General features: G+C 44.3%; 1 protein-coding gene across 11 annotated transcripts; it reads left to right on the plus strand.

The window, feature by feature from the left end:
• The first annotated feature begins 9,303 nt into the window (after positions 1-9,303).
• LOC140428441 (uncharacterized) lies at positions 9,304-59,245 on the plus strand. 11 transcript variants are annotated; one of them, XM_072514893.1, is made up of 6 exons: positions 9,304-9,417; positions 9,502-9,578; positions 17,488-17,744; positions 18,338-18,581; positions 21,337-21,430; positions 50,359-59,245. In XM_072514893.1, the coding sequence occupies exon 6, from the start codon at positions 55,437-55,439 to the stop codon at positions 56,397-56,399; it is 963 nt and encodes a 320-aa protein (XP_072370994.1). In that variant the 5' UTR covers positions 9,304-9,417; positions 9,502-9,578; positions 17,488-17,744; positions 18,338-18,581; positions 21,337-21,430; positions 50,359-55,436; the 3' UTR covers positions 56,400-59,245. The 11 variants fall into 11 exon arrangements, 8 of the variants coding, with proteins under 8 accessions (XP_072370994.1, XP_072370996.1, XP_072370997.1 ...); XM_072514895.1 differs by lacking the exon at positions 17,488-17,744; XM_072514896.1 differs by lacking the exon at positions 17,488-17,744 and having other exon boundaries at positions 18,511-18,581.
• Positions 59,246-72,089: the final 12,844 nt, after the last annotated feature.

A 72,089-nucleotide genomic window follows, 5' to 3' on the forward strand; every position in this document is an offset into this window, starting at 1 on the left:
GAATCTGAAACCAAACAGTAGACTGTTCATTAACATCAGCAAGAAGCCTAATTGTTATAGGTGGCTGCTCCAGACCTTCCAAATTGGCCACAGCCAATGGGATATTAGTTATTTGTGTTCTTATTTTTCTATTGGAAAAGAATGCAATGGTGACAAATTTTAAGGGGCCATATCTTGAGGTTTCCATGTTTCGAAGCTGAGGCAGGGGAAGTGGCTGTAGAAGGTTAGGAATTAATTATGATTGCTACTATAATAGTTCCCAGGGTGTTTCAGAGAAGTGTCGCCCCAGGGCATGGATAAAGAGTTCCAGTTGCCTTTCATACCTGTACTGTTTACCATATGAGTGGCACAAAACATTTTAATTATCTACCCACACTTCATGGCAGTGTACTGTACAGCATAGTACAAAGATCAGTCCTTGACAGAGTTTTGCATTAGTTTCAGGGTATTGACACAGAAATCCTATTATTTAACAAATAGTCTACATTGCAATAACACAAATAAAAAAGACATCTAGGGTGCTGTTTCCGACATTACAAAAATGACTACGTATTAAAAGCGTTTAACAGACTGCAAAGTTATTTGGGATGTCATGAGGCAATGAAGGATTCTTTATACTACACAACTAGCCTGAAACTGCACAACGTATAGTACAACCTTAAAGCCTATGGGATGCTCTTGGTTATGCTTCTTATTCCACTAACCAGGCAAGACATCTATGTTTCCCCAGCTGTTATTTTTTAATGTCAGTGCACAGCATCCATTTTCACACAACAATAAAATTGCTTAAAACAGGATTTATAATATACCTAGAACATCCAACTTAGTCCATAAGCAGATTTTAAATCTTATTTCACAACACATTGGTGAGAACCTCAGACTGTGAACTGATGGAGGTCTCACGCCATGAATTGGAGGGGTCCCACACTGCAGACTAAAGAGGGTCTTACATTCTATTACTTGGCATTAGTGTGCAAGGAACCAGATCAGAATCTGTCTTCTGAGTTATAGGGCCACTTCCACTCCCAAAATATTTTGAATCAATTGAAGATGTCTGTAAGATTGCACCCTAAATGATGTATTAAAATGCACTAATTGATATCTAAGTCTTGCAGTTGTATCACACCTTAATAACGGAACTTTATACACAGTGAATAAGTTCGCAGTCTTATATGTAGGTTTAAAACCGCAGCAAGTTCTGCAAATATAATATAAACTATACGCATGCAAATGGTCACGATATTGGGGCAGCACGGTAGCATAGTGGTTAGCACAATTGCTTCACAGCTCCAGGGTCCCAGGTTCGATTCCTGGCTTGGGTCACTGTCTGTGTGGCGTCTGCACGTTCTCCCCGTGTGTGCGTGGGTTTCCTCCGGGTGCTCCGGTTTCCTCCCACAGTCCAAAGATGTGCAGGTTAGGTGGATTGGCCATGCTAAAATTGCCCTTAGTGTCCAAAATTGCACTGAGTGTTGGGTGGGGTGACTGGGTTATGGGGATTGGGTGGAGGTGTGAGCTTGGGTAGGCTGCTCTTTCCAAGAGCCGGTGCAGACTCGATGGGCCAAATGGCCTTCTTCTGCACTGTAAATTCTATGATATTGTACGGTCAAATATTATCTGACAAATCAATATCATATGAAATTGTCAGTCCATTGGTAGTGTATATTCATAAATATATCTATAGAACTTATTAAATTTAGAGACCAAGCACATTCATATATAATACATAGAATACTGAAGCATACGCTGAAAGTCAGTCTTTCTAATGCTCTCCTGGAATGTTGATGTAGTGAAGTGCGATCGATGCAAATAAGCCCCAAATAAAGTTATGACAAAAAAAAGTTAATTGTGTGTGTATGTCTCTCAATGACGCTGGAGTAATTTATCCGTGTCTTATTCTCAGATTTTCGCTTCTAAATTTGCTTCTCTTTAACTGAGTTCGTTCAGCCACGCCAAATCTGATGTCCTGTTCTCAATTAACAATATACATATTGCTGTGGTGCTCCTCTTAAATAGACAGCTACCTGAAGTAAGTTCTTCTTTTGCATGGGTTGATGAGATAACATCGCTTTACGGCACAATCGTTGGCTACGTGCCCTTTGTGGTTTGATGGACAATTTGAGATGTCATCTGAAATATAATTACCGGAGTTTCCACAAATTCTGACTTAACTCCAGGTGACCATTGCTACACTGAATATGGTTGTCATTGTTTTCACTGAACAGGGACACTTTATGACGAGCGAGCCCTGAATGAATCAATTGAAATGACCCAGCCTATTTATACATATTAAGAATTCCAGGTTTATCTATTTCCATTGAAATGTACCCAGATTTGTGTTTTATGTTGAAGGTGGATTAACAGGGCGTGCCTTCTCCAGCTGTCCAGGAACGCATTCGTAAAAGCTAAATAAATGCAGATGAGGTTACTGACGAACTTTTGAAGTATCGAAATAAACACCTGCGGGTCAATTAAATGTTATATTTTCTTTGGCGAATAACATTTTATTAAATTTCGGAAGGGATGGGGTGCGGGGGAGGGGAAATAAATCAACCTTCCTTATTGGTGCCAAACCCGCTCTCTATTGAGTTTGGGTGAAAGCTGATTTATGCACTTAAAGAAAATATAATGTTACAATGTCACATTTCAGTGAAACAAAGAAACTCGCGTGGGCTGAGGATATCACCCCCAACCCCTTTCAAAATAATTTTTGACAAAAGGCGGAGAAAATTGATGCTCGCTGCGTGGAAAATGTCTCAACCCTCCCTTTACCTCGAAGTGAAAGGAAGGGTCTCGTTCAGTCATCTTTATTTTGGCTGAACCATACCCTTTCTCCTTAGATTTTCTAACATTCTGCTCATGCTCACTTTCTACCTCTTTTGCTCGTGGACTGGTTGCTAAATCGAAATCTTCCCGTTATATAATGAACGATCTACTGCGTAAAACTGAAGGCGAATGGCTCACAATGTGGCGATATTCCATTTTCACTACATGGGAGATAATGCTGCTATATAATTCTGCAATTTTTATTCTGTGAATGACTAGTCAAGATTTGCGTTTGGGTTTTAGCTAAATAAAATTACTATATTCCAAAAGGTGATAAAAAAACTTATATTCGATTAAAAAAAATACTGAAAAGTATATTATCATGGGTGTTCTGTAAAGCGCTGGTGTATGCAATATATTTTCTGTGTAAAGTTAAAACTTGAATGCATTATTCATCGCTTCCTCCTTATTACCACTTAATGAATTGGATCATTTTTGAATTTATCACGATAAGAGTCATACCAAGTAATTTGAGATTAAATGAATTTCATTTTTAATTAAGCTAACCTCGTGGCTAGTTGTAATGTAATCCAGTGATTTAAATGTTTTTTTCCCCTTCTTCGACTTTTTTTTGCATTAGGCCACGCTCACCTCCGTTTAGACAAAGTGATGCAGCATTTTGATGCCTGCAAAAAGAGGATGCGATTGCAGTGGTCTAAAAATGTAAACCTTTCTTACTGCTGACTCCAGTCACGAGTTCAAAGATCACTGCAAGAAACATGCACTGCTGTTGACATATTGGTGGGGGTGGGGGGGGGGGGGGGGGGGCGGACTATGACAGTTAAACACAGCAGCAACCAGTAACCGAGATACTCAACATGGTGTAGCATGAAGTGGGAACCCTAACGGGGTATCTATTTACTGTACTAATTCTAAATTCACCTGATTATACGACATTCTGTTACACTATTAGTTTCGTTACCATTTTTTTTATATGTACACCTTTGATGTCATATATTAACAACCATTCGCCTTACACTCCGCATTTTGTTTGTGTGCCATGGTTACTGCATTGGAATAGGTAACATTGTGCAATGGATTTTCTTATCCTATCTTTAGAAATGGAAACTCGTTGAACTACATGGAAATACACCTAGAATCTGAATATTCTCCATGATGTCTGGTGTTTAGTCATTTGAAAAGCCAAAGAGATTGGCACTTTTAAAGCAGAAGATTTTAATCAAGGACTGAGGTGACACCAATTACTTATCACTATGGTATAATAAGTGTCAATAGTATTGATTTGTCGGCATCATTCTGTTGGACAGTATTTATTTATCTCACAAAACGTTAACCTCTTCTAAAATGGGACATGGCTTCATTTTCAAGTACTTCTATGAATTATTTGCTCCTGGTTAGAGCGAGAAAACTGAGCTATTTATTTCTGGGCATTATAATTTTAGCCCTATGGACTATTTGGCGACATCAGACCTGTGATCCACTACATCGAGCCACAGCGCCAATGTGCCATTATTCCAATATTGCATGGTTAATGCACATGGCCACATTTTCCAGAGGTACAGTAACGTCATAGCCAAGACGTGGTAATTAAAGGCAACTTCCAATCTGACTAAAATCTCTTTAAGGTGTATATTTCCATATAAAAGCCCAATATTTTGTATAAAACCTGTGACTACCGTTAAGGCGAAACGCAATTTCTTCATTTAAGAAAGTACCTCTCGTGCCCTAGCAAACAATATCAATTAAGTTTTGCTCGGAAAGCGCATCTTCACTGGGTAAGAGAACGATAGCCTGAGTTAGCCATCACAGCCATTAACCCCTAGGTGGAGGGTCTCCGGCCATTTCACCTGGGTAACAAAAATTAGAGTTCTTATTCCAAATCATCAATTGCTTATTTGACAACTTTCTTTGATTCTGCATCCCCTAAATTCGGTATAAAAAAAATAACAGAATCATAAAATGAACTGTATTTCAGGACATAAAAGAGATTACAATTACAGTTTGCGCTCTGCGATAGAATGGATGTCTACCCTTTGTTCTGACATCCCCTTTCAGTATGAATAATAGCTCAAAAGTACCCAATCAGAGGAAAAAATCCGTTTTCCTTTATTTTTCCTCTGATTCTTTCATTTCCGCCGAGTATGCACTGCTGCATGTAGATTTCTTCCAATTGATCAGTTTCCTTATTCCGTCTGCTGAATTTAAGCGCGACATTATCAAGTTGACCAACTTAATTTGAACAGACGGCAGCACTCTGCTGGGTTGTGACTGTTTAAGCAGGTGCTGCTGTTCAAAATCTTCTCACTTACCACAGCAGTGTTTACGCGTATGCTTTCCTATATAGCTCGTGGACGCCAAATTGCTGTTGCAAATCAAAGAATCAATGCACGTTCTCTGGTTGGCTAAAGGTAAATCTGTTTACGGAAAGCAGAGGCTTAGCCTGGGTACCAGTAAACATATTCACTAGTTTTGCCCAACTCATTCCCAATGTAATTCTCTCAATGGTTTGTAACGGAGAACAGCAGTGCTACATTGGTTGGAAATGAAACTTAGTATGTAATTCCAAACTATAAATAAAAGACAAATTATTCGTGTAAATTCCACGCTTGGTTTTGGATTAACTTGCTGTTGCGTTTGTTTCAATTTGATGAAACACAATTTGAGACAAAATAGGAAATGTCACGCAAAGACGATTTTGCACCAATGGGTACAAGGGATGGCTGGTATTTTAATTAATCTGTCCAAAGTTACTGCTGCAAAGTAGGCAGAAGTATTAAACTATTGCAGAATTGGCTTCGAAGTCGCAATTTTTTACTTTGCCTCCAGCAGGTTATGATAGGCTGCGTGGGTGTATGAGTCACGCGAGGCCAAATAAAGTTTGTTTGAAAACTAAAACTATGATGAATTAATGCGTCGTGCACGTCTCGCCTTTGTTCAGCTTATTGCAATGACATGATACCCTTTCAAATGTACATTGTTGCTGAAATATGATCATCTTCGAATCTTCGCTGCATCACTTTAGAAACTCGAGGGGAAAGACTTATGCACCAAAGATGCAGGAGTTGAATTCGCTCTCAAAGAAACGCAGATGTTTCCAGACCCAGGGTGCTTAATAAATATCTAACCTAGATACAACTGCGTTTATCCTCCTGCAGAGCCATTTTGATTGAAATCACACATCGCATGTTGCACCGGGACATTGGAGCTACTATTCCCGAGACTAAGAAACAGCATAGTCGGCCCTCCAAATACAAGTCGTATTATTTAATGGAGGTCATTTCTGACATAATTAACAACCCGATATTTACCGCGTGCTTAGCAGAGTTTATGAACATTCTACTTTTCAAATTCTGGGCAGCCATTTGGGATTTATTGAACCCTGTCTTATCTTGTATTTTTTTTAAGTGCATTAAAAAGTGATCTTTGGAGAGAGGCCTTTGTGATGGACAGACCAGTAGAATGCAGAGGCAGGAATATGCGCCTTTCTTACCTGAAACTGACAAGCTTTCAATATTTCCCGCGGGAACTCAAGTCGGGTGATTGCCTCAAGAATCAGACTAAAAGCAACATCCAAACTCCATATTGGTCCATGTGTATATATATTTCTAAATGATACAAAACTAAAGTTAAAAGTATCTGTGATCGTACTTGGCCTGTGCCTGTTATGGGTTGTAGTGGCCGGTGGCCACAAGGAATGTGGCCCTATTACCATTTTGTTTTGTCCCAAGCTGAAGCTGGCCCCTTTTCACTGCACTCCATTCATTCAAATCACCGCTCGCACTCTTTATTGTAAGAGACGGGCTTTGAGGCCTTGAATTGTTCCGTCTTGACAATGAATTCTTTTGTTTGCGTCCTTCTTTTATGCTCCACGATAATGCTGATGGTACTTCAGGCCCAGGTCTCTGCAAATGTTTGCAAAATTATACCTTTACATCTTATACTCAGAAACGGTTTGCCTACCACAAACCCCAAAACATTGTTTCAACCTAATTTGATTATAAAACTCCGAAACGCATTTAAAGGGCGCTAGCAAAAGGCCAAACATTAACTGGGTGTGACCGATATTTAAAACATGGTAATAATCTGTAACATGCATTATTGGTTGATAAAATAACACCTTATGAAATCAAAGCTAATTGGGATTAAGTACGTTGGAATATATTTGCTCTTGTGGTGTTCTGCACTGCCCTCAGAACATTCTTTAACGAAAGGTACGAGCAAGGCGATCACATGAAAAACAAATTGTAACGTTGAATAAATCGTGCTATCTAAAGCTTTACATTCGAAAGAGAAACTGCCTTGCCCCCCAAAAAAACGCATGTACTTTCGGCGAGAGCCGGTCTTGCAGTGCGTTTTCTAGACATCTGCTGTGAAACAATTATATGTTTGATTTGGTTTTAGCTGTAAATCAAATATGGCCTTTTGCAAATCCAGAAGAACTTGTATCCATCTTTAGTTGAATTGATGAATGATTTGTTAGGCAGGGATTTCCCGCTGTGACCGCGGACCCGTCACTGGGCCAAGAATGTAGGCATGATCACCCCGGACAGCAGTAACAACAACAAAAATCAGTGACCACAGCATCTGAGCTATTCCCAGGGATGGAGAGTTACATGGTATTGTCCTCTAAGCTAATGACGAGAAAAGTGCTAAGCATGAAAAGAGCCCATTAAAATAAGGCCAGATTTGATTGTCAAAGCACACACTACCAAAATATTATTTGGGGTTAATCAGCTACGAAAGGTCTGACTTTTATGTTTTGTTTGAACAGCTAGATGTGAAAATATTAAGCACTGTGAGGTTAGCCGCGTATTATTTTGTTTATAGGATGGTTGTCCTGAGTAACCTATTGACCCAATCAATGGATGTGGTAAATTGCTTAGCGGTTTATTGGTTTGGGTTTTGCTCGGTATTGCGGTTGCTTCAAGAACTGGATTCGTTTAAGCAGCCTGTGTGTGAGCTCAGGAACATATGGAGGGGAGGTTCGTGCTTACATAGACACACTAACATAACACTTTTTAAGCATTTGTGAGCTGGTGATAACGTTTCATCTGTGTATAGAAATCGTGGTTTCCCATGGATAAATATTGACGTCTTCTGCACATTTTTTCATGTGATTTTTCTTTTAGATGTATGCGCGTGGAAATCAGAAGGCTATAGTTTCCACTATAGCCACTATAACCAGTGTCTCCATTAGTATATTCTAACAAACACACACACACATAATCACACCTGCTTTGATATCTGTACTTTTAAAGCAGGCAGAATATTTTTTGTTTGTTATTTAAACCCAATGTATTAGGCGTCACTCGATTTAATAAAGCTGTATTTATTGAAAATAATTAAGTTTAGGTAGAAACTGAAATAACTCTGGCAGGCGAACATGCACTGTGTTGGCATACGTTTATTGCTCATGTTCCATTTCAAATCTTGACTTACCTAAGTACCCCGCTGCCTTCTTTATGCTTAATAACACATGTCAAATATCCTTCTGCAGCAAGAAGTGAATGTTGATTGTTTTAATAGATCGACTACATAGGAAGCAGTTACCAGAATATTTTCAAAATACATTATATGAATAAATTAGAATAGGAACATTATGAACATTGTTGACAGAAATTAATCTGTGGTAAACATTGCCCACAATAAAATGACCTTTGTTTTCCATGCCACTGGATACAATTGTTTATCCGAACACTTCGGCCTTCCCTTTATTTGGGATTTTATTTCACGCTGATTGTATAATACGCATTGAAAAGGGATATACTGTTCCAATAGACTTCCACATCAAAGGTAAAACAATAATGTCCGTTGAAATTTGACTATGCAGAAATTCCCAGTTCAAAAGTGATAGACCAGGCATGATGAAACTACAAGTTGGAGCTTTCTTTAAAGCAAAACGATTAAAATTGCACAACAAACAATACCAAGAACCACATTTTATATTTACAATTATTTAATGCAGATAATCTGACAGCCTGTTTTAATGGAAATATTCGGTGACGTAATCTATCTGGTATCATAACTTTCAACACATTACTAACTGAACTGAATTATGTGTGATTTAAAGTTACAAAACATGTCATTCGACTTAAAACTGATTTACAGCTCGTCAATACTGTATCATTTTATAAAAAAACATTTTTTTCTCAGACTGCATCGTTAACTGAAGAATCCTGCTGTAAGGTGTGTCCCATCATTTCCAATCAGCAACAATTCCACGGATAATTCAATCTTTGACACCAATAACATATTTTTGCAACGATAGGACAAGGAACGAATATCGGGCGTGCTTCCAACCATGAAAATGACAGGGACTTTTGCAAAAATGTAAAAAGCATGTTTCGAATATTTAATTTGTGATGAAATCCCCGATTATAATTTGTGCCCAAGCTCCCAATGCAGATGCTTACATAACTACCCCAACAATAAGCACCGCTTGTATGCACGCTATTGAAGTATGTCTATGGAGGCGTGTAAAAAGGTTTTTGACCCCCTGATGGTGTTTATTTGCTGCCTAGGCCAGGGAGAGAGCGAAAGCAAGAGAGAGAGAGAGCGAGAGAGAGAGAGTGTGTCATTGCAATGCAGAAGGCGCAGCCTCGTTCAGATGGAGATGTGCGGGCCGAGGAGCCGGTAATCCGGGACATCGGGCGTGTAACGACCCATTTGGCCCCAGCTTTAAACGATTTTCCAGTAAAATATCAGCTTATTTTACAGATATGAAACATGAGGATTGAAGAAAACCACAGACTGAAGGACGGGGTAAACGCCCTCTGCAAACGAAGAAAACCCAGGCGAGTAACTGTGCTATTTAATGCAGGGACGCCTTGTCCAACCTATTGTCAAATACCAGCGCGTGTTTCCGGCATGAAACAAAATTTTAAAAAATCATTGATAATGATCGGTGCGAGAGTAGATGTCGGGCCTAACTAAATAGATTTGCGGAAATATGGAAATTCCCGAGGCGCTGGCCCGTACAAGAGGCTCACATGGGCCTCCTCGACCTCTGTGTATTCAGATTTTGAGTTTCGGTCCTGTCTCTCTTAAAATGTTACAATAGTCACAAAATCTGGGCGCGTTGTGATTCCGATTGTGGAAAAGCGGATTTCCGCAGTTAATAGGTTGTGCGGTATTGAAGGAGAAATGCGCCTTCCTTTCACTTCAATGTCTATCGGACAATCTGAATTCCAACCAGTACATGTGGCCAGGCTGTGCCCAGTACAGACTGAGCGGTGCAAATGTTCGATGTTGCTGTGATCTCTGAATCGTGTTAGTTTTAAAGTCAAATACAGACATCTCGAAAGATTCTTTTTTTTAAACAACAACAAAAAAATCGATATAACGATCCGAAATGCTGCACATAGCTTCGCTCTTTGTCTCTCTTCTAACAGTGGGTGGTAGGATGGGGAAAGGGAGAAAATGGCGAGTCGCAATCATTTACATTTTCTTCCGGTATATCAATGGGGTTTGCATGCCCTCCACTGCGGTCTATAGAAATTGAAGTACAGAGTCTTAGGAAGGTACTTAATGTTCAGAATCTGTAACTAAGTGGTTTTATTATATATCTATATAAAATAAATATATTTTTGTATTATACATAATATATACGTAAACTTGTGATTATACTGTCTTATGTGACAGCAGAGGAAACTACATACCTATGCCACTTCATTTAATATTTTACAGAAATCCTGTCAATCAATTTTAATTCCGAGATTTGTTTTTGTTTACCTGAAATCAAGAAACATTTTTGCAATTCCCAAGTTACTGTTTTAAAATTCAAGCTACGGTTAATTTCTATTTCAATTGTCCATTTCAAAATATACAAATGTGTTGAAGGATACAGAACTCAGGACTTTAAAGATATTTTATCAGAACTAAAGGCTTTAAAATATTTTTGTGGTTATTTTAAATAGATATTTCAAATCTAACAATGCAATTGCATTGTTGTATGAACAAATAATTTGGATACCTCATGGGCGATATGTAAATGTTAATTAATCTATTGATCTGTTTAGTGTTTTGTTATAAATCTATCATCCAGCATTTCCGCAAATGTAATTTTGGTAACATATTAAGTGACATCACAGAGTCGTCTTTAAAAAGTAAGTGATTTAACAGCAGAGAATTCACCTGTGTATTGAACGATACGTGGCTTAAAACATAGAATAGTTCCTTTAAACGAAATAGTCCAACTTGTATCCAGGTATATTACTGCAAACGGTATTGTCCCCCATTCTTGCGGCACTGTATGCATAAATACTTAAATTTAAATAAACGTTGCTTTCCTTATTTTTGCCCCTAGAATGGACCTGTCTCCGATTTGCCCATATCTAACATATGCACTAAATAGAGCATTTCCATTCAACAAACCCATTTAGATACAAGTTAGAGGTCCTGCTTGATTTCTTAGCCAGCAGAAATTCAGCACTGTCAGAGATATGTCCGGATGAAGTAACAATGAGGTCACCCTTACAGGTTAAGAAAGTGCTGATTCGCTTCAATACCATGGACAGCGATCTGTCCCGCTCTCAAAGTGTTACCAAGATCCGTGCATCCTTCAGCACTTTGATCTAATTTGAACAAGGTGCAACAATACAATGCATTCATTTCTGTGTATGCTTTTTTTTGTGTATGGGGGGGGGGGGGGGGAGAATTAAAGATAGTTACAGCCAAATGTTAATTCTAAAATATTAGCATTGCTATATGCAATGAATGTGCGATGTCGAGGTATCCAGGGGCAGCCGGCGAATGTATATTTGACATAATGAATGTGCACATTAAAAACAACGCGGGGAGAGTTAATATTTTGACCAGAAGTGCGGCAAGTTAATATTTGGGGCCAAAAGGGACAATGGAAAATAGTTCTTTCTAAAAATTTGAATCGTGCCCATTTATGCTTGAATAATATCTTGTGCCAGATTTGGACCCCAAACAGAATTGTTTTACAGGAGAGGGGTTTTGCGATTTAATAATACGTTAATTAAACGGAACTGTTTACAAGATGGTATTCGTTTAGAATTTCACTCCTTAGTTTCAAGGACATCCTGCTGATCAGGATTTGGTTAATGGAGGAGAACTTCTGGCCCAGCAATGACGTCATGGGTCCAATGTAATCCTCTTGTGCTGAACCCAATCAGCAGATGTGTCGCTTGTCTGGATGGAGAGCGATTAATCCGTTAGACTGGATCAGATCAGCTGCACGCCAGGACTGGACCAAACTGCCTCTAGTCCGATAAAGAGACCGGATAAATTGCAGAAGCTTTCTCGCCTCTTTAACAGTCTGGGATAGAAGAGTAGAAGACCGACGTTCTTCCGCTGATCGCAGCCCTTAACCATTGCTGGTGCCTGGGAAGAGCTTCTCGGCATTGTAGAACGAGATAATCGTGAAAACAGTGAATTGCCGCGAGATCAATCGCTCCCCCCCCCCTTTCCCCCCTCCGCTCTATTCAAGTGGAGCAAAACAAAAAGCCAGCGCATTGGAGTTCGTTAACAATGGATGTGTCAGGGACATTCTCATCTGACGCAGAGGCTATTCGGCAATGGAATCGGTAAATCTGCTATTAAAAAAAACGCTAATGGTGCTATACACTGTAATTACGGGTTTAGGCGGAATAATGATGTGCAATGTCCTGTCTACACTGTAATTTGGGAAGAAAAGCTGGATTTTGCAATCGATCTTAACGGGCTGGTCTTGAGCGTGGAGATTAACTGGAAACAAGAGCAAAGGGCTCCTTAAATTTTAAAGTTTTATTTTTGTATCTTTGCACTACAAAAGAACGGACCTTAGGATCCGGATCAATGACGATGTTGTTGCTTTCGTGTGTTATGTATTGTTATCCGACCATTCGGCCAGCGGGTATTTTAAAGAAATAATAATGTGGATTTTTGTTTTGTTTAAATCGAACTATACCTTGTTTGATTCGGGATTTCTAGGCAAGCGGGCAGTGTGTGTCACACTTGGCGATGCTGAGTCCTGCTCTACGTGTTCACAGCGGACCTTGATTTAATGTCCATACAATTAAGGCACGCGGTGAATGCCAAGAGAGGGACCATCAAACTTCAATTCCACTTTAATTGGACGCAACAGCCTTTAAAGCAACACTCAACAGCAGCATCATACGCCTATTTCATCAAATAGACCGAGTCTTTTAATAAATAAGATACGAGTTTTTTTTTCGTTGTTGAACAATTTTGGAAGCATTGTTCCAGTTCAAGTATCTGAGGGTTTGCCGCTAAGTTGCTTGCCCGATCTGCGGTGATTAAATTAACCGCAACATGGATCGGGACGCAAACAGCGAAGCGGAGTGTTGTGATTTGTGTTATTCTTTTTGACCATTGGCTGTGAATTCTCCCAGTTATCACAACATTGTATTTGTAAAGCGAGGCGCGGTCTTGTAAATACATAGCTTGGTAGATCTTGTACTTTTTAATCAATTCTCGGCTAGGTCAGGCGAGTTCTCTCTTGTATTCCTTCACCATCGTCATTGATTAAATAGCAGATTTGCTTGAACAAAAAGTACCCTGGTTTCAGCAGTTGAAATTATTTTGCGTTCGTACGTGTGTGTGTGTCTCTCTCTCTCTATCCACCAGTCTCCATTCCCAAGAGCCAGAAATAGAACCAAGTCAATTCACTTAATGGAATCTCAAGGTTAATGACAATAATTTCTTCATTGCTCAATGACATTGTTACATTATTACAAGAACCTCGTAAAATGCTGCAGGATTCTAAATAATGGGTTTAGCTAGGGCCCGTTCAGCAATGTTTAACACAAAGGCTTTTTATTACGCATTTACAGAAATTCAGCATAGCATTTGAACTAAAGGACAGCTTTAAAAAATATTAATCTAGTCCTGGTCAAATAATATTAAATTCTTGGATATCTCTTAATCTTACTAACACATTCACAAATGTCAATATACAGTCGCATATATCCCACGAATTTGCTGTAAGCGGATTATTTAAAAGAGATCCGGAAATGGCCGATATCATAAATGCCATCTGTGATGGTGGAACTGCGTTTCTGGCCTATGTCAATGAGCTTTAAAAAATTAGCATGTTATAGTCCAACCTAGAATTCAACAAAGCAAAACAAAACTCGACCTTATGTGTTGGGTGCAGGTCGAATTTTCTCCTCTGCTCGCGGTAACGTGCAGAAAATGTTATTTTAAAGTCTGCACATTTGTCGTTGTGCTACTTCAATTGCTAAGCATGTGTGTGTAAATACTGGACTTGGAAAAGAGTACAGCCAGGTTAATTAAGCCGCATTGGGACAAATTGGCGTTGAATTCAATCTGCACCATCAGATGCAGAGAATTCATTCATTTTGACAAATCGATCGGAGGATATGTAATCATCACCAGCTTTACGTCATTCTACCCGAGGCCGCTCTTACATCATCGAAATGCTTAAAAATCATCAGATCGCTGTGGACAACTTCAAGATCCTTATTGTCGAGATCCCTGTCAGATCTGCACACCTAGTTTGAACATTTCCAGTGATTAAAAGGGTCCACATGTGGTTGCTACCTAGTGTTTATTGTGCTCGCCTGTGGGCAAGGAAAGATTTGATTGGCGAAGATTCTATTCCACCGTACGCTGAAACTGGCGGGAGTTGTTGCGATTCTTTCGTCTTGCATTGCAAATCTCTATTCCAACAGTTATTCCGATTTGTACAAAATTACATCTAATAGAATACACGTTTTGATATTTTGTTTTGTGTGTGTGTGCAGATGGAGGACAGCCGCCAGCAGACGCACTGAATGGTCTTGGATACTGGGCCAGTGAAAAGGAACCGAGAAATAATATTAGACCCCAAAAGAGATTCAAAATGATAGGTTTTATCAAAACATAATTTTATCCATTGCTTCGTTTCTTTTCAATGGTACAGCGCCGGTTGACATACGTTTGTCACTCGCTGCCTCCCCCCCCCCCCCCCCCAATCTCCCTCTTGGTTAGTATAAACCACCGTTTAGCAGAATGGTCCATTGCACCACCTGACTTTTTGGTATTGGGTGGAACTATATGTCCATCACATTTTTAGTGCTGCATTGATGAACACAATTGTTCCTATTTGCAATTCGAAGAGGCCATTGATAGTCAAACGAGATATCTCACTGGCCATGCTGGACATTCTATATTTTCGTTCAAACAGGGTGTAGGAGTGAAGCTTTTTGAGTTTCCTGTCCCATTGCACCAGTGCAGAGGAGAATTGGCCCTCACTCTAACTGCAGTGACGGCTGTACATAGAGCGCCCCCTTTGAAGCTCACAACAGCATTACAGTCCTGGAAACCTCCATCTTTGAATCAAGTCCCCCCCTTGTTTTTCCAATTTGCATTAATAACTACCAGAATTTTAAACACGGTTATTTTAGCCACCTAATTATCTGCTGGTGTACGACGAAACAAAGCAAGGTTAGCGCAAAAGTATCCGCTAAACAGCATGGACATTGCGGACGTGTACGTCTGTCTTAACGCCAAGGAATTGCTTTGAAATGTTTTCTAGGTACACCGAGCAAGCTTCATAAGCCACAGTGATAAAGATGAGCGATCAGTTTGCTTTCCCTAGTTGGTCGAGGGAGGAATCATAGGGCAGACCCTGGAATAGGCATTGTTTCCCCAAAGCTTCCAATTGTACATTCTCCCAAACCACTGCTACGTATAAATGGGGCCTTTGTCCTAACGATAGCACCTCCAACAGCGCAGCACTCTTCTCAGTCCTGCATTGCAGTGCCCAATTCCTGGAAACGGGCTGGGATTGGAAACGTTCTAGCTCAGAGGGTAGAGTGTTAACAATTGGTGATATGTATTTTGAGACCTTGACCAGATGTGATTTATTGAATGGGAGCGCGCCGCACCAAATCTAACATTTCTTATGAAGGTTAAACGAATATGTACGTGGAAATTTGAATCTTTATTACAAATCGGCTGAATACAACGAACTGTATGATGGGCGCACAATAGAATGAAAATGCAATACTGCATTTTGCAGGATTGATATTGTAACCCCGTTCAATAGTTTAATTTTCCAATTACAGGATCAGATGCACACATTTGATACCCCCTTTGTATTCCCGAGGTAGACTTTGAAATAGATACCAGCCATTTGGGGATAAACAAAAATAGGATGCTAAAAATATAAGCAGGGATGAATTTATATAGTTCAATTTCAGGAAGGATTACAAAAATAATCGCACTTTATGAAGATCACTGAATTGAAATCCAGGGTATTTTTAGCGCAGTAATGCTCCCTGAAGCTCCTGTTGCCATCAGCATTTTGTCGTCGTCCCCCCCCCCCCTCCCCTCCTTGTGGATAAGGTAATCTATAAGAGTTCAAATGACACTGATGACATTGCAGTTTCCGCCATTAGTACATTTGGAATTCGTTTTTTTCTGCCAGTAATAGCATATTCTCAGATTCTTAAACATCGATATATAAGTCATACAATAGGAAGGTTAAATTGGCGCCACAAGCACGATAGTTCAATATATCCCGAGCATGTAGAACGTAATGAAATATATATAGTTAATATGCCTTTAGCTCTTTGTGTGTCTGTAATGAAAGGTCACACTTTAGTCTCCCTATTTCCGCAATACAAATATACCTACAGTTAATCGACGAAAGGACATTTCAATTGTTTTCGACTGGTTTTACATTTAAAAAAATTAAAGTTAAATTCGAATGGTTAACAAAATAAAATTGGTTTATTTGTAACTCCATACCGTTAACGGACGTCCCAGCAGCACATCAAGACAGTTTGTCCCCCTTCTGCCTCCCCCTCTGAAATAGGCAATGAAGAAACACATCAGTACTGTGGGAAAACGTGTACTGTGCCGCCTTTACGCTTTCAATTATATCAACGAAAAAATACATTAAAACAACAATTTAAAAAGAAATGAACCCAAAACTGTAGATAATAGAGAGCGGCCCCCGTCAGCATCTCAAGAGAAGGCAGGCCACTGTTGAGGATGGGCATCTTTCACCATAACTGACTCCCAATTCGGATCAAATCTACACTCCGAACATGAACCTATATTTCTTTACGAACCTTGCTATGTGGTTACACTATTTCCTGTTCATTCCATAACTTGTCTTGGGAAGTATAAGTACATTGGTACGTAACCATTTAATACAATTCTCAGGCAACTAAAAATGAAAAGTTGTTTTTTCTTATTTGTTAAATGGATTGTTTCTTTAGTTTCCATTCCTACTTTCCCTGTTGGCTTTCTAATTTCTTTGTATCATTGGTGTTTTGTGGAGACAGTTCTGTCTTTTATACCTTGTTCGATTGAGTATTTTGTTTATTGCTTCATCCCAGCATTACTATTATTATTGACTTCAAATCTGACCAAACACAAACAAAGTGCCAATTGTGAAAATAATAATAACCGAAAACCCGAAATGAATCAAGTGATATCGATGTCGATTCGGGGTTGTGCATTTTTGCGGGTCGCATTTTCTCCGTTCGCAAATGTTTCTTCCCAACCCCCCCCCCCCCCCCCCCCCGCAGATTTGACCCAGTTTCGCCATCCACTGATTCAGAAGCAAAATACTGGGGATGTTAGAAATCTGAAATAAAAAAACGGGAAATGCTCAGCGGGTCTGGCTGTGGAGATAGAGAGTGAACCTTGGTGGTCGATGACCTTCCCCAGTTTTTAAGTTAATAGCCCCTGAAACGTTAACTCTCGCATCTTCCTCCACAGATGCTGCCCGGCCTACTGATCATTTCCAGCATTTTTATTAAAAATTGCCATCCAATAAACCTGATTCGTGGATCGGATCAAGCAAACCTTTAGGCATGTACAGATTGATAAATATAAGTTACGCCTCGATTGCCGATAAAGAAACAGCTTAAGAAGTCTCCTATGTCAAATTTGAGCTGAAGAGGCGGCAGACACGAAATCAGTAAGCAGTGTGATGTCAATTTCTCCTCTTCACAAGGTCACTTCGAGGTTTTCTGGTAAGCGGTGATATTGGGGAATGGTTAGCGTTTAGAAATAACATATATACAGATTACGGAGACTATCATTGTGAGTTTCTGCCGTGAATGGAATCGACGTTTAAACACAGCTCCCCATCTACCGGTTAACGGTCGGGTTACTCTTTGGAGGGCGCCAGTATCGATTGGTTTTCTCAAGGAGAAACCTGCTTTCATTAAACCGAGTTAGCGATTTAAAAATATGTCGACAATTCTATAAATTATTTGATTCATTAGAAACTTGGTAAGTGGCTGCACCAGTCAAACTGTGATCTTTCATCGGATCTACCGAGAATAATATTTAGATTGAGTGAAATGAGTGGCTTGGTAAAATAAAGAAATATAATTATGAAGAGGAATGCTATTTGTAAAGTGCAGATAACGCTGATGCGAACTTATTTGCCCAAAGCATATTTTGTCCTGCACTTGTTTTTAGAATCCCCGGTAACCGCGCTAAACTCACTATTGATCCATTGTCAGGTTTTGCCTATTCAATAGGGGACACTCGTTTTGTGAAGTGATTTTGTTCATGAATCTAACAGCCCAGTGACTGGTTAAATGTGTTTGTTAAACAGGATTTCATTGTATTTTGGCAGCAGCACCTTAAATTCCCCCCAAAAAGCTGATTCGCCTATAACGTTTCCCAACACATATCCCGCGTTTGTGGTCAACGAGCTTTCTTCCAGCTGTTTGTAACATCTCTGTTTGTTCCACATGGCCTTACTGCACGTCGCTATACTTGTGATAGATTGAGGCTTTGCAGCTGATAATCTAACATCTCTGTCGACATCTGACATTTCTCAATATTCAGACCATGAGGTAAGTTCCAGTTTGCTTCATGTTGATCTACAACTGATTGGTACGATGTGCATGATTTTCTGCTTTACTGCTCCTTAGAGCCATCAACACTTAGGTAGGCCAATCTCTACCATGTGACTGAGCACAGCAGCTTTAACAAAAATGTCGTATTTCTCCATCCATAATGTTGTTTACCTTTGCGGCAGCTTTAATGCTCCCCCCGCCGTGTTATCACTCGCATAAATCTGGATTCAATGGAAACCCGGTTATCACTTTCAATTCACCACTCAGTTAAATGGAATACCTCGTTTCAATTCGCTACTCACACGTGCTTCCAATGCTTAGTTCAAACGCTCACGTTTTCGATTATCTGAGATCTCTCCTCACCACCACCGCCCCCCCCCCCCTAATTTATTTCATCATCTAACCGACGTTAAACGAAGCTAAGGGGCGAATTCATAGAATCATAGAATTTACAGTGCGCAAGTAGAACATTTGGCCCATCGAGTCTGCACCAGAACACCCTACTTAAGCCCACAGCTCCAACCTATCCCCCTAACCCAGTAACCCCACCTAACCTTTTTGGACCTAAGGGCAATTTATCATGGCCAATCCACCTAACCTGCATATCTTTGGACTGGGGGAGGAAACTGGAGACCCCAGGGGAAAGCTACGCACACATGGGGAGAAGTGCAGACTCCACACAGACAGTGACCCAAGCCAGGAATCGAACCTGGGACCGGGGTAGCTGTGGAGCAACTGTGCTAACCACTGTGGCCAATCCACCTGCCCTGCTCATCTTTGGGTTGTGGTGATGAGACCACGGGGAGAATAAAACAAACCTATTTCAATACAAAAACAGAAAATGCTGGACAATCTCAGCAGGTCTGACAGCATCTGTGGAGAGAGAAGAGAGCTTACGTTTCGGTCTGGATGATTCTTTCTCAAAACTGCAGCCTTTTGAATATTGCTCCGCACACTACAATAGATTTCCATGGACAGGTATGGTCAGCGGAGTAGGATGAGTGGGTAGCTGACAAAAACGATGACAATGAAGTCACCAGTGAACATTGGAGCAATTGCCCCCAAATCTGTGATAGCTATCCAACTGCTTTTCAGATCCTCCTTTTTTTCCGCATGCAGAGAAGAACATTATTGCCACTCTCTGTCGAATTGGCTACAGTGTGTGATCATCCTTCTTCATTTACGCAATTGCACACAAATGGCAACACAAGCAGGTCCATTTGCCCAAGCCAGTTGGTGTTTCTAGGGTAGCAGCCCTATCTCTTTTCTATATTTCTTCATCTATTGGGCGGCACAGTGGTTAGCACTGCTCCCTCACAGTGCCAGGATCCCAGGTTCGATTCTGTACTTGAGTGACTGTGTGAAGCTTGCACATTCTCCCCGTGTCTGAGTGGGTTTTCTCAGGGTGCTCCGGTTTCCTCCCATAGTCCAAAGATGTGTGTTGGGTGGATTGGCCATGATAAATTGTCCCTTAGTATCTAAAGGTTAGGTGGGGTTATGGGGATAGGGTGGGGGATTGGGCTTTGGTAGAGTGCTCTTTCGGAGGGTCAGTGCAGTCCCGATGGGCCAAATAACCTCTGCACTGTAGTGATACTATGGTTCTATTGAAAACTAATTGCTCCTAGAAGCATTAATTGAAGGCTATTTGCTGTTGGAGAATTCAATATAAAACCGGAAGGAAATCACTGATATTATTTTATTTTCTTCCAATCTTTTCAAAAAAATGTGATTCTTGGTATGTGGCAACTGTTCTTAACATATTTGTGTATTTTATGGGTTGAGCATTGGCAATTTTAGCAAATGATTGGGATTACTGCTCACCTAAAGAAAGGATAAAGCAATAAAAATGAATACATGCAACACATTCATTTTTTTTAACGTTTAGAGTACCCAATTAATTTTTTCCAATTAAGGGGCAATTTAGCATGGCCAATCCACCTACCCTGCACATCTTTGGGTTGTGGGGGTGAAAACCACGCAAATACAGGGAGAATGTGCAAACTCCATACGGACAGTTACCCAGAGCCGAGATCGAACCTGGGACCCCAGCCCCATGAGGCTGCAGGGCTAACCCACTGCGCCACCGTGCTGCGCCCATGCAACACATTCATGTCACTAACAGGAACATCTAGGCCACACCAGAAATACCATCTGACTAGTATCTGTACAGTATGAGCTGTGGTGAGGTAAACAAATTCCTTATCGTGGTCACATTGACAGGAGAACTAAGTTGGACACATTCATAGACTGTCTGGCTACATTTAAAATGTCGCTTTGTACTAGTTTGAAGTTCTATTGCATTTTTCTGGACTCCAGCCTGAATGAGCTTTGCACTTGAAGAGTGTCTTTCATTCTCAATGTTCAGCACATTTGGAGTCAGATCATTGACTTGACCCCCAAGTTATACGACCATTTTTACATTGGAGCTTATCCAAAAAAGCTTTGTGCCATCGGTACATGTGCATCCCTTTACTGCAAAGTTGTCACTTAGAAACAGCATAAAATTGAGTTGTATTAACGTTTAAGCAGTTAAGCAATTCAGATGGTATGCAGTTACTTTAACAACTCTGAGGTACAATAGCTGATCTCTGAAACGACTGGTAAATGTAATTGCCATTTGTTTTAGTAATAGCATTTATTTTTGAGAATTGTTTCCATGACACATATTTTCAAATATGATGAAGCTAATGAATGACATTAATATTTCTTTGTCATTTTCTTTGTGCCAATTTTCTCCTCTCCTTCCCTAAAGGTGGAGCACAATGGTTCACAGAGGAGTATGGTTCTATGAAAACAGTCTTCGGTAACTCATTCAAGTGGACAGCCTTCTTATGCAAGCCTAGACAGTGAGTAAGGGCAGGCTATTGGCTAATGGGAGGTACCACAACTGTCCCTCATCCAACATTTGTCATAAAATAATTTAGAGATCACTAAATAGCAAGCAGAAGGAACAATGCCTCGTATCTACTGTTTTTTTTTTCTCTATCCCAAGGACACTAAGGCAAACTACTAACCACCAGTGCCATTGCAATTACTAATTCAGTACAGATGGGGATTAAATGAGAACCTGGTCTATATAAGTAAGACAGCACACTTGAACCACTGAGGGGCAACAAAAGCTTAATTGATGCTGGCACTCCCTCCTGAGGCACTTATTAAATCACAAAGGAATACAGTGAGCCAGTGAACCCATATTTACCTAATTAACTTTACCTAATTATTTACTACATTAACTTTTAATGCATGGTATAAACAGAATATAATATGAAGACCTTTGGGAAATAATTTATTTCACATGACTGATGTTTATCATCGATCAGGATGAATGGAATCATAGTCAATTACAAAGTCAGGGCACACTACAGCCAACTTCTCGATTGTCCCTGTTAAATGCACTCATGACTTTAGATCTGACCTAGTATGATTTAACACTCCTGGTGCTGAATGTTCTGCAATAGGAGAACACCTCAGCAATTCAGGATTAATTGAAAGCAAATGATGCAGAATATGAATAGCGTTCACTGTTCTTTATTCCCCATGTCTCCGAATCCCCTTATTCCCTAACTGAATCTTGCAAAGTCTACACCAGGGACACTAAATGTAGAACAAAGCTCAGGAGGTACTTCTAGGTTTAGAATATATCATAATGTAGTCGAAATGAATGCTCAATTTCACATTTAGGTAATGAGTTAGGAGATTCGTACAACACAAGGAAAGTAACTATTAGAAACTTGGTAATTTAATAACTTCTCTTTGCTAAGGCATATGATAATACTGTCAAGTCTTCTCATTGGAGGACTATTAATCCCATCACACAACATTGACAACATATGCTTTGTCTCTATTTTCGTTAACACCTATTCTCAAGTTGTTTGTGTAAAAAAATTACCATTTATAGATTTTTAAAAACAAATTTTGAATTAAGGGGCAATTCAACGTGGCCAATCTACCTACCCTGCACATCTTTTGGGTTGTGGGGGTGAGACCCACGCAGACATGAGGAGAATGTGCAAACTCCACACAGATAGTGACCTGAGGCCGGGATCGAACCTGTGTCCTCGGCGCCATGAGGCAGCAGTGCTAACCACTGCGCCAGCATGCTGCCGTCATCAGATATCTTTCTAATATCAAATAATGGAATAATATCCTGGAAATTTAATAAATACAAATAACATTTGAAAATCTAGATTAATATTTTGTATGTCAAGTGAGATTCCTGTTTTTAGGCAAGTCCCGGTAGCTGATGCACCAACACATTGTTCCAGCTTCCACTTTCTATTCTTTGAATTAGTTATGAAATATGCATGTTATAAAAAGGGTCACCAATTGTTCTGGTGGCAATCCTTTTATCATTCTTTAAAGTTTTAATGAAGGAGTTAATGTAGAAAGTGTAAGACATGACCAGATGGGAAAGGAGACAAGGAAAATCAAGAAATGGCAATTTGGCCAAACTAGGGTTGAATTTTAAAAGTTGCTAAGCTGTAGGGAGCAGATAATACTGAGTGAAGTTAGCGTTCATATTTCTGAGATTCATGGAAGATTTGTGTTAGAATAGGAATTTAAATGAAACTATTTTTGAAACCAGTTTTTAGATAATTAAAGATTAACCTTCACCAAAGTTGCACAGTTTCTAAAAATAGGCAATGGGTCAGCAAAGGCGGCACCGTAGCACAGTGGTTAGCACAGCTGCATCATAGCTCCAGGGTCACAGGTTTGATTCCCGGCTTGGGTCCCTGTCTGTGCGGAGTCTGCATGTTCTCCCCGTGTCTGCGTGGGTTTCCTCCGGGTGCTCCGGTTTCCTCCCGCAGTCCAAAGATGTGCATGTTAGGTGGATTGGCCATGCTAAATTGCCATTAGTGTCACAAAAAAGGTTAGGTGGGGTTAGTGGGTTATGGGGATAGAGTGGAGGTGTGGGCTTAATTCGGGTGCTCTTTCCAAGGGCCGGTGCAGACTCGATGGGCCGAATAACCTCCTTCTGCACTGTAAATTCTAATTTTTCTATAAAAAAAGATGGATTCACAAGCAAAAAATAAATAAATAATACAGTCATGCTATAAGAAATAAATAAGCGATGGGGAATAGACAACATAGAAATAGGAGGTCTTTGTAACTAGTTTTGAGTTTTTGTACATATTAATGTTGCAGTAATTAATCCATCTAAGCAGAAATATAGAAAGCCACTTTTGAATTAAAAGGTTTGAGAGATAAAACTTTTAAAAATAGCTATCCTTGTGGATGCAGAATATGCCTCAGATGTCAACAATTGCAGGGTTCTGTTCTTCTATAATCTTCTTTATAAATTTAAAGTACCCAATTCTTTTTTCCCATTAAGGGGCAATTTAGTGTGGCCAATCCACCTACCCTGCACACCTTTGTGGGTTGTGGGGGTGAGACCCACGCAGACACGGGTAGAATGTGTAAAGTCCACATGGACAGTGACCCGGGGCCGGGATCGAACCTGGGTCCTCGGCGCCATGATGCAGCAGTACTAACCACTGCGCCAACCTGCCGCCCTTTAAATTCTCATGTAATTTGATAAGAAATGCTGACACACTGACTGTATAACTGGAACTATTCTAGAGCACAGAAGAATAGCACGTACTTGCACTGTAAACAGAAAGATGAATCCAAGTAGATAAATTAGTGCTGACCATGTGAAAGGGAGGGAACTGAAGATTATGTTGAGTTATAGAATGATACAGCAAAGAAGGAGGCCATTCAGCCCATCATACTTGTGTTGGCTGTCTGGTAGAGCCGTCCAATTAGTTCCACTCCCCATTCCCCTTAGCTCTGTAGGTTTTTTCCATCAAGTTTTTATTCATTTCCTTTGGAAAGTGTTACAACAAGTTTCACAACAATCTTCAGCCAGAAGTGCCGAGTGGATGATCCATCTCGCTCTCCTCCAGAGGTCCCCAGCATCACAGATGTCAGCCTTCAGCCAATATGATTCACTCTCCGTGATATCATGAAATGGTTGAAGTCACCGGATACTGCAAAGGCTGTGGGCCCTGACAATATTCCGGCAATAGTACTGAAGACTTGTGCTCCAGAGCTTGCCATACCCTTAGCCAAGCTGTTCCAGAATAGCTACAACATTGACATCTACCCGGCGATATGGAAAATTGCCCAGGTGCATCCTGTACACGAGAAACAGGACAAATCCAACCCAGTCAATTACCGCCCTATCAGTCTACTCTCCATCATCAACAAAGTGATGGACGGAGTCATCAACATTGTTATCAAGCGGCACTTACTCAGCAATAACTTGCTCATGGATGCTCAGTTTGGGTTCTGCCAGGGTCCCTCAGCTTCTGACCTCATTACAGCCTTGATTCAAGCATGGACAAAAGAGCTGAATGCCAGAGGTGAGGTGAGAGTGACTGCCCTTGACATAAAGGCGCCATTTGACCAAGTATGGCATCAAGGAGCCCCAGCAAAACTGGAGTCGATGGGAATCAGGGGAGAAACTCTCCGTTAATTGGTTTCATACCTGGCACAAAGGAAGGTGGTTGTAGTCAAAGAGAAGCTGCTGCAAAATCTCAGCAGGTCTGGCAGCATCTGTAGAGAGAGAAAAGAGCTAACGTTTTGAGACCAGATGGCCCTTTGTCAAAGCTAAAAGACAGAGAAAGTGGGAAATATTTATACTGTGGAGTGAGCGAATGAAAGATGAGTTATACCCACGGAAACCTTGTTGGACAAGATGGTTGTAATGGTTGGAGGTCAATCATCTCAGCTCCAGGACAATATCCAGGCTTGGGCTGACAAGTAGAAAGCTACATTCTTTATTTTTTTATTCGTTCACGGGATGTGGGCGTTGCTGGCCGGACCAGCATTTATTGTTCATCCATGAGGGCATTTTTAACAGTCAACCACATTACTGTGCCTTACAAGTGCCAGGTAATGACCATCTCCTACAAGAGAGGAGGACTTGGCCATTGCCCCTGACATGCAATGGCGTTATCATCGCTGAATCACCCACAAACAACATCCTGGGGGTTACCATTGATCAGAAACTGACTGGACTAGTCATATTAATGCTGTGGCTACCAGAGCAGGCCAAAGGCTAGAATCCTATGGCAAGCAACTCACCTGCTGACCCCCCCAAACCTGTCCACCATCTACCAGGCACAAGTCAGGAGTGTAATGGAATACAATCCACTTGCCTGGATGTGTACCGCTCTAACAACACTCAAGAAGCTCGACACCATCCAGGTCAAAGCAGCTCGCTTGATTGCTACCCCTTCCACAGACATTCAATCCCTCCACCACTGATGAAAATTAGCAGCCATGTATACCATCTACAAGATGCTCTGCAGAAATTCGCCATGGTTCCTTAAACAGCACCTTCAAACCCACGACCAGTATCATCTAAGAAGAAGCAGCAGATACCTGGAAATCCTACCACCTGGAAGTTCCCCTCCAAGTCACTCACCACCCCAACTTGGAAATATATTGCCTTTCCTTCACGGTTTCTGTGTCAAAATCCTGGAACTCCTTCCCTAACAGCACTGAGTGGGTGTACCTGCATCTCAGGGACTGCAGCGGTTCAAGAAGGGAACTCATCACCACCTTCTGAAGGGCAACTAGGAATGGGCAATAAATGCTGGCCTAACCAGCGACATCGCCATCCGCAAATACATTTCTAAAAAAAACGCAGCCTATGTTAATGATGAACAAGCCAGACCTCAGGTTGAAATCTGTCTCTTTTGATTGTTTCTTTTTGTATTGTTGAAACAAGGAGGAAAAGGTACTGCACATAAAAGCACAGACACCAGTGATAACTTTTAATACTTTAAAAATTAAAATGTGTAGTAAAAGGGATCAAAAAAACTTAAACGCAAGATAAAAGATACAAATTCTTACAAAATAATCACAAAAATCAAAGGTGCACAATAAAACAATCTTTTTGGCAACAGCCCTTATAGATTCTCAACCATAAAATCCAGGAAATATCACCCAATTTGAGAGATTACTTTCCTTTTGAATAGAAGTACAATCCACAACTTCCCAGAACAATTCCACGCTGATGTGATCTTTCCAAAGGGAGGTTCAAGGCACACAATTTCTCAGGACAAATATTCTCCTGGCCCCAAAATGAGTTGCTTTCCTTGATTAAAATACTTTTACGGATTTTCAGCACACTCCAAAACATATGAGCTGGCTTTCAGTGAAATACCTCGGCACAGCAACTCACTACAGCTGAAGCCCTGTTGTCATAAATACCCCTTTCACCTCTTTCATGTCAGTTCTCCATTGTCTTTAAATAGCCCTTTGAAACTCAAATATAAAACCTTTCATAAAATCATAAAATCCCTACAGTGCAGAAGGGGGCTATTTGGCCCATTGAGTCTGCACCGACTCTCCGAAAGAGCACCCTCCCAGGTTCATGCCCTCACCACACCCCCACAACCCCACCTAACCTTTTGGACTCTAAGGGGCAATTTAGCATGGCTAATCCACCTAACCTGCACATCTTTGAAATCTGGGAGGAAACCGGAGCACCTGGATGAAACCCACTCAGACACAGAGAGAATGTGCCATCTCCACTCAGATAGTGATCCAAACTGGAATCGAACTGGGGCCCCTGGCGCTGTGAGGGAACACCACTGTGCCACTGTCCCTATTTTACCTCTGTTTTGGGTCAACAAAACTCAAAACATCTACGCTTGTTTACTCACAATTCTCCTCTAAAACGCAGCTGTTATTTTTGTCACCTTTGAGGGTCCTTTGAAATGCAGCAACTACACATCAATTTCAATGCTTATCCCCAAATGCAAATGTCAAATCTACTCTGTTTACTTGCAAGTATAAGGTCTCATTACAAAATGTAAAAGATAACACTTTTATTATTTAATCCCTTAGATTGCACAGACAATCTAACTCCAACAACATTTCCTTTGATTAACCCTGAACACAGAGATACAGCTTTACCCTTACCTACACAGAGTATATATACACAAACACAGAAGTCTAAATATACACATACCATTGCAAAAGTTCATTCTGAATTTGCTTCCACCTCCCTTTCAGGCAATATATTCATTCCAGAGGGGACTGGTTTAGCTCAATTGGCTGGACAGCTGGTTCATGATGCAAAGTGAGGATGGATTCCTGTATGGGCTGAGGTTGTTCATGAAGGCCCTGCCTTCTCAACCTTGCCCTCACCTGAGGTGTGGTGACCCTCAGGTTAAAACACCACCAGTCAGTTCTCTTTCAAAAGGAAGAGCAGCCTATGGTCATCTGGGACTATGGCGACTTTTACTTTACTTTTATAATGCTGCATATTTTATCTTCCCATATTGCCTCTTTGGACATTCATATTGATTCTGCTGTGTCCTTTGGCTATTGAACCTGCTGTTCTTCTTTATTTATTTATTCTGATCAAAACACTTCCATGATTTTGAATACTGCTATCAAATCTCCTTTTTTTGTTTATAAATTTACTCTACCCAATTCATTTTTTCCAATTAAGGTTCAATTTAGCGTGGCCAATCCACCTACCCTGCACAGCTTTTGGGTTGTGGGGGCGAAACCCACGCAAACACGGAGAGAATGTGCAAACTCCACACGGACAGTGACCCAGAGCCGAGATCGAACCTGGGACCTCGGCGCCATGAGGCTGCAGGGCTAACCCACTGCGCCACCGTGCTGCCCTATCAAATCTCCTTTTAACCTTCTCTGCTCAAACGAGAACAGCCACAGGTTCTTCAGTCTCTCCATGTTCCTTATTCCTAGTACCATTTGAGGCAGCAAATCATTTTGGTACCATCTCTAAGTGTGATGGCCAGAAATGAGTGCAAAACTCTGGCTGATGCCTAGCCATTTTTATTTTAATAAAGATCGAGCATAATGTCCTTGCTTTTGTGCTCCATGCCTCTGTTAATAAAGGGAAGGATTGTGGGGTTTTTAACAGCCTTCTCAGCTCATCCTACCACCTTCAATATTTGTGCACATTTTCCCCTATGTCTCTCTGTTCCTCCTTCCCTTTGAAACTTGTAGCATTTGGTATGTAGTGACTCTTCTTATTCTTCCAACCAAAATTTACCTGAGTAAGTTTCACTTGTCTGCCCATTTCAGCAGTCTATATTCCCCTGAAGTCTGCTCCTATGACTTTCAGTGTTTGTTACCTTTCCAAGTTTCATGTCATCTGCAAACAGTGTAATGATGTTCTATGTGCCCAAGTTCAGGTTATTAATATGTTTTACAAAGAGTAGTGATCCTAAGATTACCCCAGGGGAAAACCACCATATACTTTCCACCTGTCTGAAGAGGCTTTTGAAATCATGGACCTGGTACAGAGGAGATGCTTCAAAGAAAACTTGTAGACCTACACATATTGCTTTATCTTATCTCATAAAAAAGTATTTCACATAATGATTTGATGTCAAGTTGAGTGACTCGCACCATCAGAAATGGTAGTCAATTTGCACAGACCAATTTGGTGGTCATCTTCAAAGATTCTATAGACTCTGGAACAGTTCCTACAGTATGTAGGGTAGCTTTAAAGGCAGGGGGTAGGGAGAAAACAGGAATTATAGACCAGTAATTCTGACGTTGGTAGTGGGAAAAATTCTAGAATCCCCATTATTGATCATTTTATGGCAAAGTACTTAGGCAGACTCGTCAGTATGGATTTATGAGGGGAAAATCATGCTTGTCAAATCGACTGGAATTTTTTGAATATGTAACTAGTAGAGTTGATGAGTGGGAGCCAGTGGTTGTGGTCTATCTGGACTTTCAGAAGGCTTTCGACAAGGTTCCACATAAGAGATTAACGTGTAAAATTAAAGCGCATGGGATTAGGTGTACTGTACTGAGATGGATGGAACACTGATTGACAAACAGGAAACAAAGTGTAGGAATTAATGGGTCTTTTTCCAAATGGCAGACAGTGACTCTTGGGGTACTGCAGGGTTTCGGTGCTGGGACCCCAGCTATTCATAGTATATATTAATGATTTGGATAAGGGAGCGAAATGTAATATCTCCAAATTTGCAGATAACACAAAGGTTTTTTTTCTCTTTTTTAGCGGGGTGGGGAGAGGGAGGGGAGAAGGAAGGGGAGGGAGGGGAGTGGGAGGAGGAAGGAAGGGGGAGGGGATGAAAAGATGACACAGAGTTGGATGGGAGGGTGAGCTTTGTGGAGAATGCAGAGATCCTTCAGTCTGATTTGAACGAGTTGAGTGAGTGGGCAAATGAATGGCAAATGCAGTGTAATCTGGATAAATGTGAGGTTATCCACTTTGGTAGCAAAAACAGGAAGGCAGACTATTATCTGAATGGCCATAAATTAAGAGAGGGGAATGTGAAATGAGGCCTGTGTGTCCTTGTACACCAGTCACTGTGGTAAGCATGCAGACACAGCAGGAGGTAAAGAAGACAACTGGTATATTGGCCTTCATTATGAGAGGATTCAACTACAGGAGCAGGGATGTCTTGCTGCAATTATACAGGGCCTTGAATATTGTGTGCAGTCTTGAGGAAGGATGTTCTTGCTCTAGAGGGAATGTAACAAAGGTTTACCATACTGATTCCTGAGATGGCAGGATGGACATATGAGGAGAGATTGAATCGGTTAGGATTGTATTCAGGGTTCAGAAGAGTGAAGGAAGATCTCATAGAAACCTATAAAATTCTAATAGAACTAGGCAGGGTAGATGCAAGATGGATGTTCCCGATGATGGGGGTGTCCAGAACCAGGGGCGGGATTCTCCCCTACCCGGCAGGGCGGGGAGTCCCGGGGGCGTGATGGAGTGGCAGGAACCACTCTGGCATCTCCGCACCTTTAGGGGCCAAGCCCTCACCTTGGCGGGAAAGGCCTTTGGCGCCATGCCAGCCGGGCCGAAAGGTCTTCGCCGGGCGACGCGGGTCCGCACATGCACGGGAGCATCAGCAGCTGCTGACATCATCCCCGCGCATGCGCAGAGGAGGGGGTCTCTTCCGCCTCTGCCATAGTGAAGGCCATGGCGAAGGCGGAAGAAAAAGAGTGGCCCCCCGCCACCGTCGGGGCACCCCCCCGGGGCCAGATCGTCCCGCGCCACCCCCCCCGGGACCCCGGAGCCCGCCCGCGCCGCCTTGTCCCGCCGTTCAAAAGGTGGTTTAATCCACGCTGGCGGGACAGGCAGTCCAGCAGCGGGACTTCGGCCCATCGCGGGCCGGAGAATCAGCGGGGGTGGGCCTGCCGACCGGCGCGATTCCCGCCCCTGCCGAATCACTGGTGGCGGAGACTTCGGGACACGGCGGTGGCGGAATTCACGCCAGCGCGCGGCGATTCTCCGACCCGGTGGAGGGTCGGAGAATCCCGCCCCAGGGGGTCACAGTCTGAGGATATGGGGTAGACCATTTAGGACAAAGATGAGGAGAAATTTCTTAACCCAGACAGTGGTGAGCCTGTGGAATTCATTACCACAGGAAGTAGTTGAGGCCAACACATTGTGTGTTTTGAAGCAGCAATGAGATATATCACTTGGGGCAAAGGGGATCAAAAGATATGAGGGGAAGGCAGGATTAGGCTATTGAGTTGGATATCGGCAATGATTATAATGAATGGTGGAGCAGGCTTAAAGGGCTGAATGGCCGCCTCCTGCTCCTATTTTTTATGCTTCTATGTAACAATATCTCACATACAGCAATGAAGTAAATGACAAGCTTCAATAATGTTAGTTAAAAAAGGATTGTTTGCCAGGCTATTATGATTATGACACTGAGTTATTCAAGTCAAGTTGACCCACATGAAGAGGCTAATGGGATCTTAATTTAGCATCGCAATTGAAGAACGACATCCTCAGCAATGCAGTACTCCCTAAATGTAGCACTAAAGCCTTGGGCTGTATTTGTTCAAGTCTTGGAGTGGGTTTGAATTCATATTTAGGGAGGGAACTCAACAGGGCATGGGCATGGTGACTGGAAGAGCAGATACTGATTGGAAGGCAGAAGAAATTAGTAGTAAGGTAGTATCTGAAAAGTACTGAATGCATTTGGAGATGTTAAGTTACATAGAGGGTGGAATTTCATTATTTTTCAACTAAGTGTTAAATCAGGCGGAAAAAGCAGTATGCTGCCCATTGGCTCCACTGCTGTTTTATCCCACCATATTTTTTGACATTTTGCTCAAAGAAAATCCTAGAGGTAGTCCTACCATGTGACGCGAGGGACAGAATGGGTTCTGAATGAGCCTGCCCCATCAGCAACTTCAGCCTTCAAGAAATCGGGTTCTCTTTTTAAAGGGCGCCCAATCTACAAAAAATAAAAATAAATAAATGGATCCCCTCCATGGACACAAAGCCACCCCCCACACCCACACCACTCATCCCACACACACCCAAGGCACTAATGAGATGTTAATGTATGGTCATTGGGTTCCCGACCTTTCGTGGTGGGAACCCCGTTATGACATTAGTAGGGGGTGGGGGGGGGGGGGGGGGGGGATGTGGGGACAATATGGACAGGAAATCCCACCAGCGTAAAAGCCATTTGGTAACTCCTGTTGGATTTTCCACCCCCAACAGCTTTTCCACCCATTGCAAACGAGGTTGGAGAATCCCGGCCAGAACATATTGCATTGCAGCAGGCCCTTTGGCCCAAGAAGTCCATGCCAGCGTTTATGCTCCACTAAAGCCTCCTTGTATCATTTTCATCAAAGTACATCAGCAGAATCCTCAATTCCCTTCTTCTACATATGTTTATGAAGCTTCCCCTGAAATACCTCAAGAGCTCCCTGCAATAGTGATTTCCACATTCTCACACTCTCAGGGTCAAGAAGTTTCAATTGGATGGTATCAGGCTATCAAGAACGCGGGATGGGTCAAGGTCATGAAGGAATTTCAAGGTAAGGATAAAGTTCATTGGGCACTGGAGAGCCAATGAAACTTGGTGAGGACAGAGCTGGTGAGAATGTAGGACTTGCAGCACGGGAGGCCACAGGCTGGGGTTTGCCAAATGATTGTAAATTTGTGAGAATGGGGGTAGGGAGGTCAGCAAGAAAAGCAATTTAGAAATCCAGGCTCAAGTCAAGATGATAAAGTCATAAATTAGCTTTTCAGAGCATCGGGGGAGGGGTGATAAGAAGTGAGCTGATCAAACTTTCAGAGGTGAAAAAAGCTCTTTGTTAAAAAATTGAATGTAGGGAAGGAATTTGAGTGTTTCGTCAAGCAGCATGCACATATTGTAGATTTGGGTTCAGTCTGAGATGAGCACTCAGATTGCAGATGAGTCAAGGCTGGAGACACATGCTACATTAAATGCCTAGAATGAACAAATAACTAATGATGGTATTTGGGAAATTGTCAGGGAATGTGTAATGCTGGCAAGGTTGATATTTATCACCCTCCCTGAGCTGCCCTGAGAAGCTGGGGTTAGCCTTCTTCTCAAACCTCTGCTGTCTGTGTTGAACAGATGCATCCACCGTGCTGTTAGATAGAAATTGTCATGATTTCCAGAGAGAAATGAAGAAGGAACAGCAATCCATGAGCAAGTTAGAATGCGATATGATTAGGAGTGGAACTTGGAGATGATGCTGTTCCCATGAACCCGCTGCGCTTCTAGGTGGTGAAGGTCGTAGGTTTGGGAGATGTCGCTGAGGACGTGTTGTCACCAAGTTGCTGCAGTGCTTCCTGCTGACAGTACACACAGCAATCCCAGTGCCTGGTAGTGAAAAGAATGGATATTTAGGTCACTGGATGAGCTGCCAATCAAGTGGATTGCTTTATCCTGCATAGTGTGGAGCACCATACAGGATAAAGGGCTATTGCTGTTACCCTTAACCCATTGCCGAGGTTAACCCATTGTTGAGGACAAGGTCAAGTTGCTACTCTATCATGTTGGCTCTCTCTCCGACTTGACCAGGGCCAGCTTGGCAGCAAAGTCCTTCAGCAGTTTCAAAGTAAGGATCGATAATTTTGAACTGAGGGGAGGAGAAGTTTTGTCACTCAGTTATGATTCTTTGCAGATCTCAACCCCTGGGATTTGTGGATGCTCCATTACTGAACATATTCAAGGCAGGGATAGATAGATTAATTTTCTCTCCAAAAATGAAGGAATAGGGCAACGGAAAGAAAGAGGAGTTGAGGCAGACATATTGAATGGCAGAGCAGGCTCGAGGGGCTGGATGGTCTACTCCTGATCATGTTTATTATGTTCTAAGGACTTGACCACTTCAATCAGTGGTGGTATTCTCAGTGATGGACATTAAAGTACCCCACCCAGGTACACTTTGTACCCTTGCTTCTTTAGGACTTTGTCCAAGGGCTGTGTGTTATGGAGAAGTACTAATTCATGGGAAAATGCCTAATAGGAAGGCACACCTCAGTTTCTCGGCCTTATTATCGGATTTAATGGGCTGGATTCTCCATTATTGAGACGATGTCCCCATGCCGGCGTCAAAACGGTGGAGATTTACTCCTGAAATTCCTGCAAAAAAGTGAAACAGATTCGTAGCCCTGCAGGGGGCTTGCAGGGACCCGGAGTGAATCTCGCAGCTTTTGCTGCAGATCCGGGCCCCCGCACTTCCGGGTCAAAACCGCGCATGCGCATGGCGGCGGCCTCCAGCGGCTGTGCTCCATGGCGGGCTCAGACCGCGGAGCCAGACCAAGGAAAGAGACCCCCTGATCGGCCGCGTGCCCAACCCCCAAACCCCGCACATTAATTCCTTGGCCGCATCTAAGGCCCCCCCCTGGTCTCCGATCCGCCCACCCCTACCAGGGTGGCCGTGGACTGAGTCCACAGTCGCCAAGCGAGCATCCCGACCGGCAATTGCAGGTTAGTTCCATGCCGTCGGGAACTCGGCTGGTCGGGGGCAGAGGATTTTCGGTGTCTGGAGATTATGGCGTGAAACTGGATTCTCCGCCCCAGCTCCGGCCGCAATTTCGGCTTCGTGGTGCGGAGAATCCAGCCCAGTAACATTAGATTCAATTTTTGTTTATTTATTTTTATAAATTAGAGTACCCAATTCTTTTTTTTTTCCAATTAAGGGGCAATTTAGCATGGCCAATCCACCTACTGTGCACATCTTTAGGGTTTTGGGGGGTTGGACACGCAACACGGGAAGAATGTACAAACTCCACGCGGCCATTGACCTGGGGCCGGGAGCAAACCGGCTCCTCAGCGCAGTGAGGCAGCAGTGCTAACCACTCTGCTGCAGTGCTTCCCAACTTTAGATTCAAACCACTTCTCCCATTTTCCTGGAAAGCAGATGCTGGTAATGAAGGCCGGTACCATTAGACGCCATTAGAGCCACTGGGAGTGGAGGAGGTATTGGGTCGGGCTTGGGGAAGGGATCTCTTATTGGTACACAACTGGCAAAGCAGTCTGAATCTTTAGGATCTTATGCATCTTTCTCTGCCTCATGGGGCAACACAGTGGCACAGTGGTTAGCACTGCTGCCTCACGGCGCCGAGGATCAGGGTTCAATCCCGGGTCACTGTCCGTGTTTTGTTTGCATAGTCTCCCCGTGCCTGTGTGGGTCTCACCCCCACAACCCAAAGATGTGCAGGCTAGGTGGATTGCCATATCTTTTTATTAAAACAGTAAAAAATATATACAAGGCCAAACGATACAAACACTAATTTTGTGTTGGAGAAACAGGGTACCTTCCCCTCAGGACCAACGTACGGGGAGGAGGGGTGGATACTCTGATTATTAAAACAGTTCACAACACATTTCTACAAAAAACAAATGGTACAAGCAAGCTAAATTGCCCCTTATTGGGAAAAAAATAGAATTGGATACTTTAAATTAAAAAAAAACAAAATTTTTCTCTGCCTCGTGACTGGTCCCGGGAACCTTCAATTTACTAGATCCTACTTGCTACCTTCCTCCTCTGTCTTTTAGGCATTTTACAGCCCTAGATCAGCTGTCATCTACCTAACCATGTCATCATTCTTGACCTCGATCCTAAAACCTTCCATTTCATTCTTTCCTTCCTTGCTCCTCTGCACTTGCTTAAAAACTGTTAATCTCTAATGGGTACTTCTTTTGAAAGATCATCAACCCACAATATTAACTCTGCTTCTCTCTCCACAGATTCTGCCTGAACTCTTGAGTGTTTTCCAGCCTTTTCTGTTTTTCATCTCCTTTTTGAAACTGTTGGTCACCTATGAGTCAGCACTTTTCTGCATTTTCAGTATGTACTATGCAGCACCCAGTGGTGACAGAGGGTATTACGCCAATAGGCAACCTTTAGATTTCCTCTGCAGCTCAATTTCTTCTACACCATCAACCATGAAGAAAAGCAAAGGGATTCTTTCATGAGTGTATAATCACACTTGCCCAATGCACCATCGGCCTTGAATGTACAGAACTTCAAAAATGTTGTTCTGAGTGTAAAACAAGAGACTATAAAAACATTGACGTTAATGGTTCTATAATCACGAGTTTGTTCCTTAAATGTTTAACATCAGGTCTCCAGCAGTGCCTTCCACTACCTCAATGAGAATGGTAGAATCATCATTTGTTTAAAGGCCGTTACGGCACTCTTCATGGCAGGTCTCTCTCTGCTGGTGGTCCTGGTCTTTTTTTTGGACAAGCAACATAAATGGGCATTAGCACAGGCTGAGTTCAGCAAAATTGAAACAATATTTTATTTGCTGTCACAGCAGCTTCAATGCAAATACCACAAGAAAACCTTCCAATAACTTCACCTTTCATTTCGAGATTTCCCTCAGTTAAGTTGCCTATGTCCAGCACTGAGCTTTCTACCACTTAATTTTACAGTGCCTTAAGCTTTCAATTAAATATAGTCCGTGCTAACCATATTAAGGCAGCCAACATTCGCATTTCTGTGGTTTTTCAGACTTTGATATTTTTGTGTCGGAGCTGATGCAGCCAGCAACCTTATCCAACCTGACTCTGTTCCCGAATAAAGTGAGCCTTTTGCCCCCAAAAAGCCAACAAGTTTATTTAACAAGGTGCCAATGAAGACAGTCATTTCACTCTCTGAAAATTGAGATTTACAACCAATACACGGTCATTAGTCGGCCTTGGGGTTTCCTCCATGCATAGCTCAATCTTTTTTTCCAATTAAGGGGCAATTTAGCGTGGCCAATACACCTACCATGCACATCTTTTGGTTGTGGGGGTGAGACCCACGCAGGCATGCAGAGAATGTACAAACTCCACACGGCCAGTGACTCGGGGCCAGGATCGAACCTGGGCTCTCTGCACCGTGAGGCAGCAGTGCTAACCACAAAGCCACCATGCCACCCTGTGCCATTATTTCAGAATGTTAGTTAGTCATTCATTAACTACTGTGAAAAGTATGAAACTGGATATCAGTACAATTACAGATACGTTTTACAACCTGCGGAAGCATGAAACAGTGGAGAGGGCAACAGGGAGCACTGCATAGTGTGTCTGATGAGTGTTTCCTGACATCACTGAAGCAGAAAATATTCCCTTTTACTGTCCAGCAGAGGGTGTTTGGACAAAAAGCAACATTTAGCTCTAAAAACAAATCCTAACCAATTATTTGTAAAAGAAAAGCGCCACAATTGTTCCTAAAAAAATTACATTCACTAAGAACCTACCTGTGAACATTCAGAAGCAAACACAAGGTGAAATAATCAAATGACTGAAAGCTATTTATCAAATTGGTTTGAATGAAATGAAAAAAGAAAGAATGAAAATCACTTATTGTCATAAGTAGGCTTCAAATGAAGTTACTGTGAAAAGCCCCTAGTCGCCACATTCTGGTGCCTGTTCAGGGAGGCTGGTACAGGAATTGAACCTGTGCTGCTGGCCTGGCTTGGTCTGCTTTCAAAGCCAGCGATTTAGCCCTGTGCTAAACCAGCCCCTAATGAATGGACATTTTAATTTTCCAATCACCGCTAAAGAACCTAACAACAACACGCATAACATAAATGCATAAATAATTGCAAGGTTGACCAAAAATACTCAGTCACAGATGGTTCCAATACAGAAGACCATTAAACAGCACGGTAGGATAGTGGCTAGCACAGTTGCTTCACAGCCCCAGGATCCAAGTTTCGATTCACTGTCCGCACGTTCTCCCCGTGTCTGCGTGGGGTTCCTCTGGGTGCTCCTGTTTCCTCCCACAGTCCAAAGATGTGCCGGTTAGGTGGATTGGCCATGATAAATTGCCCTTAGTGTCCAAAAAGGTGGGGTGGGGTTACTGGGTTACAGGAATTAGGTGGAGGTGTGGGGTTGGGTAGTGTGCTCTTTCCAAGAGCCGGTGCAGACTCAATAGGCTGAATGGCCTCCTACTGCACTGTACATTCTATGAAATAAGCCTGTTGTGCCTGCCCAGTTCTCTGCAAGAGCAACTCTGCTTGTCCAACTCCTGTGCTTTATTCCATTGCTCTGAAGATCTGTATTCTTCAGATAAATATCCAATTTTCTTTTGAAAGCCACAATTAAATCTGCACTATTAGGCAGTGTATTCCTGATCCTAACCAGTCACTGCATTAAAAAAAAAGATTTCCCTCATGTTGCTTTTGGTTCTTTTGCAATTCTCTTTCAATTAGTTCCCTCCACCTACAAGCTTTCTCATGTGATTGTTTGTCTCTCCTAGTGCACCGACTGGCTACATCATAGCTAGTGTTGAGGACCCCAAGGAGACCATGGTGGGTGATCTTGAGCAGCATTCGGCCTTGAAAGCAGACTGCAGCATCTGACTTGGGCAGACAGTTCCCTAGTGTGGTAATAGCACCAACGGAACAAGTGGCAGGATAGCAGACATACTGTCAATCTGAGAGCTGCTGCTCAGTGTGAGAGTAGAGTGCAATAGTAATGTGACATTTGGGAAGCTCATGTCAATGCCAACCCAAGAACCTAAAATGGCAGTCATCTGCCATCCCTCGTCACAAAAGTAAGATTGTAGACTCTGGAATCACAGTTGTCAGTGCTGCACATCCTAAGAAGCTGACATCAGAGTCTGCATCCAGCTGTGGTGTTTCTGGAACATCCTGCGATTTTATGCAGCTTCACGAAAGACACATGGGGTGAAAAATACCTGCAAGATATTATGGATGGAATGGAGGCCAAATTAATCTCCCTCTTCATGATCAGCCATTTAATTTCCTCATCAATATAATTGAAATCATACATTTGTCTTCTTAGTCTTCCAATGCTACCTGTTGTAGATCTGTGGGAAAGGAAGATACAAGCTAAATATGGGTGCAAATTACCAGCTTGGGATTAAACAGAAAGAATTGGAGTGGGGAGCATGTGGCTGTGTGGTGCTTCACCAATGTGGTACTGAAAATATGCTGCTGACGGTCATCTCTCATGTCCAGGGCAGAGTGCTACCATATGAGCACTTTGGCCATCCAGGTGAAGTCTGTAAAATTGCAGATGTCTCCTTTAAAGGCTTACTACCTCTTGTAGGTATTGTTGTTTCCTGAAACAATCGGTTAAGGACTGTATGCAAAGTGGCATGATAGAAATGAAGTAAGCGATATGGTGGCATTACCCTGTTAACATGGAGGAAGGAATTCTTGGATCATGAATACAAGCAATTGCTATCACGCTGTGGTCAGGTCAACCCTTGATTATTCCAAACAGGTCTGGTTGCCAGGAATGGGAGCACTTGAATCAGTGACCTTCAAGAGGACACTGCGCCCTAATGCCAGGTATCTGAATTGCAGACACTTTTGGGCTTTTCATCCTGGAAAAAGGACATCAAGGAAGGTGATCAGATTGAGGTATATAAGATAGTTAAAGAAGTGGAATAAAAACAACTCAGCAATAATATTTTAAATTAACTTGGGGGTGTAGTATAAGGAGACATGGAATAAAATTAGTAAAAGGCAACTTCAGCACCAAAGCAAACCAGGTGTAGAAATCTGAAATAAAAACAGAAAATGCGAGAAATACTCAGCAGGTCTGGCAGTATTTGTGGAAAGGAAAGAAAATTAATCTTTTATGTCTGTGACTTTTCATCAGACCTGAGAAAAGTTAAAAATGTAATAGGCTTTGAGCAAGTGAAAGGGGAGAGAGTGGAAAAAGAACAAAAGGAATGTTTGTGTTAGAGAGAATAAATAATAAAAGGGTCCATGGTGCAAGGCCAACGAGAGTGGTAATGGGACAAGTAACAAAACAAAAGATGTGCCTGGAGGAGGTGTGAAAGGCAGGATTCTGGACAACTGTCAATCAAAAGGAAAGAGAGAAAGAAGAGAGAAAAATACAAACAACAAAGATAAAGGAAGCAAAGTCAAAGCAGAAATTATCTAAAATTGTTGAACTCAGTGGTGAGGTCCAGAAAGCTGTAAAGTGCCGAGTCGTTCCTTGATCTTGCACTGAGCTTTAATGGTGCACTATAGAAAGCGGAGAACAGAGAGGTCAGAATGAGAGCAAGGTGACAAATTAAAACGACAGCCCACTGGAAGCTCAAGGTCGTGCTTGCAGACAGAATGGAGACGTTCTGCAAAGTGCTCACCCAGACAGCATCAGGTCTCCCCAATGGAGAGGAGACCATATTGGGAGCAGCAAGTACAATATACTGAATTAAAAGAAGTACAAGTAAATATTTGTTTCACCTGCAATTGTTTGAGGACCCAGACGGTGAGAAGGGAGAAGGTAAAAGGACAGCCGTTACACCTCCGGCACTGTCATGGAAAAATGCGTGAGAAGGAAGGAGGTGAATGGAAGATAATTTTAGGAGTGTTATTCAGAAGTTCTGCACAAAATGGGATCAACACTTAGCATGAACTTTCAGGCAGCACAATGGAGGAGAAGATTCAAGATTTCAAATTTAGAGTACTCAATATTATTTTCCAATTAAGGGGTAATGTAGCATGGCCAATCCATCTTCCCTGCACATCTTTTTGGGTTGTGGGGGTGAGACCCACGTAGACATGGGGAGAATGTGCAAACTCCACATGGACAGTGATCCAGGGCCGGGATCGAACCCGGGTCCTTGACGCCATGATGCAGCAGTGCCAACCCCTGCACCAGCGTGCCTCCCATCCTGGAATCATTTAATAAGTAATTAAACACAATAAAAGGAAGCTGTCTGGAATTTCTATGGACTGAATGGCTTATCTCAAACATGATTATCGTGTGATCATTTAAATCGGTAGGGAGAGCTACATAAAATCCTACATTTAGGTGTAGCAAAGAACAGGATCTTTTTAGTATCAATAAATCCTGTTGCAGAAAGGTTGGTTGAAGATTAAAAGTTCAATTTTTAAGAATTGGGCCTGATGGACTAGCCTGTTCACTTTTTATCGATAATGTTCAAGATATTCACTCTCCTTGGAATATACTGTAATTTATATTTCATTTGTTCACAACATTAAATGTTGTAATGCTAAATATATAGGCTGTAGAACAATAATTTAAAGACATTATTATTTCAAATCTGAGCCTATTTTGTATAATGTGACCAACTCAATGAAATCAGTTGCAGCGATAAATACCATTAAAAAAAAAATGTTTGATTCCAATGCTTAATGAACGGGGAGAGAAGAAAGAAAGAACAGGAAGACACCTGATGCTGAAACATAATGTTGAACATCCATTAGAAGTGCCCAAATTCATACTGGAAAGTCAATGAGCCTAATCTTCCTTGTGGAAGAGGCAGGACAGATTAAGAGAGTAAAATACACAGAATACCACCGACTGCATTAACAATTAGATCTTGTTTTTAGTCATTTATTTACATAACATAAAAAATGTCTGTTTTTCTCTTTTTTATCCAACTCACATACAGAAAATGTTCCTGTGGAGCAATTGTCAGTTGCCAGGGTAACTGGATACTGGGACGTCTTCACCTCAAAGAGCTGTAAAGATTTACAAATGTGTCTGGTGTATTCTCATACATGCAATTGTTCCTCCAGATTAGGGATAGGATTCTTATAATTGTTTCACTTTTTCCTTCCTATTTTCTCTCATTTCCTTTCCTGAAATTAGCCATTCACCCTGGGATACAGTTCCCGAGGTAGTATTCCACCCAAAATTACCATTTCCGTAGATGAACATGTGTGGCGAGTCAGCAGGTTGTTTAACCATGAAGCTGGTAGGCCTTACCCAATCTTAGCTTCCGCTAATATGCAAACGGTTACATTTAGAGCAGGGATTGTTGGATAGGATTAGGAGCAGATAACCTTGTTGTTTCATCTGTCCTTGGGTCATGAGGTATTAACCCAGTTATAGCACCCTCACTACCACTACAAGAATGGTTAACTCAGCATAGATCCAGGATTGATTGTGGGAATTTCCAAACAGACAATCTCCGTGGCACATCTTTTCGACAATGAACGATACAATTATACCTCAGCATCTCACCACATGGTGCATTTACTCAATTGAAAGAAAAGAGACCTGGACCAGGAAATGATAAATCAGTTAATCTTCATTTTAGTGAAGGAAATACTTTGGTATATTATAATATAACTATGAGTGCCTAGCTCTAAGCAGGAAAAGTGAACCTGGATTTAGAAGAAATTATTAATACAGCACTAATCTGCTGAAACTTGGGGAGGTAGCAGTGGATAAAGTAATTAGATGAAGATAATTTACGTGGACTATCAAAATCCATTAGTTCGACACAAAAGGGGGTATAAATTTGACTTGTTTATAGAATGTATCCGCGATAGTTTCCTAGAACAGTATGTAATGGAACCTACGAGGGAACAAGCGGTCCTAGATCTGGTCCTGTGTAATGAGACAGGATTGATTCAGGATCTCATAGTTAGGGATCCTCTCGGAAGGAGCGATCACAATATGGTGGAATTTAAAATATAGATGGAGGGTGAGAAGGTAAAATCAAGCACTAGTGTTTTGTGCTTAAACAAAGGAGATTACAATGGGATGAGAGAAGAACTAGCTAAGGTAGACTGGGAGCAAAGACTTTATAGTGAAACAGTTGAGGAACAGTGGAGAACTTTCCAAGTGATTTTTCACAGTGCTCAGCAAAGGTTTATACCAACAAAAAGGAAGGACGGTAAAAAGAGGGAAAATCGACAGTGGATATCTAAGGAAATAAGGGAGAGTATCAAATTGAAGGAAAAAACATACAAAGTAGCAAAGATCAGTGGGAGACTAGAGGACTGGGAAATTTTTAGGGGGCAACAGAAAGCTACTAAAAAAGCTATAAAGAAGAGCAAGATAGATTATGAGAGGAAACTTGCTCAGAATATAAAAACAGATAGTAAAAGTTTCTACAAATACATAAAACAAAAAAGAGTGGCTAAGGTAAATATTGGTCCTTTAGAGGATGAGAAGGGAGATTTAATAATGGGAGATGAGGAAATGGCTGAGGAACTGAACAGGTTTTTTGGGTCGGTTTTCACAGTGGAAGACCTGCCAGTGACTGATGGAAATGAGGCTATGACAGGTGAGGACCTTGAGAGGATTGTTATCACTAAGGAGGTAGTAATGGGCAAGCTAATGGGGCTAAAGGTAGACAAGTCTCCTGGACCTGATGGAATGCATCCCAGAGTGCTAAAAGAGATGGCTAGGGAAATTGCAAATGCACTAGTGATAATTTACCAAAATTCACTAGACTCTGGGGTGGCCCGGCAGATTGGAAAATAGCAAACGTGACACCACTGTTTAAAAAAGGAGGTAGGCAGAAAGCGGGTAATTATAGGCCAGCGAGCTTAACTTCGGTAGTAGGGAAGGTGCTGGAATCTATCATCAAGGAAGAAATAGCGAGGCATCTGGATGGAAATTGTCCCATTGGACAGACGCAGCATGGGTTCATAAAGGGTAGGTCGTGCCTAACTAATTTAGTGGAATTTTGTGAGGACATTAACAGTGCGGTAGATAACGGGGAGCCAATGGATGTGGTATATCTAGATTTCCAGAAAGCCTTTGACAAGGTGCCACACAAAAGGTTGTTGCATAAGATAAAGATGCATGGCATTAAGGGGAAAGTAGTAGCATGGATAGAGGATTGGTTAATTAATAGAAAGCAAAGAGTGGGGATTAATGGGTGTTTCTCTGGTTGGCAATCAGTAGCTAGTGGTGTCCCTCAGGGATCAGTGTTGGGCCCACAACTGTTCACAATTTACATAGATGATTTGGAGTTGGGGACCAAGGGCAATGTGTCCAAGTTTGCAGACAACACTAAGATAAGTGGTAAAGCAAAAAGTGCAGAGGATACTGGAAGTCTGCAGAGGGATTTGGATAGGCTAAGTGAATGGGCTAGGGTCTGGCAGATGGAATACAATGTTGACAAATGTGAGGTTATCCATTTTGGTAGGAATAACAGCAAAAGGGATTATTATTTAAATGATAAAATATTAAAACATGCTGCTGTGCAGAGAGACCTGGGTGTGCTAGTGCATGAGTCGCAAAAAGTTGGTTTTCAGGTGCAACAGTGTGATTAAGAAGGCAAATGGAATTTTGTCCTTCATTGCTAGAGGGATGGAGTTTAAGACTAGGGAGGTTCTGCTGCAATTGTATAAGGTGTTGTTATGGATGATAATGGCATAGTGTAGGTTAGATGGCTTTTGTTTCGGTGCAACATCGTGGGCCGAAGGGACTGTACTGCGCTGTATCGTTCTATGTTCTATGTGTTAGTGAGGCCACACCTGGAGTATTGTGTTCAGTTTTGCTCTCCTCACTTGAGAAAGGATGTACTGGCATTGGAGGGTGTGCAGAGGAGATTCACTAGGTTAATCCCAGAGCTGAAGGGGTTGGATTACGAGGAGAGGTTGAGTAGACTGGGACTGTACTCGTTGGAATTTAGAAGGATGAGGGGGGATCTTATAGAAACATATAAGATTATGAAGGGAATAGATAGGATAGATGCGGGCAGGTTGTTTCCACTGGCGGGTGAAAGCAGAACTAGGGGGCAAACAAAAAGAACAAAGAAATGTACAGCACAGGAACAGGCCCTTCGGCCCTCCAAGCCCGCGCCGACCATACTGCCCGACTAAACTACAATCTTCTACACTTCCTGGGTCCGTATCCTTCTATTCCCATCCTATTCATATATTTGTCAAGATGCCCCTTAAATGTCCCTATCGTCCCTGCTTCCACTACCTCCTCCGGTAGCGAGTTCCAGGCACCCACTACCCTCTGCGTAAAAAACTTGCCTCGTACATCTACTCTAAACCTTGCCCCTCTCACCTTAAACCTATGCCCCCTAGTAATTGACCCCTCTACCCTGGGGAAAAGCCTCTGACTATCCACTCTGTCTATGCCCCTCATAATTTTGTAGACCTCTATCAGGTCGCCCCTCAACCTCCTTCGTTCCAGAGAGAACAAACCGAGTTTATTCAATCGCTCCTCATAGCTTATGCCCTCCATACCAGGCAACATTCTGGTAAATCTCTTCTGCACCCTCTCTAAAGCCTCCACATCCTTCTGGTAGTGTGGCGACCAGAATTGAACACTATACTCCAAGTGTGGCCTAACTAAGGTCCTATACAGCTGCAACATGACTTGCCAATTCTTATACTCAATGCCCCGTCCAATGAAGGCAAGCATGCCGTATGCCTTCTTGACTACCTTCTCCACCTGTGTTGCCCCTTTCAATGACCTGTGGACCTGTACTCCTAGATCTCTTTGACTTTCAATACTCTTGAGGGTTCTACCATTTACTGTATATTCCCTACCTGCATTAGCCCTTCCAAAATGCATTACCTCACATTTGTCCGGATTAAACTCCATCTGCCATCTCTCCGCCCAAGTCTCCAGACAATCTAAATCCTGCTGTATCCTCAGACAGTCCTCATCGCTATCCGCAATTCCACCAACCTTTGTGTCGTCTGCAAACTTACTAATCAGACCAGTTACATTTTCCTCCAAATCATTTATATATACTACAAACAGCAAAGGTCCCAGCACTGATCCCTGTGGAACACCACTGGTCACAGCCCTCCAATTAGAAAAGCATCCCTCCATTGCTACCCTCTGCCTTCTATGGCCTAGCCAGTTCTGAATCCACCTTGCCAGCTCACCCCTGATCCCGTGTGACTTCACCTTTTGTACTAGTCTACCATGAGGGACCTTGTCAAAGGCCTTACTGAAGTCCATGTAGACAACATCCACTGCCCTACCTGCATCAATCATCTTAGTGACCTCCTCGAAAAACTCTATCAAGTTAGTGAGACACGACCTCCCCTTCACAAAACCGTGCTGCCTCTCACTAATACGTCCATTTGCTTCCAAATGGGAGTAGATCCTGTCTCGAAGAATTCTCTCCAGTAATTTCCCTACCACTGAAGTAAGGCTCACCGGCCTGTAGTTCCCGGGATTATCCTTGCTACCCTTCTTAAACAGAGGAACAACATTGGCTATTCTCCAGTCCTCCGGGACATCCCCTGAAGACAGCGAGGATCCAAAGATTTCTGTCAAGGCCTCAGCAATTTCCTCTCCAGCCTCCTTCAGTATTCTGGGGTAGATCCCATCAGGCCCTGGGGACTTATCTACCTTAATATTTTTTAAGACACCCAACACCTCGTCTTTTTGGATCACAATGTGACCCAGGCTATCTACACCCCCTTCTCCAGACTCAACATCTACCAATTCCTTCTCTTTGGTGAATACTGATGCAAAGTATTCATTTAGTACCTCGCCCATTTCCTCTGGCTCCACACATAGATTCCCTTGCCTATCCTTCAGTGGGCCAACCCTTTCCCTGGCTACCCTCTTGCTTTTTATGTATGTGTAAAAAGCCTTGGGATTTTCCTTAACCCTATTTGCCAATGACTTTTCATGACCCCTTCTAGCCCTCCTGACTCCTTGCTTAAGTTCCTTCCTACTTTCCTTATATGCCACACAGGCTTCGTCTGTTCCCAGCCTTTTAGCCCTGACAAATGCCTCCTTTTTCTTTTTGACGAGGCCTACAATATCACTCGTCATCCAAGGTTCCCGAAAATTGCCGTATTTATCTTTCTTCCTCACAGGAACATGCCTGTCCTGTATTCCCTTCAACTGACACTTGAAAGCCTCCCACATGTCAGATGTTGATTTGCCCTCAAACATCCGCCCCCAATCTATGTTCTTCAGTTCCCACCTAATATTGTCATAATTAGCCTTCCCCCAATTTAGCACATTCATCCTCGGACCACTCTTATCCTTGTCCACCAGTACTTTAAAACTTACTGAATTGTGGTCACTGTTACCGAAATGCTCCCCTACTGAAACATCTACCACCTGGCCGGGCTCATTCCCCAATACCAGGTCCAGTACCGCCCCTTCCCTAGTTGGACTGTCTACATATTGTTTTAAGAAGCCCTCCTGGATGCTCCTTACAAACTCCGCCCCGTCTAAGCCCCTGGCACTAAGTGAGTCCCAGTCAATATTGGGGAAGTTGAAGTCTCCCATCACCACAACCCTGTTGTTTTTACTCTTTTCCAAAATCTGTCTACCTATCTGCTCCTCTATCTCCCGCTGGCTGTTGGGAGGCCTGTAGTATACCCCCAACATTGTGACTGCACCCTTCTTATTCCTGATCTCTACCCATATAGCCTCACTGCCCTCTGAGGTGTCCTCTCGCAGTATAGCTGTGATATTCTCCCGAACAAGTAGCGCAACTCCGCCTCCCCTTTTACATCCCCCTCTATCCCGCCTGAAACATCTAAATCCTGGAACGTTTAGCTGCCAATCCTGCCCTTCCCTCAACCAGGTCTCTGTAATGGCAATAACATCATAGTTCCAAGTAGTAATCCAAGCTCTAAGTTCATCTGCCTTACCCGTAATGCTCCTTGCATTAAAACATAGGCACTTCAGGCCACCAGACCCGCTGTGTTCAGCAACTTTTCCCCGTCTGCTCTGCCTCAGAGCCACACTGTCCCTATTCCCTAGTTCTCCCTCAATGCTCTCACCTTCTGACCTATTGCTCCCGTACCCACCCCCCTGCCATACTAGTTTAAACCCTCCCGTGTGACACTAGCAAACCTCGCGGCCAGGATATTTATGCCTCTCCGGTTTAGATGCAACCCGTCCATCTTATACAGGTCACACCTGCCCCGGAAGAGCTCCCAGTGGTCCAGAAAACGGAAACCCTCCCTCCTACACCAGCTGTTTAGCCACGTGTTTGTCTGCTCTATCTTCCTATTTCTAGCCTCACTGGCACGTGGCACAGGGAGTAATCCCGAGATTACAACCCTCGAGGTCCTGTCCTTTAACTTTCTGCCTAGCTCCCTGAACTCCTGCTGCAGGACCTCATGCCCCTTCCTGCCTATGTCGTTAGTACCAATATGTACAACGACCTCTGCCTGTTTGCCCTCCCCCTTCAGGATTCCCTCTACCCGTTCGGAGACATCCTGGACCCTGGCACCAGGGAGGCAACATACCATCCTGGAGTCTCTTTCACGTCCACAGAAGCGCCTATCTGTGCCCCTGACTATAGAGTCCCCTATTACTATTACTCTTCTGCGCTTTGACCCTCCCTTCTGAACATCAGAGCCAGCCGTGGTGCCACTGCTCTGGCTGCTGCTGTTTTCCCCTGATAGGCTATCCCCCCCGACAGTATCCAAAGGGGTATATCTGTTCGAGAGGGGGACAACCACAGGGGATTCCTGCACTGACTGCCTGCCCTTTCTGGTGGTCACCCATTTCTCTGCCTGCACCTTGGGTGTGACCACATTTACATAACTAAATGTGACCTATATGTGACCTGTTTCATAACTAAATTTGAGGCATAGCCTCAAAATAAGGGGAAGTAGATTTAGGACTGAGTTTAGGAGGAACTTCTTCACCCAAAGGGTTGTGAATCTATGGAATTCCTTGCCCAGTGAAGCAGTAGAGGCTCCTTCATTAAATGTTTTTAAGATAAAGATAGATAGTTTTTTGAAGAATAAAGCGATTAAGGGTCATGGTGTTCGGGCCGGAAAGTGGAGCTGAGTCCACAAAAGATCAGCCATGATCTCATTGAATGGTGGAGCAGGCTCGAGGGGCCAGATGGCCTACTCCTGCTCCTAGTTCTTATGTTCTTATGTTCTTAATTGTGGGAGAAAATAGTTCTGAATGCAAAATGGGCAGCTGATATGCTATCGTCCATTTTCTGCTGAATTTAAACTCAAAGGTTTATAAAGAAGTCCTGCACAATGAATACTGATGCCTCGCTGATTTGAAAGCAGGCTTATCAGCAAAAAAAAAAAATTACAATTTATGATGGTAATTTTAACTTAACCCACCCTTGGGAATTTCTCAGGATCAGATTGACTATCTGCTTTACATCCTCTCTAATTTTACTTTCCATTTGCTTGACTGGTTCCTTTAATCATGATCCACCTGCACCCCACCCCCCCTTCACTGGTAAATGCATATATGCGGATGTATAGGGTTGGATTTAGCGGTGTTTCTCCCCCATGAATGAATAAACCATTAATATTCACTGGTCCTGATTAAAATGAGAATGGAGACTTGGGCAGCTGGTGTCATCGAATTGTACCCAGTACAAGTCAGTAAGTACCTTCCAGAGAGTAAGAGAGAAAGAGAGAAAAATGAAAAAATGAATAATCAATCAATACGTATTTATGAAAGTTGTCAGTCAATAGTGTAGAGTGAGAGCATTGTAGTTGTTTCTAGGGAAATTGTTTCTAGGGAAACTTCTACCCCGATATTTGCAGAAGGACCCACCTTCCTTAATATGGTTTGCCAGCATTATATTTCCCTATTGACTGTTGATTCTAATCCTTCATCGTCCATTCTACAGAGTCTCTTAAGATTTCCATTTGAATTGTAATTTGGGACTTACAGATGTACAAGTGTGACAACACCGTTATCTCTGCCTACTATGGAGTTATGTAGACGGTGAACTCAATGGATGAGTAAAACATTTCAGATTCCATTTTTGATTAAAAGATTTTAAATTCCCCCCAGCTAAAACATAGTCAGATTATATCATTTTATTGTGCATGGATATTGTTTTATCAAACATCACTGCTTGGAAAAACTGGTAGCAATTTCTCTCTTTCCATTTAAGAAGTGTTTTTGGTGGTTGCACTTTAAATCATCTATCTATCATGATGCCAAGAAGTCGTGATTCCACTCGAGTTGCCAGCACTGAATAGAACTTTCAAGCCAAAATACTTTTAGAAACCCTGCCACTGTCCAAAGATGTGCCGGTTAGGTGGATTGGCCATGATAAATTGCCACTTAGTGTCCAAAAGGATGGGTGGTGTTACTGGGTTACGGGGATGGAGTGGAGGCACGGCCTTGGGTAGGGGGCTCTTTCCAAGGGCCGGTGCAGACACGATGGGCCGAATGGCCTCCTTCTGCACTGTAAATTCGATGATTCTATGAATACCCTTTATTTTGTGATGGCATTGAAGCTAGGTTTGAAATACTTATAGCAATTAAGAGTATAAGATTTTTTAAAAAGCTAAATACTGCAGATGCTGGAAATCTGAAATAAAAATACAAAATGCAGGAAATACTCAGCATATCAGGCAGCATCGATAGTGAGAAACACAATTAATTGTTTCAGATCTGTGATCTTCCTTCCGAACTGGCATCGATTCTGACAACTTTCATTAATTCTGATGAAAAGTCACAAACCTGTGGTTAGCACTGCGGCCTCATGGTGCCCTGGAACCGGGTTCCATCCCAGCCGCAGGTCATTGGCCGTGTTGAGTTTGCACGTTCACCCTGTGTTTGCATGGGTCTCACCCCCACAACCCAAAAGATGTGCAGGGTAGGTAAATTGGCCACATTAAATTTCCACTTATTTGGGAAAACAAAGAATTGTACACTTTAAATTAAAAGAAAAAGAAAAGTCACAGACCTGAAACGTTAGTTCCACTTCTTGCCACAGACGCTGCCTGACCTGCTGTGTATCTGCAGAATTTTCTGTTTTCCAATATCTGCAGTATTTTGCATTTGTATTAGTGTTTAATTCACTGTCACTTCTCTTCCAGGTAATGCCCACCCAGAAGAAGCTCTGCTCTTTGATGGGTTTCCATTTGTCACTCCTACCTTGTTCATGTTCACTGTTTACTATTTCTCTTCATGTGTTTGATGGAAGAAACACAATGGCCTCAATATTATCCACTCACTCTGACAAGAGGCGAGACAGGGTCAAAAGGAAGTTAACGGCCCCCAGTCACTGTCCGTGTGGAGTTTACACATTCTCCTCATGTCTGCGTGGGCTACGCTAAATTGCCCCTCAATTGGAAAAAAAAAGGAAGTTTAGACTGGGGAATAGGTTCCCAACACACCACACACACCTTTTACTGATTTCAGAACAGCAATTTTCATGTCCATGGAGAGGTAGGGCATTTAATTAGCATATTTATATCAGGGCCCCACACTACAATTGGAAGTCTGGGCCGGAATTCTCCGGCTGTTGGGATTCTCTTTTCCCGCTTGGAGTGCACCCCCACCCCTGGGTTTCCCAACGGCATGGGGAGGCATCAACGGGAAATCCCACTGACAAGCGGCGGGAAGATAGAATCCCACCACCAGCGAATGGAACACTGCCAAGAAACACGTGGCTGAGGGACCGGAGATTCCAGCCCCTGATTTAAATTTACCAGTTGCCATGTGGGCTTCCCTGGGTTTGGGAAAAAAACAGCATTGAAATGGAAGGTGGGAGCTGCCAGCTCCACAAGCTTTCGACAGCACTATTTGTGGACCAGGGGGAGCAGGGGCTCCTCAAGGAAGATTTGTTCTGCCAATTGCAGTCACTCACTCCCTCCTGCTGTGATGAGAGATGTCCCAGCTCAAGCACGAAGTCCGTTCCAAGGCCATTCGCCCAAGTTCCCCCACCATGATCTCTGGTCTTCCTGATAATCTCTCTCCCCACCACCACCCACCATCTTTTCTGTCTCAATCTCCAGTCTTCCCGTTCTCAATTTCTGGGAAACATCTCAAATGCTAAATCCAGATGTCTGCCAATGAATATGTCAGCTATAACATATAATGGAACAAATCATAGCTGCCAAAAAAAACTGTGCCCAAACTATCTCGTCCGAAAGTTTCTTATTCAGTGAACTGTGCACAATTTATTACCTTCTTTAAAAAAATGTCATCATCATGCTGGACACCGTTATCCTGCAATTGAGAATCCCTTTAACTTTAAACTGAACTAGGGCAGCACGGTGGCGCAGTGGTTAGCACTGATGCCTCACTGCGCCAATGTCCCAGGTTCGATCCAGGCTCTGGGTCACTATCCGTGTGGAGTTTGCACATTCTCCCCGTGTTTGCGTGGGTTTCGCCCCCACAACCCAAAGATATGCAGGGTAGGTGGCTTGGCCCCGCTAAATTGCCTCTTAATTGGAAAAAAATAATTGGGCACTCTAAATTTTTTTTTTTTTTTTAAACTTTGAACTGAGCTAGTCAGGTTGTACAGGAGCTTGGTCCACAAGGCATTGGCAGCTGCACAACTTACTGCCTGAAACTTTTCAAACTTTTCCCCGCCACTGGTTTGATCAACAAACCTTTTGCACAAGGTAGTTTTGGAACAGTTCTTTGTAGTCTTCAGTGTACTTAAAATTTTACCAACGCTCTAGACACCCACTGACCAGAAAGGTGTCAGCAATAGTTGTATATGTGCCAGTGGTCGCAGTGCGGGCCGATTGCACATGCACCGCCGTTCCTGACGCTTTCCTGGTTGGCAGCAGGAGTAACAGTAAAGAGAAAATAGGGAACTGCAGGCCATGGAGAATGCTGGAATATATAATATATGAGAAAAGAAGTCTTTTTTAAAAATATTTTTATTCAAGATCTTTTCAGTTATTTACAAACAACACACAGCACCAATAACCGTTGCCGCCAAACCAAACTCCAAATTGAAAAAAGAACCCTTATATCCCAACCCACATCACCTGCCCTTTTTCTAACTATAATACCCAAAAGGAAATCCCACCACCACCCAACCCCACCCCCCATAACAGCTTACCATTCCTGAAAGAAGTCGACGAACAACCACGACCTCGAGAAGAACCCTTCCTCTGAACCCCTAATAGCAAAATTGATCTTTTTCAGGTGCAGATATTCCGCCAGGTCACCCCACCCTTCTGCTTTAGGCGGCTCTGGGTCCCACCACCCTAACACTATCTGCCTCTGGGCTATCAGGGATGCAAAGGCCAACGCGACAGCCTCTCTCCCTCCTGCACTCCCAGATCTTCCGACAGCCCGAATTTTGTCACCCACGGGCTTGGAGCCACCTTTCACCCCTAGAATCTTCGACATGGTTCTCGCAAAGGCCTCCCAGAACTTCAGGCATGCCCAGAACATGTGGATCTGATTTGCCGGACCACCTGCGCACTGCCGGCACCTGTCCTCCACCCCCGTGAAGAACAGACATATCCTTGACACCGTCACATGAGCTCTATGCACCACCTTAAACTGAGTGCGACATAGTGTCGCACATGAAGAGGACGAGTTTACCCTTCGCAGGGCCTCACTCCATAGCCCAGCTTCTTATGCCCCTTCCAGCTCCTCTTCCCATTTCTGCTTTATTTCCTCCACCGATGACCCCTCTCTCTCCATCAGTTCCCGGTATATGGCCGCGATCCTATCCTCCCAATCTCGTTCCCAGACAGATTCTTGTAACCGGGGCTGGAGATTTAGAAACGTAGCCAGTTCCTTTCTGATAAAGTGCCTGACTTGCAGGTACCAAAACACATTTCCTCCACCTGTCCTAGCTCCGCAGACTCCCCGTCCCCACAAACATTTATCCCAAAGCACTCTATCCCCACCCTCTCCCAGGTTCTGAACGTGGACTCCAATCTCACCGGAACAAACCAATGATTGTCGCATATCGGCGCCCATAGTGAAATGCCCTCCATCTTAAAACGCTGCCAGCACTGATTCCACACTCTGATGATGAGACCATCACCGGGTTTGTGGAGTACCTGGCCTGCGAAAATGGGAGAGGTGCTAATAACACTGCCGTTAAACCCGTCCCCTTGCACGAGGCATCCTGCATCTTTCCCCACCCAATTCATTTTTTCCAATTAAGGGGCAATTTAGCGTGGCCAATCCACCTCGCCTGAACATTTTGGGTTGTGGGGGTGAAACGCACGCAAACACGGGGAGAATGTTGTCATGTGAGGGTACCTTTAAGACATGAATGTTTAAGCAATGTACCTTTAAGAAAACAGTGATGTCAGAGAGTGGGTGGAGCTGAGCTCAGGTCAGCCATTTTGCAGCTTTTTAGTTTCAGTTTAAAAAGCAGTGTGTGTGTGTCTGTGTGTTTCCAGAGAGCTGCAAGTTTTGAAAAGAGTTGGGTGTGTGTCTGTGTTTTGCAGTGAGCTGGATCTCTACCATGAAAGACTATCTCTGGATCATTTGGGTGATTTAAAGTAAAGCCTTTAACCTGATGTGATTTTGTTTAAAGATGTTAAGTCTCTTGGAAGTTTGAAGGAACATTTTAAGGAGTTATTTACTGTTCCAATATTTTTTGAGTTATCTTTGAAGTAAAGGGTGTTAATAGATCCAATGTTTATTTAAGATGTTAAGTTGGGTTCATGGAATAAACAGTGTTTTGCCTTTAAAAACCCACGTGTCCATAATTGTAATCCCACACCTAGGGAAAATGCCGTGTGCTAGGAAAAGCAACAACTCCATTAAAGGGAGAGGTTGGTTGAACTCCATGATACATTTTGGGGTTCTGAAAACGCCTCGCCCATAACAATTGGGGGCTCGAGGGGGATAAAAGTCTATCTATTGGATTGGCTTTGGTGAACTTAAAGACAGTGAAGGATTGTTGCTTTTCTGGTGGGGTATTTTACTTTAAGTGGGGAGAGTGTTGTGAACAATGGCTCTTTCAGAGGCTCGGAAGGTTTTGGGGGTGGAGAATGTCACACGTAGTACTTTACGGACAGAAACGAAAAGCAGACTGTCAGATTTGGTAAGAACATTGCAGTTAATGTTACCTGACAAAATGCGAAAAGGTGAGATAATTATGGCGGTGGTTAAGCATTTAAAGTTGCCTGAGATAGAGTTTGACTCATTGGAAATGGCAAAAATTCAGTTGCAAATTAAACAAATGGAACATGAGAAAGAATTAAAGCTGCTGGAATACGAGAGTGAGAGAGAGGAAAAAGAAAGAGAAAAAGAGAGAGAGGAAAAAGAAAGAGAAAGAGAGAGAGAGGAAAAAGAAAAGGAGAGAGAAGAAAGGAGAAAAAAAATAGCCCTAGCAGAACAAAAAGAAAAAGAAAGGGAGATACAGATCAGGGAAAAAGATAAAGAGAGGGACATTGAACTTCAGAAAATGGCCATGAAACATAACAATCAGTTAAAATTGACAAACGTAAAGGGACACGTACAGTTGGAGGATAGTGATGAGGATAGTGAGAAAGAGCGTCATAGTCAAAGGCTTGGTGGGAATCTATTTAAATATGTCCAAGCATTGCCAAGGTTTGACGAGAAGGAAGTGGAAACCTTTTTCATTTAATTTGAGAAGGTAGCTAAACAAATGAAATGGCCACAGGACATGTGGATGTTACTGATTCAAACAAAGCTGGTAGGTAGAGCTAGTGAAGTGTTTGCATCACTACCGGAGGAGGTATCTGGAACGTATGAGGAGGTGAAGAAATCCATCTTAAGTGCATATGAGCAAGTGCCTGAAACTTACAGACAAAGGTTTAGAAATTTAAGGAAAGAATTTGGTCAAACATACATGGAATTTGAAAGGCTCAAACAGAGTAATTTTGATAGGTGGATAAGGGCTTTGAAAATAGACCAAACGTATGAAGCTCTCAGAGAAATTATACTTTTGGAGGAGTTTCAAAATTCAATTCCTGACGTAGTGAGAACCCATGTGGAAGAACAGAGGGTTAAAACTGTGAGATTAGCAGCGGAAATGGCTGATGATTATGAATTAGTTCATAAATCAAAGCTTGGTTTCCGACATCAGTTTCAGCCGGTGAGGGATAGAAACTGGGGACATGAGAAATACTCAAGTGGTAAAGGTAAAGGTGATCTGATGGGAGACAATAAAGAGAGTGTACCTCAGATTTAAAAAGAAATCCAGGAGGGTGGAAAAGAAATGAAAAGTTTCAAATGTTTTCACTGTAATAAACTAGGCCATGGAAAGTCACAGTGTTGGTGGTTGAAGAAAAGCACTGAGAAGGCTGATGTGGTAAAACAGGATAAGACAGTGGGGTTTGTTAGAGTGATAAAGGAAAGCCCAAGAGAAGCAAAGGAGGTGCAAACGATTGTACAGCCTGTTCAAGAAGTAATTGTTAAGACGGTGCCAGATGTCTTTAAAGAATTTTCTTGTGTGGGTAAAGTTTACTCATGTGTATCAGGAGGAGCAGGTGAAGAAGTCACAATTTTAAGCGATAAAGGGGCTAGTCAATCTTTAATGTTAAGAGATGAGGAAATATGTAGTTTGGGAAGAATGTTGCCAGAAAAGGTGGTGATATGTGGAATTCAGGGTGAGAGGAGAAGTGTTCCATTATATAAGGTAAGGTTGGAAAGTCCAGTGAAGAGTGGTGAAGTGGTCGTAGGAGTAATAGATAAACTATCTTGTCCAGGAATACAGTTTATCTTGGGTAATGATATAGCTGGATCGCAGGTGGGAGTGATCCCTACTGTGGTTGATAAGCCAGTGGAAAATCAGTCAACTGAAGTGTTGCAGGACGAATATCCTGGGATTTGTCCGGATTGTGTAGTGACAAGGTCGCAAAGTCACAGGTTAAGACAAGAGGAGAAATCAAGGGGTGAAGATGAAGTTGAAGTGCAATTATCAGCAACGATTTTTGATCAGATGGTTGAAAAAGAACAAGAACAGGTGGAGGATGAGGCGGATATTTTTAGATCAGGAATATTGGCAGAGTTACAACAGAAAGATATAGAAATAAAACGGATATATCAGAAAGCATATACGGAAGAGGAATCTGAGAGTATACCAGAGTGTTATTATCGTAAAAATGATGTCTTGATGAGAAAATGGAGACCTGTACATATGCAGGGGCTGTTTAGCACAGGGCTAAATCGCTGGCTTTGAAAGCAGACCAAGGCAGGCCAGCAACACGGTTCAATTCCCGTAACAGCCTCCCCGAACAGGCGCCGGAATGTGGCGACTAGGGGCTTTTCACAGTAACTTCATTTGAAGCCTACTTGTGACAATAAGAGATTTTCATTTTCATTGCAGGCGGATGAAAAGTGGGCAGAAGTTCATCAAGTAGTATTGCCGATAGGGTATAGAAAGGAGGTGTTGCGAGTTGTACAGGAGGTACCGGGGGAGGTCATTTGGGAATAAGGAAAACTCAAGCTAAAATCAAGAAACATTTTTATTGGCCTAGACTACATAAAGATGTAGTTAAATTTTGTCAATCATGTCACACATGTCAAGTGATAGGGAAACCTCAAGCAGTGATAAAACCAGCGCCCTTAATACCCATTCCAGCATTTGAGGAACCTTTTATAACGGTCCTAATCAATTGTGTAGGACCGCTTCCTAAAACAATAAATGGGAATCAATATCTTTTGACTGTAATGGATGTGTCTACTAGGTTTCCAGAGGCCATTCCAGTACGTAATATTACAGCTAAAAGGATTGTGGAGGAGTTACTTCAATTCTTTATTAGATATGGACTACCCACAGAAATTCAATCGGATCAAGGATCAAATTTTACTTCAAAGTTATTCAAAGAAGTTATGGATAGCTTAGGAATAAAACAATTTAAATCAACTGCATACCATCCAGAATTGCAGGGAGCATTAGAAAGGTGACATAAGACATTAAAGATAATGCTGAGGGCGTATTGTCAAGATTATCCAGAGGATTGGGATAAAGGAATCACATTCGTATTGTTTGCAATTAGGGATGCACCTAATGAGTCTCCCAAATTTAGTCCTTTTGAACTAATTTTTGGTCATGAGGTAAGAGGACCACTTAAATTGATTAAGGAAAAATTGGTGGGTGAGAAATCGGAAATTACACTATTGGATTACGTGTCAAATTTTGGGGAATGATTAAATAGAGCAGGTGAATTGGCTAGACAACATTTGAAAGTTGCACAAAATGTGATGACACGGGTAGAGGGCAAGAAATCCAAAGTTTGTAGTTTTGCCAGTGGGGATAAAGTTTTAGTGTTGTTACTAGTGGTAGGGGAGCCTTTAAAAGCTTGGTTTTGTGGACCGTATCAGATTGAAAGGAAATTAAGTGAGGTGAATTATGTGGTAAAAACACCAGGTAGTAGGAAGACTCACCGAGTGTGTCATGTGAATATGCTTAAAAGGTACTTTGAAAGGGAAGAAGAGAAAAAGGAGGTTTTAATGATTCTAACTCAAAGTGACAAACCAAATCCAGATGACTGTGAATTTGACATACCTCAAATTAAATTGGAAAATGAGGATGTTCTTAAAAATTGGGATGAATTGTTAAGTTACCTTCCAGAGGAAAAACAAACTGACCTGAAAGAGTTATTGATATCACATGGGCAAGTTTGTAGAGATAAATTGGGAAGTACTAAAATGGCTATACATGATGTAGATGTGGGAAATGCTGTTCCTATCAAACAACATCCAAATAGACTTAACCCTTTAAATTGGCACAGGTTAACAGAGAGATTGACATAACTGAAGAATGGCATAATTGAAGTGGGTTGCAGCCAATGGAGCTCACCCATAGTGATGGTACCTAAACCAGACGGTACCCAACGGTTGTGTGTGGACTACAGAAAGGTGAATGCAGTTACAAGAACGGACTCTTATCCTGTCCCACCATTGAAGGATTGCATGGAGAAAGTGGGACAATCTGCTTCCAGACATGGAAAGAGCATTTAAAACATCGTATGGAATTCTTCGATTGACGTCAGGAGGCGGGTTGGTGATGAACTTAGCCGAAAGTGAACTTGGAGAAGCCCAAATCACTTTCGTTGCGGAGTTTCTGTTATACTCAAGACGACGGGAAATAATGCGATTTCTTAGCATGAGTGGATTTGATCGAACAGTTGTGCAAAAGATTTGTGGCGTGATTACTCCACTGATGGACTTGCTGAACAAACGTAAAAAAATTCAATGGACAGCGGACTTTCAACAGGCATTTGACTGCCTGAAAGCTGTGATCACCAATGTTCCTGTATTGGAGAACTGCAAGGGACTCTGTGGTCAGATTGAACTAAAGTATTTGATTCTAAAGAGAAATGCCGAGGAGTAGAGGAATGGATGGATCGTGCAGAGACATTGTTCAAAGATACTGTCAATTGAGAAGGATTTTGGTTGGAGGAAGAAGAACAAAGAAAAATGACCTCTATTATTATACCTGTTTGCATGTGTTGTTCTTTTAAGAAACGTAAAAGTATTTTTACTGTGTGCATTTCTTAGTTGATGGTGCAAAAGTGAAAAATGAAACCATCTTGAAGTTGATGGGTTTTTTTTTCTTGGGGGGAGGTATCATGTGAGGGTATCTTTAAGACATTGATGTTTAAGCAGTGTACCTTTAAGAAAACAGTGATGTCAGAGAGTGGATGGGGCTGAGCTCAGGTCAGCCATTTTGCAGGTTTTTAGTTTCAGTTTAAAAAGCAGTGTGTGTGTGTCTGTGTGTTTCCAGAGAGCTGCAAGTTTTGAAAAGAGCTGGGTGTGTGTCTGTGTTTTGCAGTGAGCTGGATCTCTACCATGAAAGACTATCTCTGGATCATTTGGGTGATTTAAAGTAAAGCCTTTAACCTGATGTGATTTTGTTTAAAGATGTTAAGTCTCTTGGAGGTTTGAAGGAACATTTTAAGGAGTTATTTACTGTTCCAACATTTTCTGAGTTATCTTTGAAGTAAAGGGTGTTAAGAGATCCAATGTTTATTTAAGATGTTAAGTTGAGTTCATGGAATAAACAGTGTTTTGCGTTTAAAAACCCACGTGTCCATAATTGTAATCCCACAACTAGGGAAAAAGCCGTGTGCTAGGAAAAGCAACAAATCCATTAAAGGGAGAGGTTGGTTGAACTCCATGATACATTTTGGGGTTCTGAAAACGCCTCACCCATAACAATGTGTAAACTCCACACGGACAGTGACCTAGAGCTGGGATTGAACCCAGGTCCTCAGCGACCTATACACCAATCTAACCCAATCTATAAACCCCTGTCCAAACCCGAATCCTCCCACCACCTCAAACAAGTACGTCCACTCAACTGAGTCCACTCAACTGAGTCCACTCAACTGAGTCCACTCAAGTACGTCCACTCAATTGAGTACGTACCTATGCCACGAGGCAGCAGTGCTAACCACTGCACCACCGTGCTACCCCTCCTATTCGTTTTAATGTTCCCTGCCAAGTAGTAATTCAAAAAGCTCAGCAGTGCCAACCCCGCCTAATCCTGGGTACCTTATCCGTCCATATGAACTCCGAGATCATCTTATTCATCCTACCAAAAAACGATTTGGGCACAAAAATCGAGAAGCTTTGAAAAACAAACAGGAACTTCGGCAGCACCATAATTTTCACTGTCTGGACCCTTCCAGCCAGGGAAAGCAGCAGGACATCCCACCTTTACCCCCTCCACCAGGTTCACCAATTACAGCTTGTGCAACTGGACCCAACCATGCGACACCCATATCGCCAGGTATCCGAAACTTGACCCAACCAGCTGAAACAGCAACTTCTCCACGCCCTTCCCCTGCACCCAAGTGTCTGCCCGGAACACCTCGCTCTTTCCCACATTGACCTTGTACCCCGAGAATGACCTAATCCCCCCATAGTCCTGTCAACGCTTTCCACCGGGTTCGTAACGTACAGCAGCACGTCGACTGCGTACAGGGAGACCCAGTGTTCCATCCTCCCCCACCTCACAATACCCCTCCACCCCCCAGAAGCCCTAAGTGCTATTGCCAAAGGTTCAATCACCAGAGCAAAAAGCAACTGAGAAAGCGGACATTCCCCGATGCAGACCAAAATACCTTGAGGTAACATTGTTTGTGCAAACTCTTGCCTTCGGGGCCCTATACAATAACCTTTTTAAAAATAAATTTAGAGTACCCAATAATTTTTTTTCCCCAATTAAGGACCAATTTAGTGTGGCCAATCCACCTAACCTGCACATCATTGGTTGTAGTGGTGAAACCCACGCAGACACGGGGAGAAGGTGCAAACTCCATACGGACCATGACCCGGGGCTGGGATTGAACCCAGGTCCTCAGCGACCTATACACCAATCTAACCCAATCTATAAACCCCTGTCCAAACCCGAATCCTCCCACCACCTCAAACAAGTACGTCCAATCAACTGAGTCAAACGCTTTCTCCGTTTCCATAGACACTATTACCTCCGTTTCCCAACCCTCCGATGGCATCATGGGGCGTCATTCTCTGACCCCCCGCCGGGTTGGAGAATCGCCGGGGGCTGCGTGAATCCCGCCCCCACCGGTTGCCGAAGTCTCCGGTACCGGATATTCGGCGGGGGCGGGAATCGGGCCGCGCCGGTTGGCGGGCCCCCCCGCTCAATTCTCCGGCCCGGATGGGCCGAAGTCCCGCCGATAAATTGCCTGTCCCGCCGGCGTGGATTAAACCACCTTTTGAATGGCGGGACAAGGCGGCGTGGGCAGGCTCCGGGGTCCTGGGGGGGGGCGCGGGGCAATCTATTACTGGAGGTTTTTCGTGCAGTCTCCCAGACAGCAGCAGAAACAAACCATGGGTCTAGAGGAGTTGTTGTGAATGGCAACAGGAGAACCATTACTAACACATGCTATCTGAAAAAAAATCTAAACCATGGTTATAATCCAAAATTGCTGAACTCAGTGTTTGGTCCAAAGGTTGTAAAGAGCCCAATTGCTAGATCAATTGCAGCACGGTAGCATTGTGGATAGCACAATTGCTTCACAGCTCCAGGGTCCCAGGTTCGATTCCAGCTTGGGCCACTGTCTGTGCGGAGTCTGCACATCCTCCCCGTGTGTGCGTGGGTTTCCTCCGGGTGCGTGGGTTTCCTCCCACAGTCCAAAGATGTGCGGGGTAGGTGGATTGGCCATGATAAATTGCCCTTGGTGTCCTAAATTGCCCTTAGTGTTGGGTGGGGTTACTGGCTAATGGGGATAGGATGGATGTGTTGACCTTGGGTAGGGTGCTCTTTCCAAGAGCTGGTGCAGACTCGATAGGCCGAATGCCCTCTTTCTGCACTGTAAATTCTATGATAATCTATGATCACGTGCTGTACCTCGAACTTCTCCTGTGTTTGCACAGGAAGGTGCCATAGGAAGGGAGAGTGCGCATTGGGAATGATTGGACTATGTACCAGGATGTTCCAGAGGCAGTGGTCCCTTTGGAATGTTAAAGGTGTGGTTCCATCAGGTTACAATAGTGGAAATGGCAGCGGAAGATACATTGAATGTGGAGGTTCATGAGGCGGAAGGTGGAGCCATTGGGAACTCTATCATCATTCTGAGAGGGAGAAGAAGGGATGTTCAAAATGAAACAAACACACTCAAGAGCCCTATAAGCCACGGTGGAGGGGAATCTTAGTTGACGAAAGAGGAAGTCATACCCGAAGCACTGGTGTGAAGGTACCATCATCAGAACAGATGCAATAAAGATGGATAAGTTGGGAGAATGGAATAGAATGAAGCAGGGTGGGAAGAAGTCCAAAGATGTGCATGTTAGGTTATGGGGTTAGGGGGATAGGGCGGGTTGGGAGGGGGAGTGGACATGGATAGAGTGCACTTTCGAAGGGTCGGTGCAGACACGATGGGTCGAATGGTCTCCTTCTGCACTGTAAGGATTTTATGATTGTAAGTCTAATCAAAGTAGCTGTGGGGACCAGTGGGCTTATAGTGATATTGGTTGAAAACCTATTGCCAGAAATTGAGTGGAGACAAAGGATACATTGTTAAATGTAAGGACAAGTTCAGCCAGGTGGAAGAGGTTGATGGTGGATGGGAACCAGTTGAACCTTTGTTCAAATAATGAGCAGGGGGCCACCTGATGATGCTGGAGTGGGAGGGAGGTACAGTGGGATTGAGCATCCAGGTATGACCAGGGAGATAAAACATGTTAAAGTGGGCACAGTAAGAAGCCTTACAACTTCTTACTGTCCTCTCTCCAGTCCAACGCCGGCATCTCCACATCATGTTAAAATGGGACAAGGCATCAGAAGAGCTGCAGAGCAGCGTTGGAAGTGATAGGATGCAGGGAGAATATACATAGGGCACAATTTAACTAAATAGGAACAACGTCCCACAGCAAACTCGTTTAGCCATGTGTTTCCCAGTGCTCGCAGCAACGAGAAATGCCCCACTATTTAATGCAGGGCACGGTAAGAAAGGGGGGCCTCAGTGGATGACCCACAGCCGAGACCGCACATAGCTCCATTTTCTGCACTGAGGAGCTCCTCTGAAGCCCCCAATGCAACCCCCAACATCCCCCCCCCCAAAGCACTACGAGGAGGTTTCTCCCCCCCCGTATTGATGCAGGGCACCCCCAGTCAATCAATGCCACACAAAAAAATGCCAGCTTGGCACCTTGTCAATGCCAACCTGGTACCCTGGCAGAGCCTGTGTCAGTGCCACCTGGACAGTGCAAGGCTGGCACCCAGGTAGCATTTCCAGGGTACTCAGGTGGCACAAGCAATGCCAGGGTGCCACTGTATCCAGAGGGCAAACACCTAGGGCCTCCGAACCCCTGGGAGACCCCCACAAGTGCCATCCCATCTGGTCCCCATTTGTGGGGACCAGCACTGACCAACACCCATCCAAGGTCTCCAGGCCAAAGGGGATAAATCCCAATGCCTCAGGTGCCTCTGGAAACTGTATATTAAAGTGAGACTAGCTATCTCACTCTAATATGCAGATTTGCCAAAAAATGAACCCACCCACAAGACGCAACGTCTTCACATCGCAACGTCACGTGAGATCGTGTTAGATCTCACAAGGCGTTGCGAGATGGGTAGATCCCGGGAGCAGGGTCTCCTGGCTTCTATTGGTCATCTTGCGCCGCGGGGCACTGCCTTTCAGGAACATTGTGGCCGTTCGATCGTGCTCAAAGTTGAGATTGGAAAAAGTAAACTCAACAAGAAAAAGTTATCTTAATATCACAACTCACATCACAACCGGAACTTCTGGTGGCGGCACGTCGGTAAAGGTCGCACATAAGGTAGCTTCCGTCAGGATCCTTGTTTTTTGGTCTTTTTTTTGAAATTTAGAGTACCCAATTATTTTTTTCCAATTAAGGGCAATTTAGCGTGGCCAATTCACCTACCCTGCACATCTTTGGGTTGTGGGGGCGAAACCCACACAAACATGGGGAGAATGTGCAAACTCCACATGGACAGTGGGCGGAATTCTCCACTCCCACGCCGAAGTGGCTGCGCCGTCGTGAACGCCGTCGAGGTTAATTTCATTTTCATTTCATTTTGCATATTGATGGCCCATCTCCGAGGAACAAAGGACTAACACTCAGGTAGTTGATACTGTCGCAGACATCCCGGCGCCAGTATCCCAACCAAAAGACACAAACAAAGCAAGGCCAACGGCCACCTAGGACACGCCAAGCCATCAGGGCACCCACCCTTTTATTGGTTAAGATCGATAACAATGATCGAGAAGCTGCCCAATTAATTGGGACCAAGTTTAAGGCCCACCCAAAAGCGCGCAAAGCCCCTCCAAGTTTAAGAAGGAATCCCCACGAGAGATTCGCTCTCTTGGATTTGGCTCTCAGGCGGAGAGACCCATCCACCAGCATCACCAGCAGCAAGTAAGTTCAAGGTCAATGCTCGCTACCAGACGGACAACCTTAGCTGTTCTCCTGTATCTCTTCAAACCCAACAGCCTCAGATCCGAACAACGGCCATTGTTCCTCTGACTAAGTGGGCACCCGAAGTTAAGTACAGGCGTTAGCATTACAGATAGTTCAGTTTGTAGTACTGTTGTGCATGAGTAGATCTTACCGTGTGTGTAAATAAATAGTATTGACTTTGAACTGACTAACTGGTGTATTGACTCTTTGATCGGTATTCGGGTTGAACCTTGTGGCAGTATCGAGAGATAACTGGCGACTCTGAAAGTAGAAACCTAGACATAATTAGGATTAAGGAAGGCGACCATATTAACCGCCATATTTATAACCAGATAAACAGAGCAACCTATCACAGTGGAGAGGCTGACTGAGGTAATGGCACACAGTGAGAACAATTTCATAAATATTTTGAAAGACAAGGAAGTGAGATGATGGGAGCTATTAAGAAGTCTATCGAGGAGACGCTTGTCCCGATATGGGAAACGCTGGGAAAAACCTCAGAGGCCATGATAGAGCATGGAGGGAGGGTGAGGAGGGGATCCTGTCGTGGCAAAGCGACCAAATTGAATCACTGGAAGCCAAGCTGTTATTGGTGGAGGAGAGAAACACGAGACTGAGGGCGAAGGTCGAGGACCTGGAGAACAGGTCAAGGAAACAGAATCTCAGGTTGATGCGGCTGCTGGAGGGGGTGGAGGACCCGAGGCCAACCGTGTTTTTTCCCATATGTTTGCGAAGCTGGTGGAGGGGGTAATGAACAGATGTTCCCTTCTGAGCTGGAGAGGACCCACAAAACACTCTGGCAGAGACCTAGGGTGATGAGCCACCATGGCGGTGATAGTTCCCTCTCATAGCTTCCAGAAGAAGCAGGTCCTGAAATAGGTCAAAGAGAACTGTGACGTGAGATGGGAAGGAAGCAACATCGGGATTTACCAGGGTATCGGGGCAGAGCTAAAAAAGCTGCATGCAGCCTTTAATAAGGCGAAGTCGGCGCTATATAAGAGTGGAATGCATTTTGAAGTGGTGTATCCGGCGAGATTCAGAATTATTATTTTTATCGATACCTCAGAAGAGGCGAAGGGTTTTGTCAAGGGACAAGGACTTGGACTTAATTGAAAGGGTTTGAATGGGACTTTAATTGGTGTGGATGGGAAGGGTTTGCTTAGGGATGTTTCAGTATTCTGTACACATTTACAGTTATTTGGGGTTTCTTGTTCTGTATTGGAGGGAGTGGGGAGTGTCCAGTGTAAATGTTGTTTGGGGAGGGATGGGGGGGGGGGGGGGGGAGCAATGTAGTTGGGGGTCGTGGTTAAGGCAGCAATGTGGATAACACGTGGCCCATGGTGGGATTTTGAGAATTGCAAGGGCTTTAGTTTCGGTTATTCCTTTGCAGGGGAGGCGGGAGGCAGGTGTGGGATCTGGCAGGGACTGCCTCACTAGCAGTCAGGTCTTAACTAGTGAATGGGAGTGAGGAGGGGGCAGGGGCAGGGGCTGCGGTTTGGTGGGTCTGTTTAGACAGGGCTCGATGAGCCTTCCATGTTTATTTGGTGGGGGGAGGGGGTTTTCTTTGGCAGGCAGTCTGCAGGTTTTTAAGTTGGTGGGTGGGTGACCAGACATCCGAGGGCTACTTGGGTGAAGATAGAATCGAGGTCATGTAGGGGGTATTGGTCTGGGGCATTAGCGATGGCCTTGCTTCCGTTCTCACTGACAAAGTATTCATCAAATCCAGTTGTGGTTTCCACTTTAAAAATGTGGCGACAATTTCGACTACATTTTAAATTGGGGTCACTGCTGAAGCTGGCGCCCATCTATGCAAGCCATGGACTTCCGGTTGCGGCTATGCCTAGGTAGGTCGCACGTTCGACAGCCCCCGCCGGGAACGGACTTTTGGGCTCTTCAGAGAGGCCCCAACGGCAATTGTTCGACGGCTTCCACTGTGGGAAGGTGACAGCAAGGTCCCCCCGACATTATATGGATTGGACCAGGAGTGGAGCGGCTAAAAAAGTGATCCTGGTGCAGCGAAAAGTGCGAGGGAGGGAAAGCAAGATGGCGGCGGGTGGAGACCAAGCAGCATGGGCGCAGTGGTCGCAGGAGCAGCAGGAGTTTCTTAAACGCTGCTTTGAGGAGCTGAAGACAGAAATGCTGGCGCCAATGAAGGTGGCGATTGAGAAGCTTGTGGAGACCCAGAAGGCCCAAGGGGCGGCGATCCGAGAGGTGCGGCAAAAAGCTTCGGTGAACGAGGACGAGATCGGGGGCCTGGCAGTGAAGGTGGAGGCACACGAGGCGCTGCACAAGAGGTGGGCGGAAAAATTTGAGGACCTGGAGAATAGGTCGAGGAGGAAGAATCTTCGGATTCTGGGTCTCCCTGAAGGAGTGGAGGGGCCCGATGCCGGGGCATATATGAGAACGATGCTCAATTCGCTGATGGGTGCGGGAGCTTTCCCGAGGCCCCTGGAGCTGGATGGGGCTCATCGGGTCCTGGCAAGGAGACCCAAAGCCAATGAGCCGCCAAGGGCTGTAGTGGTGAGGTTCCACCGCTTTGTGGACAGAGAGTGTGTCCTGACATGGGCCAAAAAAGAGCGGAGCAGCAGGTGGGAGATCCGAATTTATCAGGACTGGAGTGCGGAGGTGGCTAAAAATAGGGCTGGTTTCAACCGGGCTAAGGTGGTGCTCCATCGGAAGGGGGTGAAGTTCGGGATGCTGCAGCCAGCGCGATTGTGGGTCACATTCCAAGATCGGCACCACTATTTTGAAACGCCTGATGAGGCATGGAACTTTATACAGACTGAAAAGTTGGACTCAAATTGAGGGTTTGCCGTGGGGGGGTGTTTACTGTGTTTACCACGTTTGGGGAATGTTCTTTTTGTTTGAGTGCTGGGTGCGGATGGGTGAATGGATTTGATGTGGGGGCTGTGGGAGAGTGTGGGCGTCGGTGTTGGAGGGACAGGGCCCCGCGGAGGAAGGAGGGGGGGTGGAGGCCCGGGGATGGGGAGTTGGGGTAAGGCCGCAAAAAAGGAGCTGCGCCAGAGGGGGCGGGGCCGGCTCAGACGGAAAGCGCGGGCTTTTTACCACGTTAGGGAAGGATGGGGGCGGGGCCGCGGGGGAAGGACGGTGCTGGAGAGGAGCGCACACTGATTGCCAAGGGGTGAGGGGATTCTCACACTGGGGGGGGTCGATGGAATGATGGGAGAGGCCGGGGTCAACAGGAGTCAGCTGACTTACGGGAGTGTCATGGGGGGTGCAAAATGGCTAGATGAGGATCTAGCAGGAGGGAGGGGGGGGGGGAACTGGGTAGCTGCTGCATTGGCCAAAGGGGAGCTGGAAGTAGGAGAGGTAGTCGGGGCGGGGGTCTGCCGCCTGGGGGAACTGGAGGGTGCGGGAGGCGTGGGCACGTGGCTGGCCTAGAAAAGGAGATGGCTATTCAGCAGAGGGGGGGGCGAGTAGCCCCCTGATCCGGCTGATAACATGGAATGTGAGGGGCCTGAACGGGTCGGTCAAGAGGGCCCGGGTGTTCGCGCACTTAAAGGGACTGAAGGCAGACGTGGTTATGCTCTAGGAGACACATCTGAAGGTGGCAGATCAGGTCAGGCTGAGAAAGGGATGTATAGGGCAGGTCTTTCATTCAGGGCTGGATGCGAAGAACAGAGGGGTTGCAATACTGGTGGGGAAGCGGGTGTCGTTCGAGGCACTGAATATCGTAGCGGATAATGGAGGTCGATATGTGATGGTGAGTGGTAGGTTGCAGGGGTTGCGGGTGGTACTGGTGAACGTATATGCCCCGAATTGGGATGATGCCGGATTTATGAAACGCATGCTGGTTCGGATTCCGGACCTGGAGGTAGGAAGCTTGATAATGGGGGGGGGACTTCAACACGGTGCTGGACCCAGCACTGGACCGTTCTAGGTCCAGGAGGGGTAAGAGGCCGGCTGCGGCCAAGGTGCTCAGGGGGTTTATGGACCAGATGGGGGGAGTGGATCCATGGAGGTTTGCCAGGCCGCTGGCCAGGGAGTTTTCCTTTTTTTTCCACGTCCATAGAGCCTACTCCCGGATAGATTTTTTCATCTTGAGCAGGGCGCTAATCCCGAAAGTGGAGGGAACGCAATATTCGGCCATAGCCATCTCGGACCACACCCCGCATTGGGTGGAGCTGGAGTTGGGGGAGGAGAGAGACCAGCGCCCGCTGTGGCGCCTCGATGCGGGACTGTTGGCGGATGAGGGGGTGTGCGGGCGGGTGAGGGGGTGCATTGAAAGATACTTGGAGGCCAACAACAATGGGGAGGTGCAGGTGGGGGTAGTCTGGGAGGCATTGAAGGCGGTGGTCAGGGGAGAGCTAATCTCCATTAGGGCCCACAGTGAGAAGAGAGAGAGAGGAGGGAGAGGGAGAGGTTGGTGGGGGAGATTTTAAGGGTGGACAGGAGTTATGCAGAGGCCCCTGAGGAGGGGTTACTTAGGGACCGACGGAACCTCCAGACAGAATTCGACCTGATGACCACGGGGAAAGCAGAGGCACAGTGGAGGAAAGCGCAAGGGGCGGCGTATGAGTATGGGGAGAAGGCGAGTCAGATGCTGGCACATCAGCTTCGTAAGAGGGAGGCAGCGAGGGAGATTGGTGGAGTTCGGGATAGAGGGGGGAATACGGTGCGGAGTGCGGTGAGAATAAATGAGGTATTTAGGGATTTTTATCGGGATCTGTACAGGTCTGAGCCCCCAGCGGGGGAGGAGGGGATGCGAAGATTCCTAGATCAGCTGAGGTTCCCGAGGGTGGAGGAGGAGCAGGTGGCTGGTTTGGTGGTGCCGATTGGGCTGGAGGAGCTGGTTAAAGGATTGGGGAGCATGCAGGCGGGGAAGGCCCCGGGGCCGGGTGGGTTCCCGGTTGAATTTTATGGGAAATATGTTGACCTGCTGGGCCCGTTGCTAGTGAGGACTTTTAATAAGGCGAGGGGGGGGTGGGGGGGGGGGGCCTTGCCCCCGACAATGTCCAGGGCGCTGATTTCTTTGATCTTGAAGCGGGACAAAGATCCATTGCAATGTGGGTCGTACAGACCGATCTCGCTCCTCAATATTGACGCTAAGCTGCTGGCGAAGGTGCAGGCTACGAGAATTGAGGACTGTGTCCCGGGGGTGATTCATGAGGACCAGACGGGATTTGTGAATGGTAGGCAGCTAAATACTAATGTGCGGAGGCTCCTCAATGTGATTATGATGCCCTCGGTGGAGGGGGAAGCGGAGGTAGTAGCAGCTATGGACGCGGAGAAGGCCTTTGATTGGGTGGAGTGGGAGTATCTTTGGGAAGTGTTGCGGAGGTTTGGGTTCGGGGAGGGGTTCATCAGTTGGGTCAGGCTGCTATATAGAGCCCCTGTGGCGAGTGTGGCTACGAACCGGCGGGGGTCGGAGTACTTTCGGCTGTACCGGGGGACGAGGCAGGGGCGTCCCTTATCCCCCTTGTTGTTTGCACTGGCAATTGAGCTGCTGGCCACGGCACTGAGGGAGTCCAGGAAATGGAGGGGATTGGTCCGGGGGGGAGAGGAACACTGGGTGTCGTTGTATGCCGATGACCTGTTGTTGTATGTTGCGGATCCAGTGGAGGGGATGGCGAAGGTCATGCTGATCCTTAGGCAGTTTGGGGACTTTTCGGGGTATAAACTCAATGGAGGGAAGAGTGAGCTCTTTGTAGTGCATCAGGGGACCAGGGAAGGGGCATAGATGAGCTACCGCTGAAGAGGGCGGAAAGGAGCTTTCGGTACCTAGGGATCCAAGTAGCTCGGAGTGGCCAAAAGCTCAATTTGCTTTTGGCCACCAAAAGCACCAAAAGCTCAATTTGACGCAGTTGGTGAAGCAGATGGAGGAGGATTTTAAAAGATGGGATATGCTGCCACTCTCACTAGCGGATAGGGTGCAGTCGGTCAAAATGACGGTCCTCCCGAGGTTTCTCTTTGTGTTCCAGTATCTTCCCATTTTGATCCCCAAGGCCTTTTTCAAACGGGTAAGCAGGCACATCATGGGATTTGTGTGGGCGAATAAGACCCCGAGGGTGAAGAGGGTGTTTCTGGAGCGTAGCAGGGATAGGGGGGGGAGCTGGCGCTTCCGAATCTATGTGGCTATTATTGGGCAGCCAATGTGGCGATGATCCGAAAGTGGGTAATGGAGGACGAGGGGGCGGCGTGGAAGAGGCTAGAGATGGCGTCCTGTGTGGGTACGAGCCTGAGGGCGCTGGTGATGGCACTGCTGCCACTCTCGCTGATAAGGTACACCACGAGTCCGGTGGTGGCGGCGACGTTGAAGATCTGGGGGCAGTGGAGGCGACATAGGGGCGAGGAAGGGAGCCTCGGTTTGGTCCCCGATTCGGGAGAATCATCGGTTCGTCCCGGGAAGGATGGATGGGGAGTTTCGGAGCTGGCATCGGGCAGGGATCAGAAGAATGGGGGACCTGTTCATTGATGGGACGTTTGCGAGCCTAGGGGTGCTGTAGGAGAAGTTTGGGTTACCCCCGGGAAATGTTTTCAGGTACATGCAAGTGAGGGCGTTTGTGAGACGGCAGGTGAGGGAATTCCCGCTGCTTCCGGCACGTGGGATTCAGGACAGGGTGATTTCGGGTGTATGGGTTGGAGAAGGCAAGGTTTTGGCGATTTACCAGGAGCTGCAGGAAGACGAGGAGGCCTCGGTGGAGGAGTTAAAGGGCAAGTGGGAGGAGGAGCTTGGGGAGGAGATAGATGAGGGTCTGTGGGCTGATGCCCTGAGTAGGGTTAATTCTTCCTCCTCTTGCGCCAGGCTCAGTCTAATACAGTTCAAAGTTACTCACAGAGCGCATATGACAGAGGCGAGGTTGAATAGATTCTTTGGGGTGGAGGACAGATGTGGGAGGTGCTCGGGGAGCCCAGCAAATCACGTCCATATGTTCTGGTCGTGCCCGGCGCTGGATGGGTGTTGGAGGGGTTTTGCGAGAACTATGTCCAAATTGGTGAACGCCCGGGTCAAGCCGAGCTGGGGATTAGCATTATTTGGGGTATTGGACGAGCCGGGGGTGCAGGAGGCAAAAGAGGCCGGTATTCTGGCCTTTGCGTCCCTGGTAGCCCGGCGAAGGATTTTGTTACTGTGGAAAGATGTGAAGCCCCCAGTGTGGAAGCTTAGATCAATGACATGGCAGGGTTCATCAAGCTGGAGAGGATAAAGTTTGCCTTGCGAGGGACTGTGCAAGGGTTTTCCAGGCGGTGGCAACCATTCCTAGACTATCTCGCGGAGCGTTAGGAGGCGGTCAGCAGCAGCAGCAGCCCAGGGGTGGGGGGGGGGGGGGGGGGGGGGGGGGAGAGGAGTTTGTTGAAAATTTGAATAAATATATTTTCCCAAAAAAATGGAATCAGTCGCGTGATAATTACATGACTGCGCTAGGATGGGAGCTGGGCCAAGGAGGACTGAAAAGGTTCATCCTCACCCTGAAGCCTGTTGGAAGCTGTACCGTTCAAAGCTCTCATTCACCTCAATGTCGCAGCGGCTGTCGAATTTCAGCAGAACTGTCTTGAACTTTGTCTTGTCTTCGCCATCGGCAAACGTAAGCGAGTTATAGATGTGGATGGCGTGATCCCCCGCAGTCGACAGGAACAGCGCAATCTTTCTGGCATCCGATGCTGCCTCGAGGTCGGAGGCCTCGATGTACAGAAGGAACATTTGTTTGAAGACTTTCCAGTTGGCGCCGAGGTTGCGGGAGATCCGGAGTTGCAAAGGAGGCTGGATCTTCTCCATGCCGCTGGATGGCTGCTTGCTGGTCGTTGCAGATGCATTCAAGGTAGGTTCGTTAGGGTTAATAGCTCCCTGGTACCATGAGGTGTTAAGTAAGTTGGTTCAACGTTGACTGCAACTGGATGCAGTGAAACTAGAAACAAGCTTCTGACACAGGAGATGGTCCAACACTGTTTGATTGAACTTCCTGATTGCTGTACAGTCTGCTGTGAGTTGACACTCTATCAATCTAACTGATAACCT

Source organism: Scyliorhinus torazame, chromosome 8 (assembly GCF_047496885.1).
Source record: "Scyliorhinus torazame isolate Kashiwa2021f chromosome 8, sScyTor2.1, whole genome shotgun sequence".
NCBI classification, from domain to species: Eukaryota; Metazoa; Chordata; class Chondrichthyes; order Carcharhiniformes; family Scyliorhinidae; genus Scyliorhinus; species Scyliorhinus torazame.

Excerpts from the sequence above, each read along its gene's own strand:
- LOC140428441 (XM_072514893.1), top strand. The coding sequence starts at position 55,437 with ATGAAAAGTTTCAAATGTTTTCACTGTAATAAACTAGGCCATGGAAAG.